The 70,037-nt window shown below is 33.8% G+C and overlaps 6 protein-coding genes, 1 long non-coding RNA gene and 1 other non-coding gene across 38 annotated transcripts; 5 read left to right on the top strand and 3 right to left on the bottom strand.

The window, feature by feature from the left end:
* Positions 1 to 19,835: 19,835 nt before the first annotated feature.
* On the top strand, positions 19,836 to 23,180 carry LOC132600101 (WAT1-related protein At1g09380-like). Its single transcript, XM_060313218.1, has 7 exons — positions 19,836 to 20,149; positions 21,109 to 21,171; positions 21,264 to 21,380; positions 21,661 to 21,913; positions 22,001 to 22,159; positions 22,430 to 22,581; positions 22,681 to 23,180. The coding sequence occupies exons 1-7, from the start codon at positions 19,974 to 19,976 to the stop codon at positions 22,877 to 22,879; spliced, it is 1,119 nt and encodes a 372-aa protein (XP_060169201.1). The 5' UTR covers positions 19,836 to 19,973; the 3' UTR covers positions 22,880 to 23,180.
* Positions 23,181 to 23,626: 446 nt separating this feature from the next.
* LOC132598478 (uncharacterized) lies at positions 23,627 to 34,058 on the bottom strand. 25 transcript variants are annotated; one of them, XM_060311357.1, is made up of 19 exons: positions 33,827 to 34,058; positions 29,822 to 29,872; positions 29,367 to 29,520; positions 28,940 to 29,246; positions 28,775 to 28,864; positions 28,562 to 28,681; positions 28,388 to 28,466; positions 28,177 to 28,303; positions 27,934 to 28,091; positions 27,701 to 27,824; positions 27,307 to 27,614; positions 27,168 to 27,211; positions 26,959 to 27,055; positions 26,789 to 26,852; positions 25,850 to 26,071; positions 25,625 to 25,767; positions 24,705 to 24,765; positions 24,068 to 24,201; positions 23,627 to 23,826 (listed from the first exon to the last, which is right to left on the bottom strand). In XM_060311357.1, exons 3-11 carry the CDS (start codon positions 29,508 to 29,510, stop codon positions 27,309 to 27,311), a joined length of 1,455 nt encoding a protein of 484 aa, XP_060167340.1. In that variant the 5' UTR covers positions 29,511 to 29,520; positions 29,822 to 29,872; positions 33,827 to 34,058; the 3' UTR covers positions 23,627 to 23,826; positions 24,068 to 24,201; positions 24,705 to 24,765; positions 25,625 to 25,767; positions 25,850 to 26,071; positions 26,789 to 26,852; positions 26,959 to 27,055; positions 27,168 to 27,211; positions 27,307 to 27,308. The 25 variants fall into 25 exon arrangements, with proteins under 25 accessions (XP_060167340.1, XP_060167343.1, XP_060167348.1 ...); XM_060311360.1 differs by having other exon boundaries at positions 25,901 to 26,071; XM_060311365.1 differs by having other exon boundaries at positions 25,850 to 26,050.
* A 252-nt stretch (positions 34,059 to 34,310) lies between these two features.
* On the top strand, positions 34,311 to 37,438 carry LOC132598481 (uncharacterized). Of its 2 annotated transcripts, XR_009566583.1 has the most exons (4): positions 34,311 to 34,703; positions 34,992 to 35,610; positions 35,690 to 36,313; positions 36,406 to 37,438. It is a non-coding gene; the product is annotated as an uncharacterized LOC132598481 (long non-coding RNA). The 2 variants fall into 2 exon arrangements; XR_009566582.1 differs by having other exon boundaries at positions 34,992 to 36,313.
* Positions 37,439 to 40,907: 3,469 nt separating this feature from the next.
* LOC132598476 (ADP-ribosylation factor 1-like) lies at positions 40,908 to 44,372 on the top strand. Its single transcript, XM_060311351.1, has 7 exons — positions 40,908 to 41,065; positions 41,717 to 41,877; positions 42,868 to 42,938; positions 43,445 to 43,564; positions 43,706 to 43,824; positions 43,941 to 44,022; positions 44,098 to 44,372. The coding sequence occupies exons 2-7, from the start codon at positions 41,730 to 41,732 to the stop codon at positions 44,101 to 44,103; spliced, it is 546 nt and encodes a 181-aa protein (XP_060167334.1). The 5' UTR covers positions 40,908 to 41,065; positions 41,717 to 41,729; the 3' UTR covers positions 44,104 to 44,372.
* Positions 44,373 to 49,547: 5,175 nt separating this feature from the next.
* Positions 49,548 to 55,462, bottom strand: LOC132598475 (ABC transporter I family member 20). 2 transcript variants are annotated; one of them, XM_060311350.1, is made up of 8 exons: positions 54,793 to 55,462; positions 54,490 to 54,661; positions 52,380 to 52,513; positions 51,795 to 51,914; positions 50,900 to 50,995; positions 50,643 to 50,795; positions 50,472 to 50,549; positions 49,548 to 50,060 (listed from the first exon to the last, which is right to left on the bottom strand). In XM_060311350.1, exons 2-8 carry the CDS (start codon positions 54,656 to 54,658, stop codon positions 49,821 to 49,823), a joined length of 990 nt encoding a protein of 329 aa, XP_060167333.1. In that variant the 5' UTR covers positions 54,659 to 54,661; positions 54,793 to 55,462; the 3' UTR covers positions 49,548 to 49,820. The 2 variants fall into 2 exon arrangements, with proteins under 2 accessions (XP_060167333.1, XP_060167332.1); XM_060311349.1 differs by having other exon boundaries at positions 54,490 to 55,461.
* Positions 54,458 to 62,980, top strand: LOC132598477 (uncharacterized). 5 transcript variants are annotated; one of them, XM_060311352.1, is made up of 6 exons: positions 54,458 to 54,598; positions 55,513 to 55,592; positions 55,725 to 55,786; positions 56,145 to 56,251; positions 56,543 to 56,711; positions 62,547 to 62,980. In XM_060311352.1, the coding sequence occupies exons 4-6, from the start codon at positions 56,192 to 56,194 to the stop codon at positions 62,741 to 62,743; spliced, it is 426 nt and encodes a 141-aa protein (XP_060167335.1). In that variant the 5' UTR covers positions 54,458 to 54,598; positions 55,513 to 55,592; positions 55,725 to 55,786; positions 56,145 to 56,191; the 3' UTR covers positions 62,744 to 62,980. The 5 variants fall into 5 exon arrangements, with proteins under 5 accessions (XP_060167335.1, XP_060167338.1, XP_060167337.1 ...); XM_060311355.1 differs by having other exon boundaries at positions 56,071 to 56,251; XM_060311354.1 differs by lacking the exon at positions 54,458 to 54,598 and having other exon boundaries at positions 55,494 to 55,592.
* TRNAF-GAA (transfer RNA phenylalanine (anticodon GAA)) lies at positions 55,548 to 55,620 on the top strand. The gene has a single exon. It is a non-coding gene; the product is annotated as a tRNA-Phe (tRNA).
* Positions 62,981 to 63,034: 54 nt separating the features above from the next.
* LOC132598474 (galactinol synthase 1-like) lies at positions 63,035 to 65,911 on the bottom strand. Its single transcript, XM_060311347.1, has 3 exons — positions 65,455 to 65,911; positions 64,103 to 64,390; positions 63,035 to 63,673 (listed from the first exon to the last, which is right to left on the bottom strand). Exons 1-3 carry the CDS (start codon positions 65,788 to 65,790, stop codon positions 63,305 to 63,307), a joined length of 993 nt encoding a protein of 330 aa, XP_060167330.1. The 5' UTR covers positions 65,791 to 65,911; the 3' UTR covers positions 63,035 to 63,304.
* Positions 65,912 to 70,037: the final 4,126 nt, after the last annotated feature.

The raw sequence follows: 70,037 nt of genomic DNA, 5'->3' as shown, positions 1-70,037 counted from the left end.
ATGAAAAACAAATTTCACAAATGACATTACATATTAATTGTTTCCTCATGCCCCTCCAATACACCTTGCGTGCACCACTTCACCTCCCATAGCCCGGATTCCGCCACCACCATACCTGACCCTCCCACCCATCCCATACGCCTTACCCCCACCTCACCTCCCATAGCCCGAATATCTGAACTTTTATATACCATTCATTTGTTAAAGAATTTAAGGGTCAACATTGCTAATTAAGGAATTTGACACATGATTTTGATAGGAACTATTGAGTGAGCCTCAAGCGTTAAGTGTTAATCGTGTTTAGAACATATAATCAGACGTTTGGGGTGTAATTCTCACGGAACTAAACTCCAATTTCAAGGTATTTTGCAAGTGATTCGTCCAAGGGCGAGTCACCAAAAAGCATTTTAGAAAGGAGGACTTTCAACGGAGAATTAAAGAAGACTGCCAATTATTGAATAAAAGAGCATTGTAAAGTTAGATGATCAAATAATCGATCAATGCTTTGAGTGGAATTTGAGTCCTCAACGTCATGTTGCAGAAAAGCATAAATAAATAACTTTTGCACAACTTGCCAATCTTTTTTGTGAAAGAGGTTTAACAAGCAGCAATAAGGGCCATTTTAGCATTGTGGTCAAAAGTTATTTATAACCGAAAATCCGTCAGTGATGGGATAATCCTCTTTAGCTACTCAAGTAGTACTACAATTTAAAACATAACGCCAAAAATTCTGTTGCCTTTCAATGTCATTCCACGGTGCATAAAAGCAATAGCGAAATTTTACTAAAAGTATTCAAGATATTATATGTATGTATAAGAAATATAATTCAAACTTATTACCCTTTAGTGTGCCTATGGTGCATAAAGTAAGATTTTAAGGTCATTTTTGTGCACCAGCTGAGGTACTTTAACGGCCATGCCATTGAATTTTGGGCTTTTTTTCCGGTAGTTTATGTGGTGCGCTAGGCCGTGTAGTAGTGCAATGCATGGCGATATTCCAAAGCCTCGGTAGCAAGCTAACATGACGGACTCTCTATAAAAAGGATGAGTTAATATCGTGTAGGCGGATATATTAAGTATCAATAACTTTTTACTTGAATCAAGTATTAGAATAGAAACATCAAAGCAAGGATTATTATATTGTCGAGGAAGAGAATCCTTCAATGGTGTACACTACGCTAGTGGAATTCATTCTTTGTTTTATTTGCCATTTCTTTATTCGAAAGTGGTGCTTTCTAAATCTTTTATGTTTTGAGAATGTATTAAATCAAGAGAAAAAGAAGGAACGTTATTGTATGTTCACTTTCAATTCAAATAGGACTAAGGAGGACATGACCCTATAATTCTATTTATAAATGTTAGGAAATTGTGGATTCGGGTTACCCACGTGGGTAAACCCATATCCATATCCAAATAAGTATATATATATATATATATATATATATATATATATATATATATATATATATATATATATATATATATATATATAATATTTTATATATATTATGAAATAAAATGGGAAAAGGGAAAAGTCCCTAAAAGTTGTATCCCTTCAACAAAATAAAAGACTTAATTTTTTTTTTCTTCTCTGCATTTTTGTCCCAATAAATAGAAAACTCTATTCTTCCTTGTGAGAAGAACTTCTATGGAGGATTCCATGAAGACGTAAGCAGTCTTCTATGATGTTCATTGGATAAATCTCTGTAATTACATTAAGGTACAATCTTGGACTGTGAATATTTATGGTGGAGTTTGTATTCTTAACATGTGATTACACTATCAACTAGTGAAACAAATATTGGAAAATCTTGGGTCGAATTATGTGTTCTTAGATTGTTGTATGTTTCCTTCAATAAATTTCATGTGTTACCTTTTTCCAATTTCTTGTAAAAAGAACTCATGTAGCTAATATAATTACTATTATTTAGAAGAGTGAGTTGTTACTCACTCTTCGTCGTCCGTTCCAACAACATTTCGTCGCCATCGTGGGCCCTTAAAAAAAAAAATTTGGGCCCCATATTAAACAGCCCCATAAAAAATAAAATCCAACAACATTTCGTCGCCATCGTGGGCCCTTTAAAAAAACAAAATTTTGGGCCCCATATTAAACAGCCCCATAAAAAAAATTGTGGACCTCATATTAACAAAATCAAGCAATATAAAAAAAAAAGTGAAGCTCATATTAAAAAAACAAACAATGTAAAAAAAAAAAGTGCAGACTTTGTATTCGTAGCAAAAACTAATATAATAAAGTTTTAGATACGGAGCACAAATTACAATGTTATATTAATTGTGTTTTGAACATAGTATATGTATATATATTATGTGCATAAAAATAGTACAAACTAATAATGTCAAAAAAAAAAGTGCACCCCATAAAGGGTGGACCCCATACTAAACAACATCAAGCAATATAAAAAATAAAAAAAAGTGGAACCCACCATCTCTAAACTCACGGTAAAAAAAAAAAAGTGGATCCCATATTAACAAAATCAAGCAATATAAAAAAAAAGTGAACCCCATATTAAAAAAAAATAATGTAAAAAAAAAAGTGCAGACTTTGTATTCGTAGTAAACACTAATATAATAAAGTTTTAGATACGGAGTACAAATCACAATGTTATATTAATCGTCTTTAAAATTGTGGACCTCATATTAACAAAATCAAGCAATATAAAAAAAAAAGTGAAGCTCATATTAAAAACACAAACAATGTAAAAAAAAAAAAAGTGCAGACTTTGTATTCGTAGCATATATATATATAGATAGATATATATAATATATATGCATAAAAATAGTGCAAATTAATAATGTCCAAAAAAAAAAAGTGCACCCCATATTAAAAAATCAAACAATATTCATGTAATTTCCAAAGTATCTCATTAAGTCAACAATGATGGATTCATTGCCACGTGCGTATTCGTAGCAAACACTAATATAATAAAGTTTTAAATACGGAGGACAAACTACAATGTTATATTAATTGTGTTTTGAACATAGTATCCCATATTGACAAAATCAAGCAATATATATATATATAAAAAAAAAAAAAAAAAAGTTGAATCCCATATTAAAAAAATAAACAATGTAAAAAAAAAAAGTGCAGACTTTGTATTCGTAGCAAACACTAATATAATAAAGTTTTAGATACGGAGTACAAACTACAATGTTATATTAAAAAATCAAACAATATTCATGTAATTTCTAAAGTATCTCATTAAGTCAATAATGATGGAATCATTGTCACGTGCGTATCAATCCATTAGTGGGAGCAAATGAAATTGCTTTTTCTTCAAAAGATTAAGTAGTCAAACCATACAATTTTCTTTCTTTTTTTATATTAGCCTGAGATCTAATCTAGATATTAAACTGTTGTATTTGATATTCCGCCATGTCATTTATTTGTTATGTTTACTAAAATAAATATACTTAAAATATTTATATTTTAAAATAAGATAGAATTTAATTACTTTTTTATTTTTATTCTTACTCTAATAAATGTGAAAAGAGATTAATGTCGTAAAAAAAAATATATCAAATGGAGATCAAATAATGAATAAGGTAAATTAGTCAAATTATAATTCTAATCGACATTTTCTTAAAAAATCATACAAAAGACAACATGACAAGTAAAATGAGCTAAACCGAGAATATTTACCAAAAATTAAAAAATAGTATTTCTTCGTTTAAATAGAAAATCAATTTCTACTTTGTTTCGTTTTAAACATGTAAAATTAATTTAATAATTTGAATTAGAATTATCCAAATCAAAATTTGATAAAACATAATAAGTATTCTACACCTTTAAATTAATCGAATTAAAATTGAAAGTATCAACTGATGCTTAAATATTGTTATTGTTTTATCTCAAAGAGAGGAAAATAGTTTCCTTTCAAACAAGTATTCTCTTTTAAAAAATATTAATAAATTTGCTGATTTTGTATTCGTAGCAAACATTAATATAATAAAATTTTAGATACGGAGCACAAACTACAATGTTATATTAATCGTGTTTTGAACATAATATATATATATATATATATAATCACTATTCAAAGACAACTACATACACATAGATGCACTATAATCTAAAGTGTTGGGCCCGTGCGCAGCACGGGCATAGGCCGTCTAGTATTTGTAATAAACCACAATCTAAATCTCCAAAAAAAAAAGTGGGGGGGGGGGGGGGGGGGGGGCGGTTATCCCACATTTTTTGAGGATCTATAGTATTTCCACACTTTCCCTCCAACGTTACTCGAATCCTGGTTCTATTGGTCGCGGATGGAGATGTTTTACCAACTAAACAACCCTCACTTATCTCTAGACAATAATTAGTTTTCTACTACATCTTTTTTCCCCGCATGAAGTAGAAGTTATTCCAAGTTGCTTTGAGTATTTGAGGCTGAGCCAAGCAGAGTATATACGTCGCTCTTGTTTTCTAATTCATCATATGGAAGTCTTTTAAGCACATAGACCTTTTCAGTTTTTTTTTTTTTTTCACTATTATACCCAAGAAATTTCAATTCAAAATATGTTTAATAAAAAAATTTACAGGCATACTTATGCGTCTGTTGCGATACAATTCAAGAGTGTCTGGTAGATTGAAATAATCTGATATGAAGGAAATACATGCTAAAATAACCAGTCAGTTCTTTAACTTAATGTAGCAGTTATACGCCTACTCCTTCTTATCAAATTAAGGAAAGTTTTCTAAAGTCCGAACCTAGTCACTGATAAACCTTCCCAAATATTACCTAATGATTATTTTGAAAACAATAATATTATTTGATACATGTAAATTAAGAACATATATCATGAGTAGAGATTAATATAAACCAAATAATACTTTAAATTGCATAAACATAGACTAATATGGAAAAACTGGATATATACGAAAGGAGGAACAAAGTCCTTATTACATGAAAATTCTGAGCCTTACGGCGAAATTGGGCTCTAGTGCCCTAGGAATGAGCCTTTGTTGCACAACGAACTTTCTCAAATGGTCCAAAAGTGTAACTAACCCAACTTCTTCACGGCCCAAAAAAACAAATACTGGTGAATCTTATGGGCTATGGCCAATAATTTTCATTTTTTTGCACAGATTGTGCTTCAAAGGCACTGGCCTTTAATTTTTGTCCCTCAAATTACTGGTATTTAATTTTTATCCTTCGCTTAAAAAAGTAATTGAAAATATCCCGAGATTCAGGGTTCGGACCCTCGCTCAGTGAAAAAAAATTCGCAAGGCACGGTTTCGCGAAAATTCTGCTTTATAAGGCAGAATTTTCGGACCAATTCATAAAATCAGCCCACATTTTAATTCACCCCAACCCAATTTTCAGACCAGTCCACATTTTATTACCAGCCCACATTTTAATACTCAGCCCAACATTTTTCACTCCAGCCCACATTTAAAATCGACCCAGCCCAAAAATGGACCCGACCCATTTCTTAATTGAATGAAAACGGGTAGGGTTCCCTCTCCCCTTTCATTTCCCTCAGCCACACCGCACATCCCTTCACCCTTCTCTCTCTTCTCCCCTCATCTCTCTCTCTCTCCCACGCCTCTGCCGCTCCCACTTCCCTCTGTTCCCCACTTCCCTCGGTCCCCCACGCCGCTCCCTTCCACTTCGTCTTATCCCCTCGCTCCTCTCTCTCTTCGTCACAAGAAATCCTAACTCGCAACTATAAATACCAGTCCTTGCATCCATTTGAGGGAGAGTTTTTGGATTGATGAAATTCCCCAAGAACTAGATCTTCTTTTTCAGTCGCAAAAATCCCCAAAATATTGGGTTCTTCAGCCGCTGAATTAGTTTTGTTTTTTAGCAGTCATAGTATCGATTAATGTCGATTAAAGTATAAAAACGTTTTCCTTTTTTTTACTGCTTCGATTCCGAGTGATACCAACTCAAGAGTTTGTGGTGTTTCAAGGTAGATCGGAGATTCGAGGCCTCACTTCGCTGCACCCGAAGAAGGTAAAACCTCCTCCTTTGTTTAGTTTTCAGTAGTTTTAAGGGTGTTCGTGGATTTATATGTATTTGTGTGAAATTAGTTTGTAAATTAATTATTGGTTCACCCTGTTATTAGTTTTCGCAATAGAAATCTGCTTTGGTTTAATCTGATATAGCGTCATTTAATTTTTTTTTATGTGTTGGCTAATGGCTGTGTCACATGATTAGTGTGATTTAGTTCGATTAGTGTAATGTCAGTTTAAGTATGTACTGTTTAATTAGTCTTTGCGTATGTCGAATCTAAAATTCGTATATGTTTGAGTGTCAGCCAACATTAATCTAGTTCCTTGTTATATAAACATGTTATTTCCGTATCACAAAAAAAAATATTGTGTTAAAATGATGGGCAATGTTAAGATTAGTTTACAAGCTGCATGTTTATTTAACTCATTTACCTTGGCCTTTGTTGGTTAGTGGCAGCTCGATATGGTTATACACTCAGATTCAATTGAGGTATAGATAAGGATATAGAGATTTGATTTTTAAACTATGATGTTTAATGCTGTTGTTAATCTATATCCCATCTTCAGCATGTTGTAGGACTTTGTAATCATCCTCCAAGGTCAATGGTGGATCCTTCCTAATATGTGGGCTGGCAAAATCATTATATAGTTGTGTTCTCTCTTTTATCTGCTTAATAAAATCAGATCTTCGCTATGTGGAACATGATAGTTAGAGTTTCCAAATCATGTGTAGTTAAGTGTTGGGTTGTTATGAATTGTATTTGATTTGAGCTGTGTTGCATATGCACAATTAGTAAGTGTATGTCCGTGCCAAACAATCATGTAGTTAATTTAAGAATCATACATGTTAGATTTGTTCATTTATTAACTTGTTCTATGTGTTAGAAGGCAGCCATGTTAATTGCTAGTTTAGGATATATTTATGTGTGTTAATTGCTATCTTTGTTTAGTTATGCTTAGTAGTAGTAGTTTTCAAGCATGTTCATATATGTTACTTACTAGGTTCAACTCTGTTTAAATTTCTTTATATGGTTTGGTTGGTAATTTAGCATTTGATATATCTTTAAGGCAGTCTCTAGTACGCCTGGTTCTGATTTCATCCCTGTTTAGTTAGTGCTTGCTCTGTTAGATTGAGATTCATGCTTTAAGAATTTATGTGATCCAGATATATGACAGTTTTTATATGTTACTGCATTAGTTAATTTATACATTGTTAACCTTGTTCTAAGTTTCCCACTGGCTGAATATCAGTCACCTTGCATGTACATTTGATTTGAGGTCTAGTATGATCACTGTTTGGATTGAATAAACAGCCGGTCTCTTTTGTTTGGGTCTGTGCATTAGCCGAGTGAAATAGTGATCATATCTCGCACACTGTCTAAAATTGATCTGAAGCGTGTTCATCTAATCCATGGTTGACCAATATATTAGTAGGAGTATCTACAAACTTGTGATATGTGATATTTTCCTCTTTAAAGATACCGATAATGTTTGTTGAGATGGTTTCTTATGATAGAAAATGGTCCAGGATTAGCCTTTGAATCTGTCGTCATGTCTGCTGTCAGATGTACTCATGTTTCCATACTAATGCTATATTGTGTATGGAATTTGATAGTATCTCTGCTGGTTCTAGTGGTCTTTACTGTGTATTAGCGGAAGAGTATGGCTATTTTAGGTTCAAACTGAGACTTATATGTGCATATAAGAGTTGAATCAAAAGGCACTGGTTTTTCAGCTACAACGTATAAAACATCATGTCCCTCCCCCTGGCTGTTCAGCTTTATTTGGATGTGGTGTTTTGCATTTCCTGTCTGTTTCCAGTTTTGTTGCTATCTGGGCAGTTTCAAACTTTTTTTTCCCTCGGTTATTGTTTGCTACTTATCTAAAGCTCCACATGGTTTGGTTGATTTGATTTTATAAGCACCTTAGTATTACGTAGTTTTGGTATGCGAATTGAGGAATATGAATCATTTACGGCTTTTAGTATCCTCTCCATCTGTGTTGACGCTGCCTATGTCTTGAGTGCTGCCTTATTTTTCTATGCCGTGAGTATATAGGGGCTGAATCGTGTATATATACGAAATATACCCAAATATGCATAGTCTACTGATCTTCTTTGAATTCATATTCTACATATTTAACCTTACTCATTGATTACATGCTATTCCTTTCCCTTTCGTTTTTGTGCATGACCTTCGCATACAAGTCCGAGGAACTCGTCTTCTTCCGCATTCAACGATGGGCTAAAGCCCAGCGAAACTCTCTTATCGAGTCTGCCCCATCAGTTATGTCCACATCAAAAAATAGAAAACAAAATTCTGGGCCAAAGCCCAATGGACGGGAACAACCCGCAGCAGCGCATATAAAATTTATTGGGTCAAAGCCCAATAGCATGAATAGTTTGCAGCAGTTGGGCCTGGAAAATGGGCCAGATCCATTTAGTTTTTTTTCTTTTCTCTCTTCCTTATTATTGTTGTTGTGCATTTTTATTTGCTTTGTATGACTAACACCTTATCTTATTTTATTTCTTAACTTAAATGAATCCTAGTAAAATTAGTGGTTTAGTTTTAATATGATGGGTAGTTAATAAAAAAAAAAAACTAACATTAGTTCTATAAGTTTCATTCCCTTTTTATGTTAAAATTATTTATAGTATTTATTTTTATTAGAATAATTGATTTTCAAAATAGCATGACTATATATTTTTGAGCTAAAAGAATCATGATTTGTTCTTGCTATCTTAAAATTTAAAAAAACGTCACTAATATTGCAAAATATGAGTTCAAGTATGCTTTACAAACAATTCTTCAAGAGTTACCTAACTATGCGTCTTTTAGCCAAGTATAGTTAATATAAAAGAAAGAAAACTCATACCTTTTTCATCACATTTTAAAGAAAAATAAGTCTAGGTATTTCTACATCACCATATTGATATAATACAAATTTTGTCTAAAGTTCACATTTTGCTAAAAGGCTATAGGCGAGTTGTTATATTTTTGAAAGTCTTATTTTCAAGAACATTACTACATTTTCATTCAAGGCTTAGCATGTCCAAGTTTTATTTTAAATAGTATTTAAAATCTTTTTTTTATGCAATACATCATATTTTCTACAAGTATTATTTCAAATGACATCATTATTACTTTCATTTAAAGTCTTAGCGACATTTATAAGTTTTATTTTAAAAATGGCATTCAAAGTTTTCTTTTATATTATATTTTCTGTAAATCTTATTTTCACTAATATTATTTTCGTTTTTAAAACTTTAGCAACATTTGTGAACCATTTTTTAAGCATTATATTTACTCTTAATTAGTTAACCTAAGTTTGGCCGGATAACCATAGTTAACAGATTCTAAAGGATGCCTAACCCCTTCCCTTTAGGATAATATAGAACTCTTACCTAGAATCACACTGATTAAGCAGACTATTAACGGAGGTTTAGTTAGCTTTACCTTAGTTAATAAATTAGGTGTCCTAATTCACCGTTAAATTAATTAGGTGGCGACTCCTTAAAATAAAACAAATAGGAATCACCAAAATGTTGTACTCTAAATTAACCCGGTTAAAATGGGGTACGACAATAGTTATTTTGCCTCGTGTCGTGTTTGAATCATAATCTTGTGTATTGTGTGTAATCACTACTAAAAAAATCCTTTTTGTCCACTGAAAAATGGTCACTGGCTATTTCCCACTGAATATCAGTGGGAAAAACCTAAATAGTACTTTAGTGTTTTCACACAGAAAAAAATTAAGAAGTATCCCAGCGTTTCAATGGGAACCTGCTTCCACCATGTGTTTTTCCAGTGAACTGGTTCGGTGGGAATAAGGTGAAAAAATCATGTTTTATAGCACAAATTTCCCACCGAATATCGATGGAAAAAATCTCTATTTCTAATAGTGAATTGTATCCAAAATACTATCACTTTGAACATTTATGCAGAGAAGAGAAAAAGAAAAACTTAAGGAACAATATGCATAAATCATAATCATGGTCTGCCAACTAGAACCCAAGCACCACCTATAAATTGTTAGCTGCTCTTTTTATCATTTAATCAGCATGAAAAGGGGGGAAAAAGAGAAAAAGACTCCTCTCCTCCGAAAATATGATGATTCTAGTAACAACAACAACAACAACAAGAAAAGTTATAATAAAGACAAAGTAAATTAAAACGAAAAGTTAGAGACGGGCTACCCTCTTCCGGGGGAGTCCGCAACTTAACCAAAAAGTGGCTAAAGGTACCAAAATAACCCCCAAAAAAAAGTGATCGAACTAACCTTTGCGCACTAAATTAGTATGCAATAGGACCAAACTGCACTAATTTAATGTGAAAAGGGTAGTATTTGTTTCCTCACAATTTTAAAGCTCTCAAATTCACATTTTTTTTAATACTTTGATGCAAGATAAGTCATGTTTCAAAACTTCGAAATATTAATATTTTATATAGAACTTGATAATCTTTTTTTGCGGACAACAATATCGGCTCATTACGTCAGGTTTACCTAAACGTTTGGATCGTCGTGTTAGGGGTTGTAAAGTGCCCCGAAGTAAGTTTTGTTTGTTTGAATCTTGTTATGTTTAGGTTTAAGTCTTTTATTTTATAAGGTTTTGTTTTAAGTGTTTTATTTTTTAGTCAAGGCATTACTTTTTTCCAAATGTACAAATAAAAATATTATATTCAAATATAATTCATCCAATACGAAAGGTTCAAAACAATTCATTGCAATAACCAAATAATACATCATTATTTACAATAACAAAATATTTAAAACAATACATCAAGTACGGGAGGCTCTTCTACTACAAGACGTACTTGCACCACCACAGCCTCGTAGGCTACACAAACTCTTATCATGGCCAAACTCTTTACACGTAGAGCATCTGCGAGAGTATATCTTATCATTGACATCCATTTGATTGTGAATCGGAGTTCGTGCGTTAACCCGAATTTTACGGATATACTCCTTGCTAGCAACCATTGAAAATGACTCGTTTGGCCAATAAGCTTGATCACCAAGTGGGTAGAAGCAGACGGCATATGCTTTAGAGTAACTTTTGACATTGTATTCCTCTGCCACATAACTTGATACCGTTTTTCCCATTGACTCGAAACATTTGACGCATGAGAACATAGCATGTGGTATGTTTGCCACTTACCACAACTGCACGTTCTTGTGCCCTCATAAACGGTATGTATGTTTCCTCCCCTACCCTAGTAATAACTTGTTTTGACTTCATACATACATTCAATCAGGCTATACTCGGTCATCTTGTGTAGCTGATATTTTTGCCTGTGATGCTCCATCATTTTTAAAGGTTTTGGCATCCATCTCCCACCCTCTGCTAATATGGCTCTGGCTTGCTTGGTTCTTGTCACAAACTACTCCACAACTTGCATGAAAGTCATTCTTACCATTGCAGTAAGGGGTAGTCCCCGAGCAGATTTTAACAAACCGTTGAATGACTCCGAGCTGTTTGTTGTAAGAATCCCTCATCTCCTGCCTTCATCAGCATGTAACGTCCATTTTTCAACTTTGATTTTCTTCAACCAAGTATATGCTTCTAGACTCACTGCCTTGATCGTCTCCATCCTCACAAGCCATTTTTTTTGTTGATGCTCCATTGCAGCCGCCCACATCAATTTGTTGAGTGTGTCATTTCCAAACTTCGTTTGAAAATGAGCCTTAATGTGCCTTAAACAATAGCGATAGTAAGCAAAAGGAGGCTGCCACCCCTCCAAAGTAGACATGTTGTGCATTATGCCTTGATGTCGATCAGATAGCACTCATATGCCCATACGATCCTTAATAATATATTGCCTCAAATATGTCAAAAACATCCGCATGTGTCGTTGCTCTCGTTAGCGGCAATTGCTAAAGCAAGAGGGAATATCGACCCATTGGCATTCATTCCTCCTGCAATCAGTAGCTTGATGTCATATACACCATATACATGCGTGCCATATATGGATATGACTTGCCGACAGTGAGCAAAACCATCAATAGATGGTTTGAATGCCCAAAACACATAGTTGAAAATATTACCGGCAGAAGCCTCCACTCTAAAACAGTTTCAGCATTGAATTTTTGTAGAGCTGCCATATACCTCGGCAACGTCTTGAAAGAGCCCTCCGAATTTCCATAAATCATCTCAAACATGCGTCTCTGCCCAAGATATTCCTTTCTCTTGCTTAGTGTTTTTGAATGTACTATCTTAACGTTTCTAATGCAATCTTTGATGGGGATCCTGAACAAGTTTAAACAAACAACACTTAGCAATGACAATTTAATTAATGTAAGAATTATAATGAACTAAGTTGAATAGGTTACCTTGGGGTTTCGGCAACGTCTTTATGTAGCACTTGAGCAATCATATTTATATCTAAATTAAAATGATCTGCTTGATTCTCTCTCATATCACAAGTGTGACGTTTGTGAAATTTTGTGATAACCCACATACCATCGGGCTTTTCAATTCCCCGAAGCATCTACGCACAGCCTTGTACTGTCGTCTACAAACTAGTCTCCATATTTTTCTGGTTGAATCATCAAGCCTATACTCCCTAATTTCCTTGTAACAATAAATTTTGATTGACCTTTGCAATGCCATTTTTATCCGATCACCATCCATTTTTCAAGGTAGCAATCATCTTTTATAAGATCAGCTGATTCTTTCCACATTTTTTGACGATATTGATCATCTTCTCTGGTGAAGACAAAGATATCAGCACGACCTTTAAGATTGTCTAGATATGGAATATTGTCAGATTGTCATTGCATTGGGCTTTCGGGAGTTGGGTTTTGCGGCAGCGGACTTTGCATCAATGCTATTGAATTTGCTTGCTGCCTACCAGATTGAACATCGACCTCTTCGTCTTCGTCTTCATCATCATCATCGATTTCTTCTGCATTATTCAGTTCGCTATCACTTGATGGTGTCTCACAATAATTTGGATAATCATCACCATCTAAGAAAGGCCTCTTCCTACACGAAAAGTAACATATTTTAAATACCAACGTCAAATATATATGGATTATTTATTATCAAGGTGACGAACCTACCGATATTGATCTATATTGACATGGTTTGGAGAAAGATCATCTCCACCGAACTGAGTGGATTGCCCAAAATCATCATTTGGTACCACTGGCGAGTTTTGTGAATAATTTTAAACTCCACCGAACTGAGAGTTTTGCCCAATATTACTCATATCAGGTGTGTAACCCCTACAAAGATACCAAAAATGGATATTTACCAATAAATAAAATAAACACGTGCTACTACACAAAATAATAATTTAAAAACGGATACTTTCCAATTTTCAGTGTGAGTTTGATTAAATTGTTGGCTTAGAGTTTCCAGCGGGACTTGACCACTCAAAATGTGTCCATAAGAACTAAAGTCCCCATAAGTGTTATCATGAGTAGGTTGGACCTGAGGGACTTCTTCAGGTATCTTTTCTATATACATTTCAAGAACATAAATGGCGACTAAATCCCTATATTCTTCAGGCGCCCTCAAATACTCCCTCAAAGAGTCATCGTCATTGATATTCGACACACCATAAACCACTAAGCCTTGTGAAACGTTGTGTGGATATCTGCCAATTACAGATAATTCATACTCTGTGGGATCAATGTTCATTTTTTTGTGTAGGTAAGTGACTAATGTTTCGTAATTTAAGGTTGTTGGAAACTTTACATGGGCTTTTGGTTTGATACTATAACGAATGGTATTATTGTCATCAAGTATATCTCCATCCCAAAATAGAGAAACCTTAACGGTTGAAGAAGGAGAAGACATTTTTTCTTTGAAGTTTTAGTTTTTTCAAGAACTTAAAAGACTTAAACTTATGAAATGGATGAGTTTATACCTTATCCAACATTCATATTAAATAGGCAAAATATGAGCGTAAAAGTGAACATTTAAAAAAGGTGGGAACCCTATTGCGCATGAAAATGTTGCGCAATAGGATAAGATATTTGAAATAATGCAGCATTGTGTTGTCACATCAAGCATAGTGTGTCATAAAAAGCGGACAAATAATACAGCATTGTGTTGTCACATCAAGCATAGTGTGTCATAAAAAGCGGACAAATAAGGCAGCATTGTGTTGTCACATCAAGCAAAGTGTGTCATAAAATGCGGTCAAGCATAGTGTGTCATCTATGGCTCCTATATTACGCATTTAAATGTTGCGTAGTACAAGTTAGTGTCATAAAAAGCGGACAAGGAATGTAGTATTGTGTTGTCACATCAAGCATAGTGTTTCATAAAAAGCGGACAAGCATAGTGTGTCATCTATGGCTCATATATTACGCATTTAAATGTTGCGCTATACAAGTTAGCGTCATAAAAAGCGGTCAAATAATGGAGTATTGTGTTGTCACATCAAGCAAAGTGTGTCATAAAAAGCGGACAAGCATAGTGTGTCATCTATGACTCATATATTGCGCATTTAAATATTACGCAATACAAGTTAGTGTCATAAAAAGCGGTCAAATAATGGAGTATTGTATTGTCACATCAAGCATAGTGTGTCATAAAAAGCGGACAAGCATAGTGTGTCATCTATGGCTCATATATTGCGCATTTAAATGTTGCGCAATACAAGTTAGTGCCACAAAAAGCGGACAAATAATGCAACATTGTGTTGTTACATCAAGCATAGTGTGTCATAAAAAGCGGACAAGCATGGTGTGTCATCTATGGCTCATATATTGCGCAATACAAGTTAGTGTCATAAAAGCGGTCAAATAATGCAGCATGGTGTTGTCAAATCAAGCATGTCATTCTAAAAACTCTTATTTTGCGCATTTAAATGTTGTGCAATATAAGTTGCTGTTGTCAAATCAAGGAGTAGTATATAACATGATTGACGAACAACTAGCATTCATATTAAAAAACGAGTTATCATGTCATTGTATACCCAATTTACTGATATTGGTTCTATTACATGTTTTACCCCACAAGACATATTCGAAACAATGGGTAGGACACGGGAACTAGATGATGATTTTAAATACTCAAATAACTCGAACAACAGATTCAATCGATAATACAATAACACAATGAGAGAGGAGTAAGATTGGTGTGTCAGGGAGGCTACAACACTTAAACAAAACTTTAGGTCATTAGGGCTTAAACGCTCAAAAAAACGTGCTATGTCAATGCCTTGTGACACTCCACAAGGGTTGAATTTTGCTTTTAACCATTTTCGCAAAAAGAACAATCGGATGAAAACACGTTGCCTAAGGGTAGAATATGGTCAACATGGTTACGTAAGATTCAGATCCAAGTGAGATTCGTACTGTGAGATGTCCGATGAAGATTAATATTTTTTTATAATAAAGTAAGTAGGTAGGGGCATAATGACCACCCCCGAGGGTACTTGGGGGTTTCCATCTATAAGAGTAGCCTTTCATTTGTTATTAGAGTACAACATATTCAATGTCGAGTAGTAGAAATGTAGATTGGTCTTTATTCCTTTCAAAGGATTCGAATAACAGTGGTGATGATAGTTCAAATCATAGCAGCTATTCCAGTGAACCAAGTTTTCTTAATAACAATGATTCCAAACTAGACGATTTGAAACCCCACCTTCTTATAGAACATAATGATGACTTTTGCAGCATGAAATATTCAGATCCACGAGAATATTTTTGCGGGTTACGCCGAGAATAGGCACATCGGCATGCCGAATCAAAACGTCTTGTTCGTGACTTGAAAAATCTCAATGGTCAAATCCCAATAAGGTACTCAATAACCATGCCTCGAGTAGGTCCAGAAACTTGAGAGCTTGCCGTACAAAGGATTAGAAAAGAAAACAACATAATGCTAGCAAGACTTGTAGATTTTACATGCTAAAGTTGGACGAAGAACAAGCATCATCAACAAGTAGAAAATTAACATCTACAGAAAAAAGATATGTCTTAAGAAACCCAAAATATTGTTCTAAGGACGATATTGAGGACTTCTATTCTGATGATGATTAGGGGTTATTTTGGTTCACTCTCTTAGATTTTGGGTAATTTAAGTTTTGAACTCGTGCGGTTAATTTGTATTTTTAGTTTATGATGAAGTCACCAATTTGAATATTTTTAGTATGTTTTTAATTTGCTTTGATTGCTATAGTCTATTATTAATTTAAATAATCTTCTTAGAGTTAATAATACATAAAAAGTTCAACAATTAACAATTTAAAAATAAAATAATATAAATTAGTACGTAAAGGGTGAGGATTACATAATAAATGAAAACGTGCAACTAGTAAAAACAAAGTACATAAAAATAACAAAACAAATAGAAAATACATAGAAATATTAAACTTAAGAAACAAAATACATAGAAATAATAAACAACAACAACATAGCACAAATAATCTTCTAAAATTTCAGTTTTTCTTTCAAAGCATTTTTTTCGTGTTGAGTTCCTCTAAGGTTAGCCTTGAAAAACTTTGTTTTTTCTTTGGATTCTTTTAGCAAGACCTCCAAAAGGTCAATCATTTCTTTAGCTTCCATAAGCTTAAATTGCAAGTCAAACTTCACTGTATCTCTTGAGATACGTGAAGTTGCGGTATCTCTATCAACAAGAGGCTTTTTAATCTTTGCCGCCACCGTTTTATCCACGAGAATGCTATCTTCCCAACGAAAATATTTGCAACCGCCCATATCCTATAAACATTACAAGAAAATCAGTTTTTAGAGGAGGTGAAGAAGAATAACTTGGAAAAATGAAGTTGGTAGGGTTTTTATTAAACCCATATTGCCCACTAAATTAGTGCGCAATAAGACTTAACTGCAAAGTTGCAGTTTGGTCCTATTGCGCACTAATTTAGTGTGCAAAGGTTAGTTCGGTCACTTTTTTTTTACTGGGTTATTTTGGTACCTTTGGATAATTTTTGGGTCATTTAAGTTGCGGACTCCTTCCGGGGATGGAGCTAGAACTTATGTTACCGGTTCGGTCGAACCTAGTAATTTTGGCAAAAACCTTGTATTTGTATATATATAAAAAAAAATTGAACGTGTACAAATTATTAATTTAGAATCTGACAATTTTAAAAAACTAGAATCCCGAACTCATAAATTTCAAATCCTAACTCCGCCCTCTTCCGATTCGGTCAACTAGTTTTGATCTCTGGAACACTTTTGATCAATCAGACTCGAGGCCCCACTATGAAATACTTGTTTCCCAAATTTTATTTTCTAAGATTTTAATAACGCGTTCTATCTGTGACTTATTTTACCAGCTTTTCTTAATAAGCTTAGATAGGTAGGTACTAAAAATCATAGGAAATATAAACATAAGAAACGTAAACAAAACCTAGACGCACATTGCTAGCTGAGTCACAGGTTGGATTCAAAGTCAGAGTTTCTTATCATAAACATTGACAAATAAAAATTGTTGCCACCGGGAAAAGAATTGGGGGACAGGAAGGTATATAGGAGGGTCCCAATCTGAATTGTCATGCATGGTTGCTTCCCAAATTAATTACCCAATAATTTATATGATCATTGGTATTGCTATGAGATACATTTTTTTCTTTGGTTGATGAGTTTCACATAAATCTGAATTCCTATTAAATTTCTCAAAACGTATTGTTAGACGATATGTTATAATAATTGTCACTTCTAATTATTGCATGGTAGGAAGTACGGATTGAATTGATCATTAATCGATCTGGTTGCTGTTTACGGCTTCTTTTAGTTTTAGTAGAATAGAATTAAATCATGATAAGAACAAACAATAGCTGTTTTGATTTCAAAGCGTAGTTCACACGAGAGAACTATCCCTCACCTGAATAATGTGAAATGGGATACATAAGCCTACCACTTTGGTGAACCTTCGTCTCCAAGTGAACTACTACATTTACAATTTCTTCAATTCTTCTTTTTTCTTTCAAATTATTTAAACTTTCTAATAAAATCAATATTTAATAAAGAGAATATTGGGACTTTTTTTTAAGGTATAACCATATGATATGAATTGACTCGTATCCAGATTCATGCCGCATAAGATCCATAAAGGAAAAATCGCTCTTTGCCAAAAAAATTGGACATCCCTTTATTTGAGAGTATAGTCACGAAATCAGTGGCTTGAATATCATTGTCTTTTTAATATTTTAACTTCTTTGGTGAAAATTCTGATTTCGAAATGCTTCGAGTCAATAGCGGGCAAGATAGAGCTTTATGCGCACTTTGCCTTGGAGGAAATATTTTTGTGACTTTTTTTAAGTGATTGACTATGTCTTCCAAAATATTGTACTATATTGTATCTTTATGCCGTTACACATGAACCAGGCACTTGCTGTTAGGGAAAGTAGATTGGAGCCTAAAAGAGATATCAGCAATTAAGGTATTTATTAATTTTAATTTATTAAAAGAAATGCCGTTACATATGTACCATTGTTCTCTTTTTTCAACTGGTTTTAAATCGATAGGCATAAGTTACTAATGCATTTTCTCTTTTTCAAATATTTTTAAGTCAGATAGTCTTATAAGTTACTAATGTTAATTATAAGTTAATTGATAGTCTTTAATCGAGCCATGGAAGTAGCCAATAAACCTTGCATTAGGGTAGGTTGTCTATATCACATTCCTTGGGATGCGTCCTTCCCCTGATCCTGCTAACGTGGGATGATTTGTGCACTGGACTGCTCTTTAATTAGTCTTATAAGTTACTATTCCCTAGTAAATATCTTCTTCTTCAAAAGGAGGAATTGTTAACTTTAGTTCGTTTGAACGTGGATCTTTCATCAATGTGCTACCCTCTCGTGACAATATAATTTCTACTATCTTTCATGAATGATTGAAAAGATACGTGTGCAATAATCCCCCTAAAGGATGCGTCGGTTTTCTTCATTATAACTGTGGCTTAAATCATCATTGATTCATTGTCACAACAATTTCCATATCCTCTAAATTATTCAATAAAACCCAATCATATGTCCTTTTACAGATAAGCCAATACATTTCATTCCTATGATTCTTGAAGACAAAACAACCATACTTCCACCACCTCATTATACTCCCCCAAAATGAAAAGTAAAAAAAAAAAAAAACAAGGGAAAACCCACTTTGGTGATATATATAGATGAAAATATGAGTTTTGTTTCTAGACTCTGAAGGTAAATAATAATTATATTAAGTCTTAGATTAATTTAGAAATAGCTATAAGTACTTATATTCATAATAAGTCCAATTAGTAATATGAAAAACAAATTAAAAAAGGTAATTAGTTGTTATACTTGTGAAAAAAAAAAAAAAGTGACTTAGACAGTTCGTTTTGTCGATAACCTTAGTATAATCGATATTAATACGTAAATTAGTACTAGTATAAATACTTTTTACATTGTGCCAGTATATGAGATAAGTTCAATTGAAATCCCCCATAATGTAAAATTAGGGTATCTGTGAAATGATACACAATTCCAAACCAAAATGGGAATGAAACCGTCAAATGTACTCTCCATGCTTTTGCTGACATACGCGAAAAATGCTTTTAGTGGAAGCAGGCAAGCAGCTGACATGGCAAAATGTAATAGAATTTGGTTGCTGCAAGCTTCTGTTAAAGAGGCCAAAGCTGGCAATCACTAAAGATACTATTAACTGAAAGCTACTTTATTCTCCTCAATATTCTTGATCTTATGCAAGAATTTAATGGCAAGTTCTATGCATGAAAATAAGCTACCATGTCTTACAAGTAACCCCACCCCCCCTCCCCATTGACGGTTTTATTGACGGCTTTTCTTTGTTTTTTTTTTCCCATTATAGTACAGGTCATTTCTTGAAGTTCACAAAACCCTTCTCTCTATATCTTTAATTTCTTTCTAGTATATATAAATATCACACATAACAAACACTTCTCTCGCTCTCATTATAAAACCCTTTTTCTTACATTTCCCTTTCTTTCATTTCTCTTCTTTCTTCATTTTCATTCTTCTTGTTTTCTCAAGAAGTTGTGAATTTGGAGGAGAAGAAGAAATTATAATATTACAATATGGGAAGTGACTTGTTGCCATTCTTGACAATGGTGATTGTGCAGTTAGGCTATGCAGGGATGAACATTATTTCGAAGCTTGCTATGGATTCTGGTATGAACGCTTTTGTTCATGTGGCTTACAGGCAAATATTTGCTACCATTGCAATTGCACCCTTCGCTTATTTCTTGGAAAGGTACGATATGAGGCCATAAATTAAATAACCTACAGTCTGTAAAGTACTACTGCGCACAGTACCATGAATGGCTTCTATGATCTCTCAACTCTTGTTCCAAGATTTTTACAATAGCTTAAATGCAAGCATAGTGTTTAATCCAAAACGAATAATACTGTAATTTTTTATGTACTTCTTTGGTTAGGATGCTTTGGTTGGTTAATTTGATGTGATTTTTCATGCATCAGTCGGGTGATTTTTTCATGACTACTATTTTATTAATCTTTGGAACCATGCAAGGGTTCACAATATACTCATGGCTTACCAGCTTGCTTCTTCATTCGCACCTTCTTTTATGCCTCGAATCTTGCACTTTCTTTTCTTTTCTTGATTTTTTAGTATGATTTTATTTCTTAAGGAAAAGGCATGCGTCTTTTTCATTGCGTAAAAGAGAAAGAATATAAACAAATTCAAAACAAGGCTATATATAGGAGCATTACAGAAGCCTCAAACCTTGGAGGAAACACATTTAATTTACCTACTATTAGCATGTATACACTTCTTCACTTAAAAAAAAATGACAGAAGAACTTCCTTCTGGTCATTCTAGAAAATTAATAAAGTACAGTACATATTGATATAGTTTAATTACTTGTACGACATCAGCTAGTAATTCTCTCTTTGTCTTGGGTATTACGTTGATTAACAGTCTTTGGTATTCCAATCTTTTTGTCATGCAGCCTAGTTTAGCAAAAATGTAATCACATAACTCTAGGAAACTGATATAGAACTACTATAGTAAAAAATAAATATACACCTAGCTTATTTAGTTATACAAATTTGGCATTTGACATTAGAACGTCCTTTAAGGGAATTCTTATCTAAAAAATTTCCTGTTAGTAAATTATTTAGATGAAGTTTGTGAAAGATTTTTTATGTTCTTCATTTAACATATGAAGTGGGTTTTACGTACTTGTGCAGAAAAACAAGGCCAAAGTTGACTCCCTCCATCCTTTTCCAGATTTTCTTGTGCTCTATTTTTGGGTGAGTCTCTTCTTCAACTTCTATTTCTTAGATGCACAATATTTGCTTTGAAGTTAAAAAATTCCTGATGAAAGGCTCAATTAATTTTGCAGGGTTAGTATGAATCAGATAACATACTTTGTTGGCCTCAAGAATACCACTCCAACTATTGCATGTGCTTTGTCAAATCTAACCCCAGCTGTCACTTTCCTTCTAGCTATCCCTTTTGGGTAATTAATCATTCCTTCTTATTATCATCTCAAAAGTTTCCATTTCTATACCATTTGAAGTCGTAAAAAACAAAGCCCCAAATGAGTTTAAACTTTATATAAACATTAATTTATAAGGTAATTAACCTGATAAAAATGATGAAGAACATGCTATAATATGTTAAATTACACTGGTCGTGTAAAAATAATAACTGCGTGTCATATAAATATAACAAAATCCACTGTGAATAATATTAAAAATCTCGCTTTTCACCTTTTTGCTTTTTTATGTTTTTGGCAGACTTGAAAGAATGGGACTTGGGACTAAAGCAGGGCAAGCAAAGATGTTAGGAACCATATTATGTGTAGGAGGTGCTATGTTATTGTCATTTTACCACGGATCTATAGTTCCAATAGATCAACCCAACATCCACTGGAAATATGCACAAGACATGACAGAAAATAAAAGCACCAGCAACCATGGAAATTTCATCTTTGGCCCTTTTCTCCTCATAGTTAGTGCTGTTTCTTGGGGAATTTGGTCCATCCTTCAGGTGAAAATAATATCAAATCAGTATTCTAGTTTACTTCTTATTTTCTATTGGTAAATTGAAGTTTGATATGTTAATTTTGTTGGTCAGGCAAGAGTAAGCATGGTGTATCCAGCTCCCTATTCTAGCTCAGCATTGATGTGTCTAATGGCCAGTTTTCAGTGTTTGATCGTTGGCTTTTGCTTTGACCATAATATATCTGATTGGTCCTTGAGCCATAGCATCAGAGCTGTCTCTGCCATCTATGCGGTACGTCTTCATCAATAGTAGTATATAGATTAATTTGCACTGACAATATAAAAAACCGTTTTACTATTAAATTACTTACGGGATAACTATAGGTAAATCGAAATAAGTGAAACTAGTTTTCTCGAAAGTAAGAAGATCATCTGATACAATTGGTTAAATTACATTAAGAATACAAAAAAGTTACTCACATTTTCGGTATATATAAGTTTAATCCATGTTCCTGAACATTTTATACAAAGTTCGAAACTAACATTTACCTATAAATTACAGGGAGTGGTGTGCACTGCATTAGCTTACTGCTTAATGTCGTGGTGTATAGAAAGAAAAGGCCCTCTCTATGTTTCTGTATTCAATCCCTTATTGCTAGTTATTGTGGCTGCTCTCAGTTGGGCTTTGCTTCAAGAGAAAATCTACATCGGAACGTAAGTTAATTAAGACTATAGTATATATTAATCATCACTATTTGACCTCTCTGAATATCTCATCCTTAATTAATTAAATGTATGTTTGAAAAATTTCAGGGTGGTAGGGTCAGTTTTGATAGTTTTGGGACTTTATGGAGTACTGTGGGGAAAAAATAACGAGTTGAAGCCAGTCAAATTTGATGAAGAAATTGGTGTTCAAGAGATTAGTGAAAAAGAGAAGCAGAAAAAGGACATTGAAATGCAGTTATGTGAAGGGCATCAGCAAGGAAGCATTATTGTTCATGCCATTAAATAATGAGAAAGGAATTAAAAAGGAGCGCGATTAAAATGCATGGTCTTAATTTTCTTTATCAAGTAGTTGTAGAAGAATAGTATTTAGCTGACCAAGCTTAAAAACTTTTCTGTATCATTGCATCACTGCCATTGCTTTCTCATTCAAATTAGATAGATAGCCTCCCCTATATACTTTTATTTTCAAAAGATGCATCCACCCCGTCAAAGAGAAGTTAAGAAAAATGTATTGTGTTCTCCTTTTTGTTTTTCTTTTGTATTTTTGCCAAACTTTAAATATAAAAGGAACTAATAAACTTGTGTTATTCTTTTACTAGTTTCAAAATTTATTTAAAATTGTTAATGTTAACGTAATAGGAAATGTGGTCAAATGATGAATTAAATACGCAGAACGCACATAAACACTTATAAATGTACATATTAATGACATATGACCTATGTATAATTTAGGACTTATGTCTACAAACGGAGTAAGATCATTCATAGTGACAATGATTGATTGATGACAAGAGTTAAAACACTCAAAAAATCTTCTGATATGCTTACCCACATAGATGTCTAAAAATGTGGACCTGGTTCACAAATAGAATAAGATTTTTCTTATATCTAACTTGATACATTAAAAAGAAGAGCCGAATATTTATACTACTAGATGGCCAGAATGTTGTGATATAAAAGTGGTCTGACTTTTGCAAGGTACTTCCTTATTCGTTTTGTAGGAGTTTAACTAAAAAAAAAGGAACCAGTACCATTAAGTTAAATATTACTCATAACATAATATGCTTCATATTGTGCGGAACAAAGTTAGATTATTACATTGCTAAGCTTGCTAGAAAGAGAAAAGTTGTGAAATTCTTGATGTTCTTGGTGTAAGCGGGTACAATCTGGATTCAACCAGTTGTTGTCGGCTGTGGAAAAGAGAAGAAAAACTTGTACAGTATCCCGATAAATCTGCAAATTGTAATGCAATGTTTAAGGTATACCATCAATCTTTAAGAGAGTTGGAATAAAAGTTCAAAATCATGCAGTAGTATGAGGATTCTATTAACAAACCATAAGAGTTGTCCAAATTAAAAGGTGAAGAATGAAACCAAAACCAAGTTAATTGAGTAGCAATTATCGAACTAAGGGAAGTTCCCTGCAAATTTTCAAGAAGTAGAAGCAGCAAAGCATATATTTTGGAAGAGATTACCACTCGAAAGATTTTATCTCTATAATGCCATCCATTGCTCTTGACTAACATGGCTGATTTTGATCTCATTTTGTACTCTTCGATTGCATTATTTCTGGCTTTCTAACTTTCAAAAACAGTAATTGCTTCCCAACCTGTTCACATCGGCCAACTAAACAAATTAAACATAGAATTGGATATATAGCAAATCAAATGCTTAAAGGAAAAAAAAAGAGCAAAAAGTGTCATAAAAATTAAAAATATGAAACTTTTTTCAGAAGAATTACATGCGCGCTTCTCAGCCGTGCATCAACTTTCTATGATTATTTTTCCTACACTTTTCCTCAAAGGTAACTTGAAAAATAAGTGATTATGGCAGGAAACAATTAGAGGAAAAGAATCCTTTTTCTCATAACGAGTCTAGGAAATTTTCTTCCTCCTATGAAATACAATGATAACAACACCATACCCGTTTGATCTCATTTATGCCTTAAGTACACGCCTCTATACAATATAACATGAAATATAAAGCACATTTGATCCCATTTATGCCTTAAGTACACACATCTATACAATATAACGTGAAATATAAAGCACAACCATTTAGCATTATAAAACTAAGCATATAACATTATAACAAAAAAGGTGCAGAAATTACCCTCTTAAAATCGAAGCAGTGTCCCCTTTTGTAGCCTTGAGCAACTTCCACTTTCAAAAACCTGTGAAATAAAAAAAAATGTTCGTTAGAATCAATATTCCTTGAAAAATCAGCTCAGTATAATCTTCAAGAGAAGTTCAACTAAAATTCATCTTTTAAGAGAAACATCAAATTTGTGACAAACTATATGGCTTAACCGAAATCTCATAAAAAAATAACAAAATAATAATTCAGGAAAAAGGGAAGAGAACCCCCATTCAAGAATATGTGGTGATGTAAGTAAAATTGATTGATTTTGAGAAAAATCACAACACTACGAACATGCATGTGGAAAATCCAACAAAAAACTACCCAAAATTTCAAAATGTCTAAAATTTTATTTGAAATACATACATGGCTGTTTCTTTAGTAGCGAGAAATCGAAAAGTTACCAAATAAATTCAAAAGTTTGTGCTTTTACGCTGGACTCCACCGAAGTTTGTAAAAAAAAACTTATGTTTAACATTTTGGAGTGTGTTGCTTGAATGTTTGTTTCCACGTCCTCTTTTCAAAATTTCAGTATTTTGCGTGGAAAAGCTATTGATACTCCAATTAATTTCAACCCACGTGGCGTCTACAGTTGGACACCTGGTAGGAAGAATGACTCACTCTTCTGAGAAGTAAAACTTTTTTTCACTTTGCCTACACATTGTAATACCAGCTAAAATAAACACCAGTTTAACATCACTATCTCTGCTGGAAAAAAATCTCTAACAAATCATAATACCTATGGCAAAATACCCAATAGCTGAGGAGGCACATAAAAGATTTGAGAAAAAGTAAGTATAGCATAAGAAAGTTGAGCCAAGAATTCCTTTTAAAAAAATGCTAAGCAATTGACCAGAACAGGAACCCCGAAAGGATTTGGAGATACAACATACTGATTAAAGCCTTTGGTGTAATGTGCCCTCCCGAGATTTCTAGTTAGTGTTTCATGTTTGTTGGTTCTTCATTATACATGGATGGTGCTCCTATTTGTTGTACTTTTAGTTCCACATAATATTTAGCAAAAGGCCATAAGATACTGCAAAAATGTCAAAATCTCAATTAATTGTTTATGTATCAAAGTGATAAGAGATATGATATACAAATGTTCTTACAGTCACCTTCTATATCCACTCGATAGATGACTTGGTAGACCAAAGAGATGTCCTCACCTCCTAACATTGCTAATGACTGGTGCTGCTCTGATGCTGCAGGTGATTGCCACTTCCTTTGCTATTGCTTCCACAGTGTTTGACACTTTCTCAAATTGCCTTTTATTTCTCTCCATCCATATTGCATGCACCCCTTTAGTATAAACCAGCCTCATAGTTTGTGCAGTTAAGCTAAGTAAATTTTAACACATTGTAACAGTAACTATAGAGAAATAAAGCTATACTATTCTTATATGATATTATTTGGAGATAGAAATCTTATAAAAAAAATATAGTTGAAGTTATCCATTCCAAAATGGAGCAAACAATTAAAACGGGTTAATAAGTGTAGATTAACATCTTCAAAAACCAAATAATCATCATGACAATCAAAATATAGTTGACCATGAACGGTCTTGGAAAACTTGCAGTATCTTAGCTTGCATACTCTCACTTAACATGCCATGTTCATTCAGAAGCGTTGTAACATAAAAGGAGATCTCTCCAAGTAAACAATATTCAGGAATCAATATTGAGGAAAAACATTTATTTCCAGTAGATTTTGTAAAACCCAAAAGAAGAAAAAGCTTAGTTCTTTGAAGCCAATACCACTGTGAGGCCACAAAACTACAAAACATGTCGACCGGCATATGAAATGTACAACCAGCTAATAAGATTCCTTCAAATGTAGTCAGACCGAAAATGATTTTTCTAAAAAGATAGTAGAGGGTTCAGTAAAGATAGCTCTATTCTCATGCTATATATGTCATGCTTTTAAAGTACACTTTCTAATACCAACTATAAAAGCTACAGAATCACAATTTTAAGCCGTGAAGCAGGAGCAGGCAAAACAAATGCATAATATGGGTAAAAGAAAGAGCAAATCACTTGTTTAAAGTGGAGACTTACATTGGAATTTCATAGAGGACGAATTGACAGACTAAATCCCTAAAGAAATAGGGAACATCGTCCCCTATAAATAAATAAATAGAGTCAAAGAAATAAAAATTCAGAAATAAGAAAGTAGTAAATTGGGCAAAATAAATTAAGATTAATTGAATAAATGTAATTTTTATTACCTTTATTTGATGGATGTATATGTTGTTGGAACATGTAGTTGCAAGACAAAAAGTCAAAAGCAAGCTTCAAAAGAGAATTGATTTCCCTACAAAAGAACTGTTTAAGAATGAATAAATTTTAGTTGTGGTTGATGTTAAAAATTTGTAAAAATAAAATTGTGGAACATTTAAGTAATGGAATAGGGTAAATAAGTTTTGATATAAATTACCTTTGTTCCGCAAAACGTAAAAGTGATTGCAAAAAAAGGTTATCCTGCAAATGTGTTTACCAGAAAGAATGAAAGAGTGTATAAAGATATAATATAAATATATTCATACAAGGAATAAGAAAGGAAATTTTGTGGTGACCTTTATTTCTTTTTTACTGGAGTTGTTGGCTCCAGTTTTTGTTTCAGCTTGAGCGAGTGACGTCGCTCGGTTGGTACTTCTGTTTCTTCATCAAAGGAAACTAAATGTTTCTTTTTCCTTTTGTTGCCTTCTTCAATGTCAGTTTTTGGTGATTCAGGGAGAGAATGCACCATTTTTCCTTTTTCAGTGCAAGACAAAATGTACAATTTTCCAGATGTTGCTTGAGAACTGCGGGAGAATGATTTTTTCACTTGAATTATGTAAAAGTTCTGATTTAGCTTGCTTTGAATATTCTGCATTGGTAGCAACTCATCCCGGGGAGAAATATATTTTAGCTTTTTGTTTGATCAATTGAAAAGTGATATTGTGTATATTATTCAGTTAGAATGTTCACCTCATTTGAAGCAAGGTCGTAAATCTCATCTGCGGTAAGGGATAATAATTTTTCTGCTTCTTTGTCCATAATTATCCCAATTATTGATCCGGAAGCATCTTGGAGATTTACATCAAATCTGCACCTGCAAGTGTGTATGGGCAAAAGATAATTTTTTTATTTTTTTATAGGAATAGAAGGATTGTGGTAAATATTGTGTTTGGACGTATGTGTAAACTTAGAGATAAAAATACCTAGGAATTAACATATTTTGTTGCTTACAAGTCATACACAGAAATTTTCTTTTTATTAAACTTCTGACTTCTTGTTTGCAGTTGGGACATAGTAAAACATAGCAACTTTTGAGTTTATTTGGAAGTGATACTTTTGCCTCAATGGAGAAGGAATGCCCCTGCATTAAAAGGAAGTGAGACTATTTATTATAAGGATAAGTATAGGCAGAAATTATGAATTATGTAAATAGAAATTATAGTAACGTCCTGTTGTGATTGAACATTTGCAATTGGGACTATTTGTTCATCTACTGAAACGTTAATAAGAGATCCAGATTTAGATGTGCTCCTCAGACTGAAAGAAGCAAGCATTTCTCTGTTTTTTGTGACCCTATTTGAGGAAAAAATTAAAAAACTTTAGGATAATAATAATTAGGAAGAATCAAGCAGAATATAGATTGGAGTAATGCGGTACCATGTGTGCAATTGTAGGCATTGGGAATAAGGGGGATCAATTTGTATTGTGGTGTTAAATTTTGTTGTCAACGATGAACCTACATTAACAAAGTACAAAGTAATATATCTATATTAATTGAAATAATATTTTTTTATTTATGAAATACAAACTTACATTATTAATTTAGCTTACCATTGTACTTGGATACCCCAATACGCCTGGCAAAGATAATAGGACGTTTTTGGAATTGGTCAAGGAGCTTCCTGCCTTCATCCTCAATAATAGTTTCTTCCCATAGTGTGAAGGTGAAAGCTTGTTTGCAGGTTACATTAAAGAAGGTAAATATGTCGTATATTTTTAATTGTAAAACAATAAGGATTTTGAAAAATTTACAAATGCACTTACTCAGTATCGATGAGAATGAGTTCTTGCAATCTTTTCTGGACTTTTGCAACAAACCTTGGCGGGAAGCAGCGGAAACAATTGCGAGTATATCTATTGGCAAAACAATTTGTATTTAATAGATGAATGTGTCAAAAGTTAAACTGAAAAGAAGTTATATAACCATACTAAATTCTACGTCCTTAAGCTGCTCTTTGGTAGACTGGGAGGCCTGATTGTTGATGTCTTCAAATGATGTAAGATTCAGCTTTGTGGGCAGTGGCAATTCATCCTCATCTAGACTATCCTTTTCAATTGGATCAACTATGGTTTTTTTTTTGTCAATAATCCACTCAAATGTATGCAAGGGTCTTTCATATCTCAAATTTGGTACTTGTATGCGCGCACCCGTTATCAAATAGGTGTGGAATAGCTTGAATATATCTTGATAAGAGGAGATTTCATCACCGTAAACAATAGCTTTTATTAGGTCTTCCTGTGAATGATTCATAAAAAAATAACGAAACAAATATACATAAGCAATGTAAGTAATTGATTCGAAAATGTTATACATACATAGACATAAATAATTGATTTTGCTAGAAAAAGGAAGTACTTGTTCATCTTGAAAGATCATGTTCAAATATTTTATCTTTCGGTGAGAACCTTCTCCTGGTTTGCATATATCCACAACTTGCACTTTACAGGTCCAGTCTGGTATTTCAGGAGTGATTGCATATATACCAAGTCGCTGTGTCATTTTATATCTCCTGAAAAATAATTAAAGTGGGTTAAACAATGGCTACAAGTTAACAGGAGAGTTTTCTTTGGCATGAGCCAATGGTGTCCCCAAAGGAATCCTCCACAATTTTCCAGGTATTCAAGGTGCATCAATTCTAAAAATTAATTCTTGGACCATTGAATTCCTTTACAAAATGGAGATTTGATCTGAAGAAATTCAACAGAGTAAATGAAGCTCAGAGTCAAACAAGAACAATGAAAAGAACCCCCACTTAAGAAAAAAGGTAAATTCAAGAATTTGACAAAATGAGAAACACTTCCATTACTTACAAATTCTTGGATCCTGGATTCCTCTACCCCTAGAATCTTCAAAATTGATATCTGAGGTGGAGAAATTCAAGAGAGTAAATGAAGCTAAGATCCCAACAAGAACAATAAAAACAACCCCACATAAGACAAAAGGAAAATTCAAGAATTTGATACAATGGAAGACACCCCATTAACAAACATTGCACTCATCTCCAAAAGATCAAACTTTTATGAAGATTCACAAAAGAAAACACCATTTTACAATTGAACATGAAAGAATTATTTTTTTTTTACCCTGTAGAGGGTTGCAATTGAAGCTAAGAACCAAGACAGAACAATTGACAGAACCCCGCATAAGAAATACTAAGCAAATTCAAGAATTTGACAAAATGTAAGAACCCCACATAAACCATTAACAAACATTGGACAAAAATATAAAAAAGACTCAAACTTTTACCTTGTAGAGAGTTGCAGATGAAGCTAAGATTCAAACAACAACAATTGAAAGAACCCCACATAAGAAAATTCAAGAATTTGACACAATGGAAGAACCCCACATAAACCATCAACATACATTGCACAAAAATATAAAAAGACTCAGTTTTTTTTCACCTTGTAGAGGGTTGCAAATGAAGCTAAGATCCAAACAAGAACAATTGAAAGAACCCCACATAAGAAAATTCAAGAATTTTACACAATGAAAGAACCCCACATAGAAAAATTGCACAACAACACAAAAAAAAACTCAATCTTTTTACCTTGTAGATAGTTGCACATGCCTAACAAGTACAGAATCTTTAGGCAACAACACAGTAACAAGTGATTTCAGAGCCAAAGATGGAGAATTATCATTCTGTTTTTTTTTTTTTTTTTTTTTTGACAATGATAACAAACATTCTCTATTTTACAAAGAAAACATATTATATCAACCATGTAAATTTTCCCAACACAGATACAATCTTGATCAACATTCTTGAAATGGTCACAATCCCAAACAGTAATACAATTTTCTTCACAAGATTTGAAAGAATGCCACATAAGAAAACTAAGCAAAGTTCAAGAACTTGACACAGTGGAACAACCCCACATGAAAAAAATTGCACAACAACACAAAAAACTCAATATTTTTACAAAATGATCAAAATTGTAGAATTATATGATATTAGGAAAAAGACATACTATACTTACAAGTATATGATGCTATAACTTGTCTGGAAAAGGGGCTTGGATACCATAAACAAACTAAATAAATAGATAGAAAGATAATGATTCATTGTTCCAGAGCTATTACAAATGGTCCATTTTGGTACTCAAAAGCTGCTCTTTACAGTCCTATAGATTATTTGACAATAGTTGCTTTCACGAGAATCTGTAAGTTTTACATAGTTAAGTCCCCTCAAAGACTTTTAAGCAATTCAATTCTAGTGTTGAATATCCACCTTTCTTTCATTGTTAGACATCAACTTTTCAAGTGTTTTATAAAGTTATATATTAAAGTTTAATTTGTAAGTTTAAATATTTATTCTATACCACACATAGAAATAACCAGCGAACAAAACACCACCACAGAGAAGCAAAAACAGGCCATCTTTTAGAGGAAAACATCAAATGAAGAAGCCAACTCATATCAATCAAATAGAAGACTCACCCAAAATCAGCAAGCATAAAGAAATAATCCAACAACATTTCCAGGAAATTGGCTTGTATTATTCAATATGAAAGAGCTCGAGTTGAAAGACACAGATATGAAAAATCACTTATTTCTACAATTAATGTGAAACAAAATTGTAGGACCATTATATGCCAATTAAATGGATGAAAAAAGTAGGTGATTTTATATAATAAAATGAATTAAATAAAATACAAATTCACGAAATACACTCTATAACCCAGTCATAACACCAGTGGGTTTCTTTGTACGACAAGAAATTGTTATTAGGTGTGCATGTCTATGAACTTAGGTATTCATTTTAGTCATCAATTCACTCTTACTTGTGCATCAAATTAACTACCAAGAATAATTCACTCTTATTTGTGCATCAAATTAACTACCAAGAATAGAAGGAAAATAACTTACTGTAACTCACTGATACAACACCACCGAAGACTAAGTCGAACCAAAGTAGAGAAATTGGGTCTGTATTGAGGAGCAGTAACAATGTCAGAAGCGGAGAAGGTGAAGTGAGGGTGAATAGATCTGATGTTCTGGTAGCTTTTAAAATTTGTAAGGAGAGCCGTTTTTCCTTTTTTTCAATATATAAAGATCATTGGAAGAAGTGTGTAGAAGTGGGACACATGTTTGGTTTTTTTCGTAGAAATGATGATAAAATTTTCATTTTCAGTGATTCTAGCTAAATCTCTTTTGATTCTTGTACTTATTTTGATCTTGTTTTCTTGAATCCTGTTGGATCTTTTCAGTTTCTGAACTTTAGCTTTTCTTTTTTCTTATTTTGGTTGGCAGACAAACAAATAGTGATAGCCAAATACTACTAAAAGCAATTAAAACTTTCTGACTGATTGCAGATGCATGGAAATTTCCACCATTCTCTATCATTAACAGCAAAATTAATTTAGTGGTAAACTTTTGCTTAGTTACTAATGAGATTTTTTTTTGTTTTGATGAAAAGTAAATGTTTCTGGTGAGTGCACTCTCTAACAAAATGATTGGTGAGAATTACTTCGACAATCTCTCTTACTTTCATTTGTTGATCTTATTCGAATTCTACTAAGGAGCATCTTCAGTCATAAGAGAAATTTATAGGGATGTGTTTTGTGTCTTGCTGCAGGTAAACTGAAACTGTAAATTGGATCCATACTACATTATGTGCTCACAAGTTTGTCCTTCTCTTTTTCTTATGTTGCAGTTTACACCTAAAACCATGATACAATCTTGATTACAAAAAGTAGTTTATCAATGGCTTTGGCTCAAGATCATGACAACTTACGAACTTTAGAACGTTTGTTGAATCTATTACATTATAACATTCTTTTGGTTTTAGAATCTCTTAGAGGAAGCTAGGCAAACTTGGAGCATTGTCTTCTGTTAATAGTTTCTATTAGTTGTTGAAGCATTTTACATGGTACAAATTAAAGATTTTACACCATTAAAAGTTTAAAAGAACACTCATCAATGATGTTGTACAATTTTTTATTCATTTATACAAGAAGAATGTTCACTTGTTTTGGAAGTGCATCTACACTTGAAAAGTCCCTGCCTTTAATTTCAAACTTGACATGACCTCACTAACATCTAAGGCCCTGCCCTGTAATCCCACTTTCTTCACTGCTCGACCAAAAAAGATGGGATTTGGTTCCTTTTACAGGTCATATTTGAGCTGACCATTTTGATATAACTTTCAACACAAGATTATTATATATTATAAAGATAAATCAAATTTCTCCGACGATATGGAGCAACCAAATTAGAAAACGCAGTCAACAAAAGCTCTATATTTTCATTATAATCCTGCTTAGAGTAATGGTTTCATGGGAACAACATCAAAACTAAGATTCTACTTTATATATTATAAAGATAAATCAAATTTCTCCGACATCAAATTAGAAAACCTAGTCAACAAAGCTCTATATTTTCATTATAGTCCTGCTTAGAGTAATGGTTTCAAAGGAACAACATCAAAACTAAGACTCTACTTTCTACCCAAAATTAGCAAGAAGGCTACTAAATCACCAAATTCCAAGTGCAGTAAATTTAGTCCCAAAACTCAACAAAAAATTAAACATTGTATTCTTCAACCAGGTTTGTCATTTAAATTTTTTACATTTTTTGAAGCAAACCCATCACCAGAAAGCTAAGCAAACAAACAAAAATAATAAGAATAAAGGAAGCAACCAAAAGAACCCACCAGAAAAATCGGAAGAAGCAGCACACAATAGCTCAGCAGTACAATGGAAAAAAAGCCAAAGAACATTGAAGAGAGAGTTCATGAAAATTCTGACAATAACAATGAATTTAAGCCATAAAATTGGTAAATTTGAAGAAAATTAGGGCAAGAGGGAGAAGCATACCTCAAGGGTGAACTTCCAGAGACACAAATTGAGGGTGAAGACGAAGATGGACACTTCCAGAGACACAAATTGAAAGATCATTCCAGAATTTTGGAGTGCAAGTACACCTAGAGTGAGAAAAAATCTAGTGCCAAAGTTACTATTTGACCATTTGTAGAATACCGGAAATACCCTGAAGGACCAAAGATACATTTACTGAATTACCCTTCGTCGTACCCAACCCTTCACTTATTACTACTATATAGAAGCACCAGTTGGGGCCTTTTTGGTCGACATGCCTATAGCACGACCAAGAGCATTCTTGTAATTTCAAAACTACTAAATGGTAAAGTCAGCCTCAGCATCTCCTTTTCAAATCCAGAAGGCTCTATATACTTTATTTTATTTTATTTGCCAAATCCAGAAGGCTCCAATCTTCTTCTGCCCCTTTTAATATTTTCCTGAGACTTCTCACAAAATCCATCTCTACTAGCAAATCTATATCATCAAAAATCTCTATCAGCAAATCTCTATCATCAAAATCAGCAAGCTACCTCTATCAACAAATCTTTATCAGCCTGTTTGAGCACCAAAACAAGTGGGTACAATATATTTTTTTTAACTCTTCATGTTCTCTTCAATTTCACATTTTTCGTGACTGAATTTCGTGCAAATCTCTATCATCAAAATCAACAAGCTACCTCTATCAACAAATCTTTATGAGGCTGTTTGAGCACCAAAACAAGTGGGTACAATATTTAATTATTATTTTTTACTCTTCATGTTCTCTTCAATTTCACATTTTTCGTGACTGAATTTCGTGCAAATCTCTATCATCAAAATCAACAAGCTACCTCTATCAACAAATCTTTATCAGCCTGTTTGAGCACCAAAACAAGTGGGTACAATATTTAATTTTTTTTTTTACTCTTCATGTTCTCTTCAATTTCACATTTTTCGTGACTGAATTTCGTGGCTTTTGAAGGAAAGATTAATAAACTTTAGGTGAAACAAATTATTGTTGTAATTCTATTTCTATCGATGCCTACTTTTCAATAGTGTTTATGTTGTGTGAAGTACATAATAGTGTCAATGTTGTCTGATTTTTGCCATTACCATAAATTTGAAACTTTCAATCACAAATGCTTATGTCAATAAGTTCTACGTTTGATCTTATTTGTTGCAGGTTTGACTCTGTGTTGCAGTAATTTTGTACATATGCAGGTTCAGTTTTTTTGATTGAAGTAAGTGTCACTCTTCTGCATTGTTAGATTATCGTCTAATTGCTTCTTCAATTTATTTTGTTGTTATAATTTTGGCATTTGCCTGTGTCTTTATTTGTCGTTTATTTACTTTGAGTATAGAAAATATGTATTGTACATTTGTTTGAGTTGTTTTGTTAAAATTATCATTCATTAAAGTCTCTTTACTAAAAAATATTACTAAAATTGCAGCAATGTCAGACGATAAATGTACAAAAGATCAAACTTCTAAAACCATAAATGCTAAAAAAAATGATACGCAACGAGAGTTATATAAGGTTATGGCACCTGAAAAAAAGGAAGCATGTTTAGCTCGACGACGGGAGTTATATAAACTAATGACACCTGAAAAAAAGGAGGCATGTTTAGCTAGACGACGGGAGGTATATAAGCTAAAGGCAACAGAAAAAAAGGAGGCATGTTTAGCTCAACAACGAGCAACCAAAGCTACTTCAGTTAATCCATCATCCTTTGAAGTTAGCACTTCTTTCGCAAAGCAGGCTTCCTCCGTTGTAAGACGGTCACTGCTTTTTGGTGAAACAGGTTACGCAGTTTTTCTACAACATACAACCTTACCTAAAAAATTACTTAAGCTAAAAAGTTTTGTTTATTGAATAAACAGGATCGTCGTCAGGCACAAAGCCTACACATCATGGTAAAAAGCCGGTGATGACTACAAACCAAGGTTAATGTTTGAGTCGTTTTGTTAAAATTATCATTCATTAAAGTCTCTTTACTAAAAAATATTCCTAAAATTGCAGCAATGTCAGACGATAAATGTAGAAACTTCTAAAACCATAAATGCTAAAAAAAATGATAGGCAACGAGAGTTATATAAGGTTATGGCACCTGAAAAAAAGGAAGCATGTTTAGCTCGACGACGGGAGTTATATAAACTAATGGCGCCTGAAAAAAAGGAGCCATGTTTAGCTAGACGACAGGAGTTATATAAGCTAATGGCAGCAGAAAAAAAGGAGGCATGTTTAGCTCAACAACGAGCAACAAAAGATACTTCAGTTAATCGATCATCCTTTGAAGTTAGCACTTCTTTCGCAGAGCAGGCTTCCTCCGTTGTAAGACGGTCACTGCTTCTTGGTGAAACAGGTTATGCAGTTTTTCTACAACTTACAATCTTACCTAAAAAATTACTTAAGCTAAAAAGTTTTGTTTATTGAATAAACAGGATCATCGTTAGGCACAAAGCCTACACATCATGGTAAAAAGTCAATGATGACTACAAATCAAGGTTGGTTCCAACCGTTTCACTAAAAATAATAATCGTCGCGCATTCCTTAAATTGCCTATTATTTCGTGCTTATGTTAAAGTTTAATATGCAGAAAGAGATTTCGTACAAGTTGGTACCTTAAGTAGTGCAGAAGCAAAAAGCAGCTATATTAGCTTGAAAGATGTTCCGAATTGTGAATTTTGTGGAGCCAAAAAGTTTGAATATGAACCGCCTGCATTTTGTTGCAATAATGGTTCGATTCACTTAATTTCATATCAAATGCCACAAGAGTTAAGAAATTTGTATTTGGGAAACACTGAGGAATCAAAGGAATTTCGAACTTACATTAGAACATACAATAACACATTCGCTTTCACATCACTCGGAGTAACTTATGATAAAAATTTAGCAAAACGAAGTAATGGAGTTTATACCTTCAAAGTCCAAGGACAAATGTACCATTTTATAAATGATTTGGTTCCACCTAATCAAAGGGCTAAGAACTTACAATTGTATTTCTTTGACAGTGAAAACGAACTGCAAAATTGAATGGCATGCTCAAACAAGCTTAATGAAAAAATTGTGAAATCTTTGATGGACATCTTAAAATCTTACAATCCTTACTCTAAGTTTTTGAAATCTTTAATAAACATTTCGCAATTGTCTGATTTCTACATTGCCCTTAGATGTGATGCTGGTCTAGATCAACGAATCTACAACTTACCAACAGTTTCAGAAGTTGGTGGAATATGGGTAGAAAATGATAATAATAATTATGTATCCGCACCACATATTCGCATATATACAGAAAGCAATAGAAGTCAAATAGTAAATTATTATTATGGTTGTTATGATTCATTACAATATCCATTACTATTGCCTTACGGTCAAAATGGATGGCACTGTGGCATTAAAAAAAAAAACCTTCAAGTGTGAGACCCAACAACCTAATGTATTGTGAACACGAAGAATTGCCCAATGTAAAAAATATGTGTTCAATAGATGGTTTTCTTCATATGGAAGCTGAAAACATGCAAAAAGGAAAACGCAAAAGAAATATTGTTTCTTGTCGTGAGTATTATTGTTACAAACTACAAATAAGAAATGATGAAAATATAATTTTGCATTCTGGAAGATTATTTCAACAATATACAGTAGATCAATGGATTAAAATTGAAAGCCAACGATTAGATTTTGCTTCACTTAATCAAGATTTATTTAGAATACTATCTTACCGTATTACTTACGATAATCTTCTTACGTTGGTTTTGGGAAGAGCAATATTTATAGTTAAGACTTTTAATTAATGTCAAAATTTCCATGTTTCTTAGATATCTTCAAGAAAGTAAGTAATCTTAATTTATGACCTCCTTCCTAGATAAGTTGTATTTCATCTTAAGTAGATCTATCTACCTTTTGTATGATCTGATTAAGGAGAATATATTTGTCAAAAGGAGTTGTTGCCATGTTGATCAAGAAAATAGTGTGCAACACAGAAAATCTGGTATATTGTATCAGCTTGAGTATGATGGGTCATCTAAATTGAGGATAACTTCAGTAGGTATCATTTCTTATATGTATATGTACTTTTTGGCTTTATGGTTGAAAAATGTTTGTGAAGAGCATAAGATGGTAGAGTTTTACTCCAGCCAGTTTGTTGTACAGGCCCGTACATTGGTTTAGTTTCATAGCAACAAGATGACTCAACCGTGTTACTTATGTTGATTCTTTTTTAAGTCTAAGCTCTGTTTTAGTTTTGCAAATGTACTGTCTTCCACAATTTCTCAAACAAGCAAATTATACGCCCTTTGGTAGTTTGAAATGGGCTTTGCAATTTATACTTGCTGGTTACAAAAAATATCTAACTCTTTCCATGACATGTAGTTGATATTTCAAATAAAGTCGGGGTTAAGAAAATCACTTGCATTTGCATTAGAAGAAATATTTAGTTTTTCAGCTCCACTTTGTTTAATTACGGAATCTTGGTTGGTGAGTTTGGCCTGTAATATTATGTTTATCTAACTATCATTTCTCATTAGATGCTTACTTTTATATTTATTCACTTTCATCTTTTAGGATATCGTGTATGCTTTTAGAGGTAGTATATGTTAGCATTATTCTTTTGTTTTGAATTATGTTAAAATTTCTATTTAGATATCGAATTATGCATCACTGATGTATTAGTAAACCCATAGATATTCTCTTTTTCAGGATTTATTGTTATTTACAATATTGCCCGCGCTACGCACCGACCCAACATTTAAAAATCTGATACTAATTAATGTGACTACCCTCCACTTGCACAGTTTCATTCACCTAAGATGTGACTTAAATCCTAAATGGCAATAACTACTTGACAATTAACCATAATAACACTGCCAAATAACACTATTCAATACATAAATTTTTACAATTATACGCAATTACATATATATATAAATACACTATAGTCCAAAGTGTTGGGCCCGTGCGCAGCACAGGCATACACCCTCTAGTTAATAGTAGAAATATTAGAAGCATGAGTGGAGGTGGTTTCGTCGTCGACCTCCAACTCAACCACACCACCTCCAAACTCATGTTAAAAAAAAAAAAAAAAAAAAAGTGGACCCCATATTAAAAAATCAAGCAATATTAAAAAAAACGTGGACCCCAAATTAAAAAATCAAGTAATATCCATGTAATTCCCAAAATATCCCCATTAAGTCAATAATGGTGGATTTATTGCCGCATGCGTATCAACCCATTAGTGAGAGCAAATGAAATCATTGTACAACAAGAAACGTGGACTCCATATTATTGCTTGTCTTCACAAGATTAAGTAGCCAAACTATACAATTTCCTTTTTTTTCTTATATTAGCCTGAGATCTAATCTAGATATTCAACTGGTATATTCGCTATTCCGCCATGTCATTTATTTGTTATGTTTACTAAAAAAAAATAATAATAATAAAAATATATATATATATATATATATATTTTTTTATTATTATTATTTTAAAAGGTGGACCCCATCACATCCAAACTCATGTAAAGTGGATCCCATATTAAAAAATAAAGCAATATAAAAGAAAAAGTGGACCGCATATTAAAAAAATAAGCAATATTAAAAAAAACGTGGACCCTATATTAAAAAATTAAGCAATATCCATGTAATTCCCAAAGTATCTCCATTAAGTCAATAATGGTGGATTGATTACCGCATGCGTATCAACCCATTAATGGAGCAAATGAAATCATTGTACAGCAAAAAACATGGACTCCATATTATTGCTTTTCTTCAAAAGGTTAAGTAGTCAAACCATACAATTCCTTTATTTTCTTATATTAGCCTGAGATCTAATCTAGCTATTTAACTGTGGTATTTGCTATTCCGCCATGTTATTTATTTGTTATGTTTACTAAAATAGATATATATCTATATATTTCTTACTCTAATAAATGTGAAAAAATATTAAAATCGTAAAAGAAAAAATAATATTAAATGGAGATCAAATGATAAATAAGGTAGATTAATCTGAGATCTAATCTAGATATTTAACTGTTGTATTTGCTATTTCGCCATGTCATTTATTTGTTATGTTTATATATATAAATACAAATTAAAAAATAGAGTTCTTCGTTTAAATAGAAAATCAAATTTCTACTTTGTTTCGTTTTAAACATGTAAAATTAATTTAATAATTTGAACTATAATTATTTAAATCAAAATTTGATAAAAAATAATTTGTATTTGAAATTTGAATAATAACCAAAACCTTGTTTTTCACTTTTTTCATTTTTTGTTTTGGACGTTTACTTTTATTTTTCTGTTTTCAATTTTTACCCTAAAAGTTTTTATTTTTATAATAAGGACCCTCAAAGTGTTTATTTTTACAACTATTGGTTTAGCTCTTGTTGGGTTTTGTATGGAGTACAAGTGCAAGGTGGGGTTGATGGGGCAGTGTTTACACATTGGTTATGTTTATTAATTGCTTTGAGTGGTTTACTAATTTTTAAAAATTTAGGGTATAAATCATATTTCATGTTTTTTTTAGACAAAGTACATTCCAACAACAATATATTATTTGCAAAAACTATGGCCAAACACCTAACTAGCTATATGATACTCCCTCTGTCCCATATTACTTTTCTACTTTTTTTTTTTAAAAGTCAAACTATATAAACTTAACCAACATTTTGAGATATATTTTTTTGTCATATTAATATGAGAATAATTCTCGGAAACAACCATCCTACCTTGGTAGGAGTAAGGTCTGCGTACACTCTACCCTCCCCAGACCTCACGTTGTGGGATTTCACTGGGTTGTTGTTGTTGTTGTATTAATATGAGAATAATTACAACTTATTGTACTTTTCGTGTAGTTTTAGAATATCCAAATTATAATCACTTCTGAATCCTACACGAAGCAAATTCAAATTAATCAGGCTTAATTACCTAACGGATCAAAATAGAAAAGTGTTTGCAAAGAATCTAGAATTTCATTTGTCACCCATAAAGTTTTTAAAGAATCCAATTCCACCTCGCACATTTTACGAGACTTAAACTTTTGAATTTCTTTTCTCAATTTTTTGAAAATTCAAAATAGTCAAAATTTAATAGGGGCTCACATTAAAAAACGTAGCAGATATTTCCAACTGTATGCTCTAAAACAAGAAGAGAACAACATCTCACAACTCATTTCTTGTGTCAACAAATTCCAAAGGGCAGTCTTTTTCTAGATCTGCCCCTCTCTCTTTCTCTCTCAAGTTTCTTGATTTGTTGTTCATCACTGTAAGATCTCTCTTTCTCCATTTCCTTTAATTACACCACACACACACACACACACATCTTTTGGTTGTTAACAATTGATTTGACAAAGTTCATGTATGTATCTTTTTGTTGATTGAGAATGTTTATGGAATTGGAGATCTGGATTTAGTCTTCTTGGATCTGGGTTTTTGATAAAGTTTTGATCTTTGTTTGATATTCATGTTTATTCTTTGTATTTCTATTGATTTGATCTTGGTATGCATTCTTGATTGGTGTCTTAACTTTTTTGGATTGTTGTTCTTTTTATTAATGGATCCGGATTATTAGTTATGTCAATGCCCTAGGATCAGATTTAAATACAGGGTCCTTGATTCTTAGATTTATTTATATGGATCTCTAGATTAATAAAGGACTATTGGAATTTGAGATCAAAATCTTTAAACATGGTTCCAAGTTTTGCTTTTTGGATACAATGAAAATGAAGGCTGAAAAATATGTTTTAGAGTACCACACCATAATTGGGATTTTCTGTTGGCTTGAGATCGCAGCTTTGTTCTCATTTTCCAATGATTGTGGATTTATGTAACCTCTTGATAAAATAGAATAGATGATCTGAGCTTGGGGGTGAATGTAAGTTGTGTGGTGATTTGAGTCTTATTTTTGGTCCAACAGGCATTGAAGAAAGATGGGTTTATCATTCGGAAAGCTTTTCAGTCGGCTGTTTGCCAAGAAGGAGATGCGTATTCTGATGGTTGGTCTCGATGCAGCTGGTAAAACTACCATATTGTACAAGCTCAAGCTGGGAGAGATTGTTACCACTATTCCTACCATTGGTAAGTTATGTTTTGTGTACTATTTGAATGGTCTATAGTTGTATTATTGCTTGTGTGACTGATCTTGTCCGGCTATAATATTAACATTGTTATGAGTAATTTCTGCAGCTATTCTAGTTTTTGCCAAAAACATCCTGAATTTATACCCGCAAGTTAAATTGCATCCTTAGAGTATCAATGTAAATACAAAACATTCCTAAACTTTCGACCAATATGAGCAGGCTTCATCATTACATTACATACTGTTATAAGATTAACGGAACAATCACGTGCAAGACATATGCCATCCCCAAAATGTCCATTGCCATATCTCTTACTACAGAGTTTCTTTGCAATAACCTCTGTTAGAATACCACATAGTAGAAGTGCTTGTTGAACACAGTGGTTTCGACCACCAATAGAGCTCCAAACTAGACAAGTCAATGATCAAAAGTATCATCTGCGCAATAATTAGTTGCTAATACTCCTTTCTGCAGACTGACATCATCTCATCAGAACCCAGTGTCAAATAAAAACCAACACTGTTTAAGTTCAGGGCTAACCCTATACTACCGGTTGTAAAACAGACCTTAGCTTCAAGCAAGCAATATAGCAAACACTTTTTCATAAGGTTAAAAGGTATAGCTTGAACAAGTTATTCATTCTGCTGTGATTCTATAGATGTTGAGGAATTTGAAAACTATCTGCTGATATGTTCTGGGGAAGGGTGAGGTGATGCATCAGTGTACCTGTACACATATCCCCATAGAGGGGAAGAGAAGGGGAGAGATGCTCACTCTTTTACATGAATGACTGGCTCACTTTTTTAAATTGTTACAGAAATTTGGCTTATGTTCTGTTTCAATATATATTTAATATTCTAAATCCAATTACTGCTGCAAACAGATAATTATTAAGATTATGTCCTCTGTTTTTAGCAGCATGGTTGTTCTGCTGCAGACACATGTCTGTCTTTGTTGTGCTGGTCCGCAATAACTCTTTCTTTATCAGGATTCAATGTGGAGACTGTTGAATACAAGAACATCAGCTTCACTGTCTGGGATGTTGGGGGTCAGGACAAGGTACTTAATGCCATATACCAAAGTGCTATGCTCTCTGCAATATCTGACATTAGTTCTTAAACAAGTGAAGATACATTGCAAGTTCTTCTACTTTGATTTTGGCTGACTTCATACTGACCTTACTTATAGTTTCAAGTTAAAGGAGGAGCATTTCTGGTTTTGGAATTATATTTTCTTTCTCCTACTAGTGCTTCAGATTCACCAGGCCTATTTTTCTGACTTTTTGCTAGATGTTCATACTTTCCAAAATAACAGAAACATAAAACCAAGAAATGCTCGTTGTTCTGTATCATTGAATGCTAGCTTTCTCTGTGCTATCAAGTAATGACTTATCTGTAGTTCTGCTGAATTCGATTAGATGAATGGACAAGGATTATTTTGTTCTATATATTCTTCTTAAGACATGTGAATGGAGTTTGACCTTTAGATACTCTGACTTCACTTTTTCCGGAAATTGACATACTTTTTGTTGTGTGTTGTTCCTTGTCAAATTTCTGTACTTCCAGATCAGACCATTGTGGAGGCATTACTTCCAAAACACACAAGGACTTATCTTTGTGGTTGACAGTAATGATCGTGATCGTGTTGTTGAGGCTAGAGATGAGCTGCACCGCATGTTGAATGAGGTATGCAACTCACACCTCTCTTTCTTTTGTCTAAGACTATATTATGTTTTGGGTGTGCCCATGACTGGTTTAGCAACATGCTTGGAGTTGGTTTGTTTAACTCTATCCTATTTTGAATGAATTTTACCAATGTATGCATAGGATGAACTGAGAGATGCTGTGCTGCTTGTGTTTGCTAACAAACAAGATCTTCCAAATGCTATGAATGCTGCTGAGATTACTGACAAGCTCGGTCTGCACTCCCTCCGTCAACGTCACTGGTATGTACTACATGGTGTTTCTTTATTTGCAAGATCTTCAAGTATAGGTGTTGGCTGGAGATTGACATGGCTTTCAATGTGCTACCAAATGCTGAATCTATGACTTTGTTTTACAGGTACATTCAGAGCACATGTGCTACTTCTGGAGAAGGGTTGTATGAGGGGCTTGACTGGCTCTCTAACAACATTGCAAACAAGGTATGGGAGCGCATTATCATATTACGTTTTATCCGTCACTTTTTAATTGGCTCTAATTTTCCCATGTTATTGCAGGGTTGAACTCGAGATCCATGATTTTTGCAGCTATATTTTTGTCAATATAGACTTCAGCAATGTCTAGAGCACTTATGTACCTGCTGATCTTTCTTCCTCAAGACAGATCCTCTTATCGCTATTGTTTATCAGTACATTTGGCCTTTCTTTTAAAAGAATGGTACTTTACAGTAACTTTAGGTTGAATTCATGTAATATTTTGCATTATTGCTTTACATATTCTCAGTTACGCTTCTGTCGACGTTTGGTTTTAATTAAGACTAAGGTTCTCTCCCCGTCATTGGTTGGTTATAGTGCTGCTTCCTTACTGCTGGTGAGCAGGTTTTTACTTTTTCTTGTGCTACTTATCTACTAAACAAAATTCAATAGGAACAGTTGAGAAGTTTAGGCCCTGCGAGGTCTATGAGAACTATATAATAAATTGAGGTTAAATAATGCTCAAGCTTTCAGAGTTTAGCTCAATATAACTGTCAAGTGGTAGGAATGGTTTGCAGCTATTGCTGTGGCTTTTATTCTCTATAAGCAATTTGCAGAAATGTTGGTACATCCATTGGCTAGGAAATCTAGGAGCGGGGGTCTCTTTCAGATTGAGTAGTTTAACATTTCACTAAGCAATTAAGCATGGCACGCTTGTTTCTACTGTTAACAACAAAAAGCTTTTCCCTCACGAGTCACACTCCAATTTAGTTTGGGTTTGCTATGTCACTGAAAAATATCTCACCTATGCATACGCAGTTATACAATCTTTAGGAACTTGAGTAACTTTTCCCCAACGGTAAACTGGCCGTGCCAACAATTACTAGGCTCTGTTCAACCGTTAGTCTAAACTCGTTTGATTCTGAGTTAGCATACCATTTATATCCACGTGATTTTAGTACTTTGTTCCATTTTAGCACCTTCAATACATAATACATGGCGTTACATATGCAGACCTTTGCACTTGGAGGTGTATGTTACACATCAAATCTCATGTAGCCGAGTCCGTAGCATTTTACACCCCTAACGTATGTCCTCTTTTGCGATTTGCACCCTGTCTTATTTATTTTTATGATTCGCACCCTAACCTCTTTATTTTCTTGCAAAATAATGAAACCACTCATTTTTCAAATTTCCCATGATGACAAAATTGGAATACAAATAATAAGATAAGAAATGGCACAAAATTAAATCTTCTACAAAATCACGTCTACTAGCTGCACACAAGAAGTTGGAATTTTGGAATTTCTTTCCTGAGTATTCCACCTTGCATGCATGATCCCCACCCATAGAATTTTGGAATGAAACAAGAAAATAAATTGTTCTGAGCAATTTAAAGAAATCTAATAGTTAACTATTTGTGTCAAATGAAAATCAATACTATAATCTATATTATAGCAATACAGGAAGTTCTAGTACAATATTGCATGAGTAGTACTTCTAATCTTGGTAAAAGCACCAAATACAACAAGAAATCAAGTTGTTATTCATTACAGCGCCCCTCTAAACACCAACTAATTAACGGAAAAGTCAGAGATATGGCCAGAGAGTGAAGCATCAATGACGAAGGCCTTCAAGATGGAAGAGCCATTGGCAATCTGGTAAAAATATTCGATCCTGGTCAACCATGTAACAGGAAACTAACTGCGTATATACTTTTATGGTGGGGGTGGGGTGGGGGGGGGTATGAAGTATAGCAGGGAGGGAAAGTTGATCATAAAAATGAGTTTGCATGACCAAGGGATAGAGATGGACATGGCACACACATCAAGCACTTCCAGTGGCTCCATCCCATCAAATGCGAGCTACCATGGACTTGCTTATGGTATAGTTACAGGGGTGGACCCGCGTAGTATGTGACGGGTGTTTGAGCGCCCATTGACCTCGGCTCGGACATGTATATTTATATAAAAAATTTGGAGAAGACACCAATATAAGAAATAAGAATCGTCAGCACCTATTGAACAAAGTCATTCGTAGGTGCGGTGGTTTTGAGCCCGAAATTGAAAGTCGATACTCGCCTCAGCACTTCTTTTGGGAAAATTTTCTGATCCATCTTCTTAAGGCTTAGTACTCGCATCTATTTTTTTCTTTTTCTCGCTGACTTATGGTGTTAGCAGATTTCTTTTTAATATTACTACCTGCCTTTCATTTACTTTTACCACTGCTCACTTTATTAAAAAAATAAAAAAAAATCTAATTCACTGTGACAAAAAAGGAGAAAAAGACAGTAACTTGCTTGGTTCAATTTTTTAGCCTCCTCTTCACTTTCCTAACCGAAATGCAAAAAATGTCTCTGTTTTATCGACTTTTTTAACAATGTTTGTATGTTATTATAGGCAGTAAAGCACCCACAACCTTAACTGTATAGTTAGGGGTGGTTGATGAGGAAGCCACTGAAGGAGGAGACATAACCTTTTTTGTGGATTTGGGTGTTGAAGAAATGATCTGATCTTGAGGGAGGATGACAGTGATGCAATTTTATTATGATCATCCTCCTTGCAGTTTTATTATGATCATCCTCCTTGTTATTATTTGTATTTCAATTTTGCCCTCGTGGGAAATTTGAAAAATGAGTGGTTTCATTATTTTGCAAGAAAATGAAGAGATTAGGGTGCGAATCATAAAAATAAATAGAATATGGTGCAAATCGCAAAAGAGGACATACGTTAGGGGTGCAAAATGCTATGGACTCCATGCAGCCTCTCAGTTTTTCCTCTTTTACGTGTTAATTGTACCTTTGACCTTTGATGCATGTGATCATTTATAATGCTGTACTATGCAAATCGAGCCTTTAACATCAATTTTTGTACCAGTCTTCTTATATACATATATGTTGGACTTCTAAGACCTAATATTTACTCATATACCGTTGATTGTTATACCACCGTTTTATAAAGCTTGTCAAAGTTTGTCTTCCACTTCGGCAGGATTCTTCCCATGCCACGGCACGCAACACTTACATTTCAAACATCCTACTTTATTTAAGTGTTAAATCTTTCGTCCATCATATTACTTTCCTTAAAACACTAATTCCGAATATTCTGAATTGCCTGCATTTAGATACTACAATGCAGTCAAATCACAAATTAGCTTCATTTTCTTATACTATATCGTGCAACGTATATTGTCTTCCTAGTTACTTCTGCTCATCCTTCATACCCATTTTGTAATTAACACAATATCGTAGGGTTGTTCTATAGAAGCGTGAGACTTTGATCTCAACCTGGAAAGACATTTGTGCTCGAGCTCCGGAGCCAAAATGGGTTATTTTTGCAGCCATTAGCTCAAAATAGTATTTTTCTTTTTTAGACCAAAATGGGTATTTCGTTGGATAACCAACGAAATACCCATACTCACACTGTTCCGGTGCCGAATGAATTGTTGCATTTCGCTACATGTGTAGCGAAATGCAACAATTTTTTTTTTTTTTTTTTTTTTTTTTTACATTTCGTTGTGCAATTCACGAAATGCAACAATTTTTTTTTAATTTTTTTTTTGCAATTCGTGAAACTAATGAAAAAAATTGCTTTTTTTTTGCATTTCGTTGTGCAATTCACGAAATGCAACAATTTTTTATTTTTTTTTTGCAATTCGTGAAACTAATGAAAAAAATTGTTTTTTTTTTTTTTTGCATTTCATGAAATTAATGAAAAAAATTGTTTTTTTTTTTTTTTTTTGCAATTCGTGAAACTAATGATTTTTTTTTTTTTTTGCATTTCGTTAATTGATCAACGAAATGGGGTTTTTTTTTTTTTTTTTTTTTATTTATTTCGTTCATCTAAAAACGAAATTGGAATATATATATATATTATTCTTTTTTTGCATTTCGTTGGTAGATCAACGAAATAGGATAATATATATATATATATATATATATATATATTATTTTTTTGCATTTCGTGTATTAAAAAACGAAATAAGATAAAAAAAAATTAGTTTTATCCTATATGTTGAGAAAATTAGTGAGCTTTATTTTCAAAAATTGAAACCACATAAGTGAAATTGACATTCACAGCTACATTACTCCGAAATTTTTATGTTGAAGTCTATTGCGCATCATCATATTATAAGTAAAGAAAACTAAAAATTTCCCGCCAATTTGGGGGAAAATTAAAATTGGAAGGGAAAAAAGAGGTTTTCTAGAAAATCGGCCCGGCTTTGCGCTGCTAGATCTCGGAAAAATATGCAAAATAAAAAAAAAAATTGCATAAATTGGATATCCGAGCGCAAAGTTATGACTCTTTAAATTTTCACCAATTTACAACTACTCTTTCACCAATTTATAACTTTGCGCTCGGATATCCGATTTATGCAATTTTTTTTTTATTTTGCATATTTTTCCGAGATCTAGCAGCGCAAACCGGGCCGGGCCGATTTTCTAGAAAACCTCTTTTTTCCCTTCCAATTTTAATTTTCCCCCAAATTGGCGGGAAATTTTTAGATTTCTTTACTTATAATATGATGATGCGCAATAGACTTCAACATAAAAATTTCGGAGTAATGTAGCTGTGAATGTCAATTTCACTTATGTGGTTTCAATTTTTGAAAATAAAGCTCACTAATTTTCTCAACATATAGGATAAAACTAATTTTTTTTTTTATCTTATTTCGTTTTTTAATACACGAAATGCAAAAAAATAATATATATATATATATATATATATATATATATATATATATATATATATATATATATATATATTATCCTATTTCGTTGATCTACCAACGGAATGCAAAAAAAAAAATATGTATATATATTTCAATTTCGTTTTTAGATGAACGAAATAAAATAAAATAAAAAACAGTTTTTTTCATTAATTTCATGAAATGCAAAAAAAAAAAAAAAAAAACCATTTCGTTGATCAATTAACGAAATGCAAAAAAAATAATATTTTTTTTCATTAGTTTCACGAATTGCAAAAAAAGAAAAAAAAATGTTGCATTTCGTGAATTGCACAACGAAATGCAAAAAAAAAAAAAAAAAAAAAAAAAACCCCATTTCGTTGATCAATTAACGAAATGCAAAAAAAAAAAAAAAGCAATTTTTTTCATTAGTTTCACAAATTGCAAAAAAAAAAAAAAAAAAAAAAGCAATTTTTTTCATTAGTTTCACAAATTGCAAAAAAAAAAAAAAAAAAAAAAAACAATTTTTTTCATTAGTTTCACGAATTGCAAAAAAAAATTAAAAAAAAAATTGTTGCATTTCGTGAATTGCACAACGAAATGCAAAAATAAAAATAAAAAATTAATTTGTTGCATTTCGCTACACATGTAGCGAAATGCAACAATTCATTCGGCACCGGAACAGTGTGAGTGTGGGTATTTCGTTGGTTATCCAACGAAATACCCATTTTGGTCTAAAAAAAAAAAGCATACTATTTTGACCTAATAACTGCAAAAATCCCATTTTGGCTCCGGACTCTCTAATCAAGTTGGGAAATCATGTCTGCTTTCTTTTCCACGGCGATGTGTTAAAGAAAGGAGATGCATAGAGAAATATCATCAAGATCTTCAGTTTACAACAATTTGATCTTTAATCAATCTATAAAACCACAACAACTTTTCTTCACACAAGAATATATAGAGAATAGGAGATACGTATACAAACCAAACAAATATTGCAGATAATTCTATTCTACAATCTGAAAACTTTAGTAGCCCTAGTTTGACGATCATCTGATCAGTAAGAATGAAATGGTAAAATAAGTTGACACCAGTTCCAAAGAAGTATGCATCAGTTCTGTTTATCTGAGAACACGGTTCGAGCTTAAGACAAAATTTTCTTCACCAGCAATAGTAGAATGCAGCGTTCCACCAGCCCAACCATTGTTTAATGGACGACCAGCAGCACGAGCTGGATCTCCCCCTACCACTCGAGTGCCCTCAACTTGCTTTTCATACTCTGGAAGGCCCTTTGCCTTTCTCTCTTTCCTTCGGTTCCTCTCGACGTCTCTTTCTTTCCTCAGCCAACTCTCTACTGTCCTCTGCATTTCCAAGTAAAACAACCACGCAAATTCCATATGAGAAAAATGTCACAGTATATCATATGCTTCAGCCGTAATGTCCAGGCATTAGCCGAAATCAAATCATCTATCGAGAGTGGTGGAGCCAAGATTTTCACTAAGGGGGTTCAAAATATAAAAAAGTAAACATACGAAGAAGCCAAAGGGGGTTCAACATCTACTATATATACATAAAAAATGATTTTAACCATGTTTAAACAGTGGTTTTTTTCCGCCAAAGGATGAACCCCCTCGGCCCTATGTGGCTCCGCCCCTGGCTATCGATGTGACCTCTAGCTAAGCAGTAGGAGAGGAAATATGTTTGTTCTTTCAGTAAAACCTAAATGAGGTTCTATTTTGGATCTTACAATTTCTAAATACATCAGAACTTACCATTAGTGACAAATTGCTGATCTCCTTTACCTTGTCCATTGGCATTGCTAATTGCAGCTTCCCATGAGCCACATATATCTGCAAATAATACAACTATTTTAACCACTTCTTCATTAATTTCTTAAGAAGATTCAAAGATAAAGCAAGAGGTAAGTAAGAATCAGATCTTACTATATGAGAAGGCCAATTCTCAAGACCATCAAAAATGTGTGTTGCATAAATTATTGTAGCCCCTCGCTCGTCACATTCTTTGCTCAGAAATTTCAAAAGATCAGCCCTTGCAAGAACATCTAGATCAACTGTAATCTCATCAAGAAGAAGTACCTAGACAAACAGGTGGGCTATCTTATGTCAACATTGTCATCAAGTAATTTGTAACAGTTAAAAGGAAGCTGCTTTTTACATGGTGAAACTATTTGCACATATACCTTGAATGGTTTCAGAAGACCCATACATATCTGCACTCTTCTTCTTTGCCCATCAGATGATTTGTGCATTCTCCAGGACAGATCGATACCAAGAACCTGCATCAACATAAATTTAAGAATATTAACATACGTCTATTTAGTTGTTTGCATATTAGACGAGTTCATCACAATCAGCTTTATTAAAGATAAATTACTGTAAAAGGTAACACCCACTGAAAAAGTTAAGAGGTCTAAACTTCCTTCCACAGTTTTCCGTGCATGCATTGTGTGTATTATTATTCCCATTAGCAATGTTTATCATAGTTCAAAGTTAGAGCACTCTAACTTGTCATGAGAAACAGAATCCTGAGTAACCCTGGAAAATAAGCAAGAAGAAAAAAATAGAGATAGTGTTTCCAGCATATGGTCTACACCTTCATCAGTTTACCCCAAAATACTAGCAGAAAAATCTCAAATGTTCATAGATTTAACGATTTTATGCTTTGAGGATATTGGAAAAAAAAATCACAAAGAATAGCAGCATAAATTGATATACGCCAATAGATGTTCTCGATTACTGTGAAATAAAGATGAGAACAACTCAACAAAGTATACCAATTACCAAGAGGGCCATTTCTCTTTTCAATTAGATAGAGCGTTTCAGAGTTAAATATCCCTCAAACAATGCACTGGACCATTCTTTTTTTTCCAAACATGTGCTTTTATTATTTTCAAGGACATGCCAATGTATCACATTTATGGGTGGGCTTTGTTACCGAGCAATGGAATATATGGTACATTCAATTCGAGTTGTCGTAGAGGCACAGTTATAACAATAAAAAATCCAGCAGAACAAAAGCCCCATGGGACTTCCATAAATTCCACGCAGATAACAATTGTTCATTTTTATCCGTACCTTAATTAGTTCATCTCGTCTTTGTGGATCAGTTCCTGTAACCCCAAAAATCATTTTCTCAGCGGAAACATCCATTTGAATAGGCACCTCAAATCCAGCAAATGCAACTTCTCTCCTCCACTGCAATACAAAAAGCACAAAAGAACTTAGCTTTTTCCTTTGGTAAGCAATTTCTGAATTCACAAGTTCATTTAAAAGATGTGGCACATTTATCTTTCCAGGAGATAGGTTCATCAAGCGTAGACAAGATGTTAGCACTGTTATAGCATATTACTTTTATAACTAAAATCTTCTTGTAAAGTACCATATTACATGTAAAAACTAGCAACAAGTGACTGAGAGAAACCATGTTACAAAGATTGAATTTTAAAGCTGATTCCAAATAGAACTCCAACTTAGCAAGTCGTACCCGTTGTAAATAAAACAGAAGGGCACTTAGTTCTGCTGGAATTTATTGAACTGTACATAAGATGACAACTGCCAAATTCCAACACATGCATTTAGCAAAACTGAAGAAGCAAACAGTCCTCAAAACATAATAAACCATAAAAAGATAATCGAGAAACAAAGCAAGAGAAGAGACACCTCTCCACCAAGATAACTGAGGTCTCCAGAAGCCGTTAAAGCAGTGTCATGAAATGCGGATCTTCCAAGCACTCTGACCATGTCTGGTTCTACCATGTGCTTTCCTCCCAATATCTTCAGAATTGTAGTCTTCCCTGTCAAAAGTAGGTGCATTTTCCCAACAATAGATGTCTCTCAGATCTCAATCAAACCTCCTGTTAAGGGTGTATTCGGCAGTAAAAATGTTTACTCTGTATTTGGTTAGCTATGTTCCTAAATTCTCTAGCAAAATGAGCAAGATGACATTCTCTCCCTTATGGATGCAAGTCATTCTTATGGATGCAAGTCATTCTCCTGTACTACAAATATCATAATTCTTACTCCATATGCTTAATTCAATAGACATTTAAAAAGTGCTGTCAACCTTTAATATTTATACTTGGTTTCATTCCGTGTGTCTTAGTTTGAAAGACATGGAGTTTAATAAACGGAATCATGTGTCTTAAACTAGAGATGTGTATAATGTAACAAAATGACCTTTGAATCTTGCAGTCTTAAACATGTCATTTGAGATGTTGTAATCAAAGAGTTACTAAAATTAGAGAGTGGAATCCTCTTTTAAAGAGACGAAAAGAAATTAAAACACATATGCCAAACGGAAAAGGGCCAAAATTACCCCTGAACTTTGAAAAATAGTTCATACATACCCTTCGTTATACTATAGGCCAATTATACCCTTACCGTTATACTATGGGATCAATTATACCCTTATGTGTAACGGCTGTCATGTGGCATCATCTCAGACCTTCAAAATTATTTTCCCCTCAAATAATTTTTTACCCATTAAAATAACCCAACCCGACCCAAATTTATTTCTTCCAGCCCAACTAATACGGACCCAACCCATTTACCCTAAAAATCATTTCCCCCCGATGACATTCAGGCTCATAAGAAACTCTTGTCGCCAAACACACACTCTCTCTCTCTCTCAAATTTCAGTCTATTGATGGAGAGGTTGATGTTCTATATTCTGTTTGTTTATGATTGCCATAGAGATGATGCAGGCGTAGATGAAGTTAAAGATAGTCCACGTTCTAGTGTGCTATGGTTCTATTCCCACAGATGGCAAGCGAAAGCAACATAATTCCAGAAGCCAAAACCAAAGTTTATCGTTCTGTGCGTCCGAGTATGTTCCAATATTGATTGTCAAGTTTGTTGCTGGGGATGATACTTATTATTAGATTAAAAAACACGAGAAATAGGTGAATAGCAGATGCATATTAGATCTTAGATGCTGTGGTCCTTAATTGGTCAATGAGTGTAACATGGAGTTTGATGTATTCTATGTATCAATTTCTTTTTCCTTTGTTATTTTTAAGTCACACTTGGAATTTGAACAAGAGAAATTAGACAATTGACTTGAGAACCGGAGTTGAAGCTTTGCAGTGTATGTAGAGAGAGAGAGAGAGAGTGTGTGTTTGGGGGGAAATGGTTTTTAGGGTAAATGACCTTTGTTATTTTTAAGTCACACTTGGAATTTGAACAAGAGAAATTAGACAATTGACTTGAGAACCGGAGTTGAAGCTTTGCAGTGTATGTAGGGAGAGAGAGAGAGTGTGTGTTTGGGGGGAAATGGTTTTTAGGGTAAATGGGTTGGGTCCGTATTAGTTGGGCTGGAAGAAATAAATTTGGGTCGGGTTGAGTTATTTTAATGGGTAAAAAATTATTTGAGGGAAAAATAATTTTGAAGGTCTGAGATGTCACGTGACAGTCGTTACATATAAGGGTATAATTGATTTCATAATATAAATATAATTGACCCTATAGTATAACGAACGATATGAATAAACTATTTTTTAGGTAATTTTGGTCCTTTTCGTATGTCAAAACACTATCCCCTTATACCTTATCTTGTACATTGTACAATTGTCCTCTGTCACCAACTTTTATATCTAATCAAACGGCTGGAGCATGATCCAAAAAAATGATTTCCAAGAATAACCTTTTCCACGAAAAAAAACACATTTTCATCTACACCAAATGCTCCTTAAATTTGGGAAATTGGAGATAGCAGAAAAGAGAAACAAGCCTTATGAATTCTTGATTATAGTAAAGAGGAATAGAGTGTAACCTGCGCCATTAGATCCAACAAGAAGGCAACGATCACCAGGATAAAGGGTAAGTGAGAAATCATCGATCAAAGGGGTAGATCCAGGTGGTGGATGTCCATCAATACCAGGGTAGGTGAATCTCAGCTTGTTGATCTCCACTGATGGCTTCTTCTCCTCCTTCACCGCCATAACCTTTGATGAAATGCAATAGAGAAGTAGAGTAGATTACTAATTCAGGTTCTGTACTAATTCAGCTTATGAGTCTGGTTTTATAATAATTAGAAAAGAGAGAAGGAATGTGAATGTGAGGACAAGATTCAGACATGACCACGCTCTTCACTTATTTCCCACGTATATATACTTTTCCCCCTTCAACGCTTTAACCACCAAACCTGCAATTCCACCGACTCGTGAAGTCAATTCATTTTTTTTTGTTGTCCCTGAACACGAGTAAGTGTGCAATTAAAACCGAGGAAAATGACTTTTTTTAATCTGGTATCATGCTTTTTCAGATTTTTTATGTATAAAAATTTTTAACAAGGGGGTCATAAAATAAAATAAAAAATACTCTTTACAAATTATTTTTAATTTTATGACTCTTTTATATCTTATTTTTACATATAAGAGATATAAAAAAGGCAAATTAAAGTAAAGTTCCACCTCCCTCTTGGGCAGATCAAAAGTATTATTATTGTACATTCTCCCAAATTCAATAACTAAATCCATCCACACATTATTCGTCTATAGTATTATTTGAAATCACCATAAAATTTTATAGATTTCAAATCCTGAATATTATTTTCCTTTAACATTTATTTTTCTTTCTTTTAGTTTGTTTAAGGTTTCTTCTTGCCGTAACATTTACTCCTATCAAACGTGATAGAATAAGGAGATTGAAATATATAGATGAAAAAAAAAAGTAAATATTTGAAGTGTCAAAAGATTTACTATTTAAGTATAAAAAACAATTTGTTTTGTACCTTATATAATACTCGTATATTTTTGCGACGATCATAAGTCTCAGTCATACTGGACAAATGTAGATATAACTAATTTGAAGAACAGCATCGGTCAACGAGCGGGGATAGCTCAGTTGGGAGAGCGTCAGACTGAAGATCTGAAGGTCACGTGTTCGATCCACGTTCACCGCATTCCTTTTGTACTTTTTTTTGCTTCAAAAACCCCCATCCTATTTCTCTCCAAAAATATTTGTACTCTCTTTTCAGATTTCTCCATTTTCTTTTTCCAAACACAGACCTTCAACCTGCCCGATTCGTCGCTGATCAGGAGGAGCTCTTACATCTATTATCTTTTCAGGTAAACTCTTTTTATGCGTATCTTCTTGGCTATTTTAGGATTTTTATAGCTAAGCCCAACTAGATTGGGATAGAGGCATAGTAGTTGTTGTTATTATTTTTGCTTTTTTTTGGGCGAGTTGTATAAAATGCAATATTATTTCTGATTGTTTCCTGGAAAAATTGCCTTTAATCTTCACTTGCTTAACTTGTGAACTAAACCTACTGAGATCGACTGTGCAAATTAGAGATCAACAACGACTTTTTTCTCTTTGGTTCTTCTGAGAAATTTTGTATCAAATGCAGTACTTTGACTGTTCCGCAGAAAATAGCCTGAGACCTTCAATCATTTACTAAGCTTGTGAACTGAATCCATTCAGATCAATTTGCCGTGAGAGGCCAATAAAGAGAAGGGATTTGAATATAAATGGCAGCTATTTACAGCCTTTACATCATCAATAAATCAGGAGGGCTTATCTTCTGCAAGGTGAATTCTAATTCCCCCCCACTTTTCAGCTTAGATTTTTTATTTTGTTCTTATTTCTGGTTTTAGAAGGGAAGCCTTGGCGTAACTGGTAAGGTAGTTGTCATGTGACCAGGAGGTCACGGGTTCGAGCTGTGAAAACAGCCTCTTGCAGAAATGCAGGGTAAAGCCGCGTATAATAGACCCCTGTGATCCGGCCCTTCCCTTGACCCCGCTTGTAGCGGGAGGGGCTGCCCTTTTTATTTTAATTTTTTTGTTTGTTTGTGGTTTTAATGGGTGTGTAAAAATCCTTAGGATTATGGGTCTGCTGGGAAAATGGACACAAATGATAGTTTGAGATTGGCTAGTCTGTGGCATTCTATGCATGCTATCTCTCAGCAGTTGTCCCCAGTTAATGGTTGTGCCGGTATTGAACTCCTTCAAGCTGATACGTTTGATCTCCATTGCTTCCAATCTCTTACCGGTAATTCTTACATCTCCACCATTTTCTCTTTATCTTATCTATTTTTGAGAAGCATTTTTTTCATTTTGAGATTTTTATTAGCTTTATTTTTTGACATCTTTCTCATCATATTGTTGTGTTATAAATTGTACGGTTTATCTTTTTGAGAAGCAAACGTGTAGTTTTATGTGCGCAGCTATGACCTAGAAAGGAACTAAAGCTTACTTAGTAGCAACAAGATTACAAACTTAAATCTGAAATCTTTGGCACAAAAATTATAAGAATTTAGTCCATACGCTGGAAAAGGGGAAACGTAACCTAAATGGTACTTTAGACTCAATCTAAGAAGCTCAATATGATCAACGATTTCCTGCTGAAGTGCTTGATATTGGAGTTCTATGTCAGGAAATATGGAGCAGAATCTTTAAGTGGCTCAGGCATCAATTCTCCATTTCATTGACTTTGATATGTTTAATTTCACTCCAATTTAAATCATGGAACCAAGAAATTTCCAACTTCTCTATTCAGAAAAGCTAGAATTATGGTCCAAGAGACTAGAGGATGAAAAGCAATTAGAATCTAAATCTCTCTGTCAGACAGTTGATGGAGTGGTTAGATCGTCTCAGCACTGATGTGATATCTTAGTTTCTTTACCTCTAAAGCCAAGAAAAATGTGCCCAACCGTCCTAGTGCAATGAATCAGCATCTCATAACAGCTTCTTGAGATTTTATACACCAGTGTGGCAGATCCCCACATTTAGGGTAAATGATAGACGAAACTAAACTAGGCAAAAACATCAAAAGGACTTATTGAAGATTATAAGGATACACATGCTCTTGTTGCACGAAACAGCTCCTGGCTATATACAGGAAACATCACATAAGTTTCTGGGCCTGCAAATTTCTCATTTGTTTGGACAAAAGAAACTCAAAAGGCATACGGTGATCCCTGAATATTTAGCATAACTTGGTGAAAGGGGATTTGTGTTATTTTTATTTGTTCCAGTCTGCCTTTGAAAGGTGTCCCTAATTAAAGTTAATGAAATGATTAAATTTTATCAGTATAATTGTCATATGCACATCAGTGTTTATACTGTATTGTTCTTCAAATCTATAAACTCTCATGGATATTTAAGATTTTAACCTGGCTAATCATTTCGATTCTCTATGGGGCTTTGTTAAAGGACGCTAACGCCCGGTTCCTATCTTGGTACTACTTGTTAAGTGATATGCTGAATTTGTTCAAAAGTTCCTTCTACATACACAAGTCCAATGGGCAACACAAAGTGAAAGAGTAGAGAAAATATAGGCTAATAGTAATAATAAAAAAGTGTAGTGTCCTCTTTTTTTGGTTATAAGCTGATAGTATTGCTTAAAAAGGGAAGATTGACTGATTAGGCTCGATCAAATTGCTTGATCTATTCTATAATTAGTTGTGGCATGCACATGTTGAACTTTCAATTTCCATATCTTTTTTTTTTATTATTGGTAAAAGGTATTCTGTATTTATAAGCAGCAAAGCTGCTGGCAAGAATTTACAGAGGAAAGCCTCATTACAAGTTGTGTAATGAACTCAAAAAGTCAACCATGGCTTCTGCATCATTAGCTATTGCCATGTTGCACCAAAAAAACAGTAAATAAAAGCAGCTGTGCTTCAAACTAATTACAGATTCTTGCTATCAAAAGTTCATAAGTTCCTTTCCTTCCAAATACACTGTCAGATGGCAGCAGGCAGTGTGTTCCATGTTCGTCGTTTGCCTTTTCCCAGTCCTTCCACATGCCAGCATTGCAGAAGCTCAACTGTAGTCTTAGGCATCACCCACTGACTCCCAAAGTATTTAAGAGAAGATACCACATTTGTTAGGTGTAGGGGCAATGTAAGAAAGGTGATTGACACTCTTCCCTTCCTTGTCACAATGGACATCTGCTGCAGATTGTAATCCCTCTTTTCTGAAGATTGTCATGAGTTAAAACTGCCCCATGCGCCACCAGCCACAAAAAACAATCGACCTTCAAAGGTGCCTCATTTCTTCAAATTATTCTCCAAGGCCAGTTGGGAATGTTGTTAGATGATCTCATCAAGTTCTGGTAACAGATTTTGACCTTGAATTTCCCCTTTGCATCTCTATTCCATATTAAAGTATCAGCTTTTGACTGGACCAGGCTTTGTCCATGAAGCTTAAGCAATAGAGAGGACACACTATCAAACTCCCAGTCATTCATATTGCGTCTAAAAGTGAAGTTCCAGCTATGCTCTGACCAATAATCTGAGATAGTGGCATCGTGATGTTGTGCCATGTTAAATAATACTGGAAATTGCTCTTTTAATGGAGAGTGCCCGAGCCAAATATCTGACCAGAACTTTATCTTCCTACCATTTCCAACTTTGAGAGCTGAGTTTGAATAGAAAGAATGCCAATGTACTCTGATGTGTTGCCATATACCAGACGTACCAGAAGAAGATGGTAGTTTGGTAGTCCAGGGATTAAGGAGACCATATTTTGCACTAGTAACAGTCCTCCATAGTGTTTCTTCGTCTTGACTAAACCTCCAGAGCCACTTTTGCATCAAGCTGATGTTTTGTCGCTTCAGATTTTTTATCCCGAGGCCCCAGCTTTCCTGTCTTGGGATGCTACCTCCCATTTCACCAGATGAAAAGCTTTATGTTCCCTGTTACCTTCCCACAAAAAATCCCTTCGAATTGTATCCAGTCTTTTAGCTACATCGGCAGGTAAAGGAAACAAGGACATAGTGTAGGTGGGTAATGAATCGAGCACGCTATTGATCAAAACAACTCTGCCTCCCAAGGAAAGATACTTCCTTTTCCAGCTAGACAATTTCTTTTCACAGCGTTCTACTATATCATTCCATATTGTTACAGCTTTTGCTTTGGATCCAAGGGGTAGGCCTAGATATTTAGCTGGAAAGACTCCAACTTTACAGCCCATGATGTCTGCGACTTCATGGATGTTGGGGATTTCATTGACCGGATAAAGAACACTCTTTGCGAAGTTTATATGGAGACCGGACACTGCTTCAAAGAGCAAAAGAATCAGTTTTAGGTGATAAATTTGCTCCCTTTCTGGTTCGCAGAAGATTAACGAATCATTGGCATATAGAAGATGAGTGATTTCCAGCTCCCCCTGATTTCTGATACAGGGGATAAAACCCTTAATCCACCTGTGTTGTCCAGCTGTTACAAGCATCCTGCTCAAGCCTTCCATGACCAAAGTGAATAAGAAGGGAGACAGAGGTCGCCCTGTCTTAAGCCCTTTTGAGTGGTGAAGAAACCCTTAGGAGAGCCATTTATGATGATGGATAATTTTACTGTTGAGTACAGTAGTATATCCATTTTCCGCCAAAGTTGTCTGCTTTAAGGCTAGGGCAAATAGCACTTTTAGTCCTTGTGTTAACGCTATATTCTAATTTTAGTCCTTCTGTTATCCGACTTATAACTATTGACCTTCAATTGTATTATGGGGGTGATTTTGATCCTTCAACTAACAGATCCCAAAAAAATTAACAGACAGTTAACTCCGCTGATGGGCAATTATGGTTCTAAATTTTATAGGTGAAGAACCACTACTTAAAGGCCATGCCTCTAAACAGTGGCCTATGCTTTCCGATTAAGGTAACAACTCATGTTACGAGTTACGACTATTGCCAGAAAAATTCTTAGATATTATGACAATCCGGATAATCCCAACAAATATTGAGAGGAAAAAAGGGAGCAGGAAGTACTTTTTTATGACGAAAAAAACTACACGACAAGTATCCAACCATTGTTTTTGCTTGTAGAAGGATCTTAAAAAATATTTAGAGATGGCAAACATTCGAGAGACGTAAGCAATCACCTGTTCAAGGTAACAGTGTTACACTTCACAAGTACATAGTCAGTAGGAAGCCTAAGAAGGATTACTTCTTAAACCCATGTGAGAACTCTTCTCAAGAAAGCTCAATGAAGAAAAGCTATGCAGATATTAAATAAAATATCGATGTGAGAATATTGTAGGATTTAAAATTGGCAAAATATTTTTTTTAATTGAATAAACAAACAGTTGGTGGAGGTTGCTCGTCAACTAGCACCAAAAAATTAATACGGTACCACAACTGTCCCTGGATGGAGTTAACTGTTGGTTAACTTTCTTAGGATCTGTTAGTTGAAGGATCAAAATCACCCGCATAATATAATTGGTCGATAGTGGTAAATTGATAACACAAGGACTAAAATCAGAATATAGCATTAACACAGGGACTAAAAGTGCTATTTTCCCTTAAGGCTAACAGGACAGGCTAAAAAACCTTACATATAAGGGCTAACATGCTAAGAGTGTCATGGCATATTCAGTCAAGAAAAACTATATAGGTTCATCCCAGCACTTAATGAGAACTTCTATAGTTTCTTGGAAAGATAAGGAAGATATCTTTTGTTATTGATTGAGGTATACAAGTTGGGGGTGAAGTTCCCAAAACATTAGACTAACTGGAGTCACTGCTAGAGATAATATTTTCACAACATTCTACTGCTGGTGTTTCGTTGAAGTGGATTGTTGGTGACTCCTTGGTATATGGATACTGCTGTTCACAGTTTAGATGTATGTTGTAAACAAGCACCCAATATCTTCTTCTTTTTTTTTTTCATATGTAAGGGATGACACCTTCCAGGTAAATATATGTAAATGATTCAAGAACCATGTCCCCGTGCTCCAAGTCTAAGTTATTAATAAAACATAAATATATGTAAATGATTCAAGAACCATGTCCCCGTGCTCCAAGTCTAAGTTATTAATAAAACAATCTTATAGCTTACTCACATGTTACCTTCTCAAGAAAAAAAAAAAAAAAAAACAATCTTATAGCTTACTCCCTGTATATTTCCCAGGGTCTAAAGTTGTATTGTCGTGTTGTTCATAGGCAGTTTCGGATTACCAAATCGCTACATTTTAATACCGGAAGTGACTTTCCTAAAACAATCTGAAACATTTACTGGGTCCCTGTTTCATTGAAATTGTCTGCTTTAATGCTAACAAGTCAAGAGTGCATAACATATTCTATCAAGTAAGATGACTACTGGGGTTCTTCGTAGCCCTTAACAAATACTTTGGTGTTATACTTGAAATTTAAGTGGTGTATTACTTCAAGGATAGTAGACTGATAGTCTTAGAAACACAACTACACAACGTTTTACGCTTCTACTATTGCTTGGCGGTTGATTTATTCGAAGTGCATTGTAGGGGACTCTTCAAACTATAAATATACCAACACCCTTTTTGGACAGGTCAATAAAAAGAATGAGATTATATTTTTGTGAACTCCATTCTATGTTGCCTAGATCTACCAAAAACTAAGAAAATATCCCAAAGAAGGCGTTACACACACAAAGAGCTGGAAGATTTTGTGGGTCTCCAACAAAGCTGATTTTTAGCCTTGTGTGGATCATATTCTTCTTGGATTCCTCTGTTGAGACTATAACTCACATAAATAAGTTTGTCCCTTAGGTAATACTAAGTTGAAATGAAGTGAAATATTTGAAAACAGGACAACGTAAATGGCAAAGATGGAAGCTGTTTGCTTGTATAGTTCAGTCATGAAATGGTAGTGGACTAGAAAAGACACACAAAATGATAATGCAACAGAAATGGCGAAAGACTAATCAATAATGCATGGCAAGCCACTTGGTAAATATTTAAAAGACGGTTCTAATGTTTTTGTGCTTCAGTCAAACTAGTGCCTGAGTTTTGAGTTCCATGGAACATTTAACTTGATGATATTCAAGCTTATCTTTTTCCCTTCAATCACTGTGTCAGTTTAGGGCATACTTCAACTAATAGAAGAATTGAATTGATTTAATTGCAGGAACAAAATTCTTTGTGGTCTGTGAACCTGGTACTCTGCATATGGAGAGTCTGTTGAAGTACATCTACGAATTATACACTGATTACGTCTTGAAGAATCCCTTCTATGAAATGGAAATGCCTATACGGTGTGAGCTCTTCGACTTAAATTTGTCACAGGCAGTCCAGAAAGATCGGGTTGCCCTATTGGGAAGATGAGCTTCTCAAGTTCATAAGCCATAAGATGTTGGTTGATCTATACTATGGTAAATTTTGTTGGACAGGTCCCATTAGGACATCTGTGATGTGTTTTTCTTTGTTGTTACTGGACTCTTGAAAAAATCATTTTGAGAACAGCAACCCCTCAGTTAGGATTTGTTATGCAACACTGTCAGGGTTGATGCTCTTCAGTCATTAAGCCTCTCAATTCTATTTCATGAAACAAACTTTAGTTGACGAGGAAACTTCTATAACTATACAAACTATTTACATAGGTGGGAAGATACTCAAAAACAAAAAAGGAACATGGTAGCTTCACACAGTCGAGGACCGGTGGTTGCTGATACATTATATATATGCTGCATATATATACTCTCGATGAACTTCCTAATGACCACCAAGATTCCAGGACACACCTATATAAGTGGCAGATGAACAAAAAACCCTGCCTTATTAGTCACCAAATTAAAACAAAACCTGCCAAGAAATAAACAAGTGGCAGTGTTTCTCCAACTAACATAAAAGAGGATATCGTTCACTTGAAGCTTCCAGATATATTAGCTAAGCAGCTGATGGGTTAGTAAGACATAAGGTACTGATGTTTGTATCAGAAAAGGCTGCAGCCTTTAATCTGTTTGCTTCCACTTGACCCTCAGCTCCAGCAATCCGAAGAGAACCCTGCTTGTGATGCAGTGTCTGATCATTATAAATGTCCCACCATTTCTTCACTAGCATTTTGATATCTTCTCGATCCATATGTTCTTCCTTGCCAGTGTATTTCCACGGCTTAGCTCCTGGCGAACAGTAGTGAACTGCTTTCGCTTTGTTGACGTTGATTTTCTCCGGGTGGCGCCATAGCATGGCCAGCAATAAATTGTATACATAAGGAATTGGCTTGTACTTGTCTTTAAAGAACATGTTCAGAAAGTCCTACAAAAAGGAAATGGTTGGAACCGATATATATGCTGAAGTATACATGAGAATGTGATATAAGAAGAAAACATGTCTTTGTAAGCTACGAGAAGGGACTCAAAGTTGCGCTACTTTCAAAACGCGCTACCAAAACTATAATTGCAAACGCGTACTTTGACAGGATTGGTTATGCTCATTTTGAGTTTATGTTATACATACTAACAATGTAGTATACAGCAAGTGCTAGTAGGTAATCTCTTAGTTAAAGTTATCAAGTCTTGTTTGTTAAGAACATTAATTACTTGCTAGTGGATGTAATTTAACCTACCAGGTAAAAATATTATACACAACTTAAAACTCATATAAAAACTAGCAATAGTATTAGTATATACATAACTGCCTATATAGAGGCATACTACCTTACACGTACGGGGGTTAAAATTATACCTGTTCGGCAAATTGGGTGGGTGGGGTAACTTTGAGGGTGTTCAAGAGACGGACATAAATGGAGAGATTGGGCTGAAAGACAAACATGCCTGCGTTGAAGTAGATAGGTGGCCTTGAGCCCAAGTCTTTGGGCCACGGCAGAACCTCAGAACATGGCTGCCCATACATGTCACATATGCAGTCCGCCACGGCATAGAAATATTTGTCAGGAAAGTCGAAAAGATGGTCTATGTTCTCAAAAACTTGCATGTCTCCGTCCAAGTATACCATCTTACTGTACTCCACAAACTGCAAATACCAAAGGGTCAAGACAAAAACAATCAGCTTAGTTACTTTAGAATCAAGATTGAGGGGTAAAATTGACTTTTTTTTTCATTGTTTTGGGCGGGATTGAGCAATCAATATATTTCTGAGCAACTTGGATAGTTGGCTAACATTTTTCAGCTAGTTAACTAACAGCATGGGTAATTTTGTGCCGAATTCGTAAAAACACAACGGAGGATAAAGTTCACCATTTTCCAATATGACCGTTTTTCATTGTTTTGGGGTGCAGGTTCACGAATACCATCAATGTCTACTGGAGGAGCATAATGAAGGCAATAATAATACAGAAATTGCCGTCCGTCATCAAAACATCAAACCATCCAAATGAAACGAAAAAAGAAAGTAGTAGTGAGGCGTCGGTACGAAGTTGCGTCATCTGTGGATATAGACTAGGGTAAAGGACGGACTTCATCTCTTCTATTTTCTTCTATTTTCTTCAAGATATAGACTAGGCTAAGGGACGGACTTCATCTCTTCTATTTTCTTCACTTACACCTTACACTTCAGGTAAGTCTAACGAGGCTCAGGTGCGAAGCCCTTGAATTGACAGGGCATATTTTTGTGCCAAAAACGTAAAAATACAACTGAGGATAAAATTGACCTATTATCAAATATTAACTTTTTTTCATTGTTTGGGGGATTGACCAATCGTTGGTAAAAAATATATTTTTGAGTTACTTAAATAGTTGGAGGATATTTTTGAGTTAGTTAACTAACCGTTCAAATATAAAAAACACAGCTGAGGATAAAGTTCACCTATTTCAATAGTCCTGCTATTTTGGCCTTTTTCTCTTAATTATTTGTTTTGCACATCTAATGAGGTGGAGGCAGTAATTATTTTTCTAAAACAAATAAGATTAAATATGGACATAAATAGTAAGGCCGAACAGTTAATCTGAAGTAGAACAACCCATACTATATTTATGGTAGACTTATCATGCATTCTGAAAACATTGCTGACTTGAAGTTGAGCAAGTCATGGGACATGCAGAACGAGTAACACAATAGTTATAAGAAAAACTAATTACCTGCCAAATCCGAAGTTTGGAGTAGTTGAGAACGTAATATGATCTAGCATATTTATCCGATGAGTCCATTGAAGGTGCAAGTGGCTCTATCTCCCTCACTATACAACCATGACTCCTTAGTAGCATCCGGTGTTCCTCCGGCACATCGGGTAAAATCGCCACCACCAAAGGATACATAGTTTTGGCTTTTATTAATCCCTTTGCTAAACCCACCACCCCTTTCACATAATCACCATTACCCGCTAAGAATGTCACATAAGCACATGACCTCCCTAATTCTATGCCCTTTTGAGTATTAGTAGCTTTTTTTGTGTCACTCACAAGGTTTGGAGCCATTTTTTTGGGTAACAAAATTAACTAAGCCTTTGAAGTTGGAATTATAATATGAGAATTGAGAATTTTCACTTTGGTTATGGCTACATAAATAGTACTTGCATGGAACAGCATCTATGTTTATTTATATTTTTGCATGGATAGTGAGATACTGTCATACGGAAATATTTAACCGACCAAAAAACATGTAACCGATAGCGTTGAGAGTTAACAATTGTGATTGTGAAAAGCCACGTGTCAGCCAGCAATGCCATTTTTAATGGCATGCGTACTACGTGTATCTCTCGTACTATGAATCGACACGCGGCTGAAATGTAATGTACCTCTCAATTTGCTTTCGAACAGAAGGTTTTGGAGTTATATATAGTTCTACTTTGTTCCTGTTGTATGTATGTATATCCTTTGTCTTTGGGGGTTAATTTTTAAGACTAGATGCAGTGATATCGAGTTCGTTGGGGATAGAGAAAACGGTCCAGGAATCATAATTACATGCAATTAGATATTGACTAAACTACAGAAAAACAAGGATGATACAAGTGGCTTCTACTCTTGATGAGTAGATGAAAAAGAGAAATAGCTCGTACAAATAATATGTCCGCCTATATCTTACGGAGTATTGATCAGTACGTACGTAGCTGCAAGTTACAACAGTTGTCCTTCCTTGTATACGGACAAAGTAATCTTAGTAGAAAACGAAGAAAAAGAAAGAAACTAATAATGCTGGAATGACAAATACTTCTTCATCTTTATTAGAAGTCGTGAGTTCGAGTTCACCCTGAATATGAAAAATTGATTTTGTTAAGGTGTGTTTATCTCAAACGTGAAATTTTCCGGCACAAATACAAATTTAATCGGACCTCAACGTTAATATCGAAGAGAAACGAAGAAAAATAAAGAAATGTTGCGAGCGTATACCCATTTTGTGGAGTTTACTCGGATATGCCCTTTTTGGCTAAAGGGAAAATTGAAACAATCGAACTAGATCTATTTATATTCTCGTTTTTAACAAACAGCTCAGATACTTTGGCTAACGGAAGTGGAAAAATTGATTTTAAAAATATTTTTCTGATTTGTTTATTAAAATAAAAGCGGCGTGAATTTAATTTAAAAAAATCAACTTTTCACATCCGTCCACCGAAAAGGGCATATATATCTGAGCCATTCGTGACCGGAGGTAAAAATAGGCTACTTTTTAATGGAGGATATATTTGTTCTAATTATTTTGTATAAGGTATGTTTGGACCTTTTTCTGTTAATTAACTATATTGTATTTTACATAGATATTAGACTCAATCATAAATAATCTGGCCCATCTAAATTTATATGTTATGTACTGAACTTGAACCAAAAATCGCAGGCTCAAATAAGGAAGCCATTGTTGTCTTTCAAAATCATTCAATTGCAAAACATGAAGCATCGAAGGAACTAATTAAGTTCAAACAAATCTGAAGTTTATGGAAAGTTTTTAAATTTGTTTAATTCTTGAGGCTGAAAAATCATTCTCAAACCAATTTATCAACTCTTGTTGGAATTGAATTTGTCTCAACTACGTTGTCCTTCCTTATCTGAATAATTAATTTTAAAGAATTGAAGAAACAAAAAAGAAATGTTGCGTTAGGAATACATTTTTAAAAGGTATAACTCATAAAAGTAGTGTATTTTCTTATTTTGTGTAGTTTAATCAGATCACTCAAGCTAGCTACTTGTCTCAGCACAGTTGCCCTTTCTTATATGGACAAATTAAGTTTAAAAAATTGAAGAAAAAGAAAGAAACGTTGCATTTGGAATTCTCTTTTTGAAAGGATATAACTCATAAATATTGTAGCGCATTTACTCTATTTTGTGCAGTTTAATCGGATCACTCGAGTTGCATGTCTCAACAGTGCAATTGTTGTTCCCTATACTGTAAGTTTAAATGATTGAAGAAAAAGAAAAAAAAACGTCGCATTTAGAATATTCTTTTTGTACGGAAATAACTCGTAAAAGTAGCATATTACCTTATTTTGTGCGGTTTAATCGGATCACGCGAGTTGCACGTCTCAACAGTTGCCCTTCCTTATATGGACAAATTAATTTTAAAAATTTGAAGAAAAAGAAAGAAACATTGCGTTTGGAATACTCTTTTTGAAAGGTTATAACTCATAAAAGTAGCATATTACCCTATTTTGTGCAGTTTAACCGGATCATTCGAGTTGCATGTTTCAACACTTGTCCTTCTATATATGAACAAATTAAGTTTAAAAAATTGAAGAAAAGGAAAGAAACGCTGCATTTCGAATACTCTTTTTGAAAGAATATAACTCATAAAAAGTAGCATATTACCCTATATTGCGAAGTTTAAACTCGAGTTGCATGTCTCAACACAATTGCCCTTCTATATATGGACAAATTAAGTTTTAAAAATTGAAGAAAAAGAAAGAAACGTCGTGTTTGGAATACTCTTTTTGAAATTATATAACTCGTAAAAGTAACATTTTACCTTATTTTGTGCGGTTTAATCAGACCGTGCGAGCTGCACTTCCAACAGTTGCCCTTCATTATATGGACAAATTTTTATTTTTTTTTCAAAATTGGAAGAAAAAGAAAGAGATGTTGCGATTGGAATACTCTTTTTGAAAGGCAAGGGCGGCTCAACGAAATCGGGAGCCTAAAGCCAAACTTTTATAAGAGGCCTTAAATTTATTTATTCTAATTTTCTCTTTTTTTAGTCTATGAAGATGGTATATGGATCATCTTGTACCTATCTTGATTAATATTCACTCAGTTACATGCTATCTTCCATCATTAGATACATCTAGTAACTCTACCCACTCAAATTTAAATAAATATTTGTATAAGAAACGTATATTGGCGGTTATGATACTCTTTTATGAATTCTCATAATCTAATAATCTCAATTTTGTACCCACTAAGTAGATGTTAAAAAAACTTCATACATTTAGAATAATGCAAATCTATTTTGAAATAAAAACAAAGGTTTAATCCACTATCTATAAGAAATAATAAACTCTACGAGAGACTTCATCTGTTTTAAATTATCAAAGTCGTCATCGATTTGTTCATTTTTTATATATTGCATATGTTTACTATTGTCTAATTCATGTGAATATGTTTGAATGAGCGCAAAATTAAGAGAAAAAGAAAGATTCTTCAAAATTGTGGTCCAAAACAAGTTATATATGTAATTTTTTTTAACCTATAAATCACATGAAGGTTAAAATGAAAAGTTTAAATTAGATTTTTATTGAATATGAAAAAATGTTATTCTTTTTGAGACTAACTAAAGAGAAAAGAATATTACATAAATGGGAACATAAAGAGTATAAAATTTGAATTATTTATTCAATAACCTTTTACATTTCAAGAAAAGAAATATAAAATCTAGTCTCTTTTGTTCATAATCTTATAATATGTAAAATAAAATTTTGGGGCCTTCAGTTTGGGGGGCCTAAAGCAATTGCTTTAGTGGCTTCCCCCTAAAGTCGGCCCTATTGAAAGGATATAACTCATAAACGTAGCATATTATCATATTCTGAGCGGTTTAACCGAATCACTCAAGCTGCATGTCTTAACACATTTGTTCTTTTATATATGAACAAATTAAGTTTAAAATTGAAGAAAAAGAAAGAAACGTCACGTCTGGAATACTTTGCTCTTTTATATATGAACAAATTAAGTTTAAAATTGAAGAAAAAGAAAGAAACGTCACGTCTGGAATACTCTTTTTGAAAGGATATAACTCATCATTTATTTTGTACAGTTATCACTCGAGTTGCATCTCTTAACACAATTGCCCTTCTATATATAGACAAATTAAGTTAAAAAAGTTGAAGAAAAAGAAAGAAACATTGCATTTGGAATACTCTTTTTGAAAGGATATAACTCATAAAAGTAGCATATTACTCTAATCAGATCACTCGAGCTGCATGTCTTAACATGATTGCCCTTCCTTATATGGACAAATTAAATTTAAAAAATTGAAGAAAAACAAAGAAACATTGTGTTTGGAATATTCTTTTTGAAAGGATATACTCATAAAAGTAGCATATTACCTGATTTTGGGCAGTTTAATCGGTTGCACTAGTAGATGATACAGTAATTTAGGAATTCGACCTCCTTTTCATTTCCTCTCATCGTCATTTTTTCAGGTTTTCATTTGGATTGGCTGAGTGACACGTATTTTATTGTGTAAAATAATGTCTTAACCCTATATTAAAAATACTATTTGATATTTTCATATACTTCCATAT

The sequence above is a fragment of the Lycium barbarum genome, chromosome 6 (assembly GCF_019175385.1).
Source record: "Lycium barbarum isolate Lr01 chromosome 6, ASM1917538v2, whole genome shotgun sequence".
NCBI classification, from domain to species: domain Eukaryota; kingdom Viridiplantae; phylum Streptophyta; class Magnoliopsida; order Solanales; family Solanaceae; genus Lycium; species Lycium barbarum.
This window is presented reverse-complemented; position numbering and strand designations above follow the sequence as displayed.

What these genes read in the sequence shown, in the direction of transcription:
- LOC132600101 (XM_060313218.1), top strand. Translation starts at nt 19,974, where the DNA reads ATGGGAAGTGACTTGTTGCCATTCTTGACAATGGTGATTGTGCAGTTA. An exon ending in TTCGCTTATTTCTTGGAAAG is followed by an intron (nt 20,150 to 21,108) that starts GTACGATATGAG and finishes GTACTTGTGCAG; the next exon opens with AAAAACAAGGCCAAAGTTGA. An exon ending in CTGTCTCTGCCATCTATGCG is followed by an intron (nt 22,160 to 22,429) that starts GTACGTCTTCAT and finishes TATAAATTACAG; the next exon opens with GGAGTGGTGTGCACTGCATT.
- LOC132598478 (XM_060311357.1), bottom strand. Translation starts at nt 29,510, where the DNA reads ATGACACAGCGACTTGGTATATATGCAATCACTCCTGAAATACCAGAC. An exon ending in GCTTAAGGACGTAGAATTTA is followed by an intron (nt 28,865 to 28,939) that starts GTATGGTTATAT and finishes TTTTGCCAATAG; the next exon opens with ATATACTCGCAATTGTTTCC. An exon ending in TGGGGTATCCAAGTACAATG is followed by an intron (nt 28,467 to 28,561) that starts GTAAGCTAAATT and finishes TTGTTAATGTAG; the next exon opens with GTTCATCGTTGACAACAAAA.
- LOC132598476 (XM_060311351.1), top strand. Translation starts at nt 41,730, where the DNA reads ATGGGTTTATCATTCGGAAAGCTTTTCAGTCGGCTGTTTGCCAAGAAG. An exon ending in ATGTTGGGGGTCAGGACAAG is followed by an intron (nt 42,939 to 43,444) that starts GTACTTAATGCC and finishes CTGTACTTCCAG; the next exon opens with ATCAGACCATTGTGGAGGCA. An exon ending in TCCCTCCGTCAACGTCACTG is followed by an intron (nt 43,825 to 43,940) that starts GTATGTACTACA and finishes TTTGTTTTACAG; the next exon opens with GTACATTCAGAGCACATGTG.
- LOC132598475 (XM_060311350.1), bottom strand. Translation starts at nt 54,658, where the DNA reads ATGGCGGTGAAGGAGGAGAAGAAGCCATCAGTGGAGATCAACAAGCTG. An exon ending in GACGAGATGAACTAATTAAG is followed by an intron (nt 50,996 to 51,794) that starts GTACGGATAAAA and finishes ATGTTGATGCAG; the next exon opens with GTTCTTGGTATCGATCTGTC. An exon ending in TCAGCAATTTGTCACTAATG is followed by an intron (nt 50,061 to 50,471) that starts GTAAGTTCTGAT and finishes TTGGAAATGCAG; the next exon opens with AGGACAGTAGAGAGTTGGCT.
- LOC132598477 (XM_060311352.1), top strand. Translation starts at nt 56,192, where the DNA reads ATGGCAGCTATTTACAGCCTTTACATCATCAATAAATCAGGAGGGCTT. An exon ending in GAGGGCTTATCTTCTGCAAG is followed by an intron (nt 56,252 to 56,542) that starts GTGAATTCTAAT and finishes AAAAATCCTTAG; the next exon opens with GATTATGGGTCTGCTGGGAA. An exon ending in TTGCTTCCAATCTCTTACCG is followed by an intron (nt 56,712 to 62,546) that starts GTAATTCTTACA and finishes ATTTAATTGCAG; the next exon opens with GAACAAAATTCTTTGTGGTC.
- LOC132598474 (XM_060311347.1), bottom strand. Translation starts at nt 65,790, where the DNA reads ATGGCTCCAAACCTTGTGAGTGACACAAAAAAAGCTACTAATACTCAA. An exon ending in CCAAACTTCGGATTTGGCAG is followed by an intron (nt 64,391 to 65,454) that starts GTAATTAGTTTT and finishes TGGTATTTGCAG; the next exon opens with TTTGTGGAGTACAGTAAGAT. An exon ending in CCACCCAATTTGCCGAACAG is followed by an intron (nt 63,674 to 64,102) that starts GTATAATTTTAA and finishes TCCTTTTTGTAG; the next exon opens with GACTTTCTGAACATGTTCTT.